General features: G+C 45.2%; 3 protein-coding genes across 6 annotated transcripts; all 3 read right to left on the bottom strand.

Annotated features, from left to right (window-relative positions):
* Nucleotides 1–6,498: 6,498 nt before the first annotated feature.
* On the bottom strand, nucleotides 6,499–8,590 carry LOC123406107. 4 transcript variants are annotated; one of them, XM_045099594.1, is made up of 5 exons: nucleotides 8,050–8,590; nucleotides 7,309–7,357; nucleotides 7,140–7,204; nucleotides 6,906–7,070; nucleotides 6,499–6,778 (listed from the first exon to the last, which is right to left on the bottom strand). In XM_045099594.1, the coding sequence occupies exons 1-5, from the start codon at nucleotides 8,340–8,342 to the stop codon at nucleotides 6,694–6,696; spliced, it is 657 nt and encodes a 218-aa protein (XP_044955529.1). In that variant the 5' UTR covers nucleotides 8,343–8,590; the 3' UTR covers nucleotides 6,499–6,693. The 4 variants fall into 4 exon arrangements, 2 of the variants coding, with proteins under 2 accessions (XP_044955529.1, XP_044955530.1); XR_006612008.1 differs by having other exon boundaries at nucleotides 7,144–7,204; nucleotides 8,054–8,133; XM_045099595.1 differs by lacking the exons at nucleotides 7,140–7,204; nucleotides 7,309–7,357 and having other exon boundaries at nucleotides 8,050–8,588.
* Nucleotides 8,591–46,466: 37,876 nt separating this feature from the next.
* LOC123406401 (non-specific lipid-transfer protein C6-like) lies at nucleotides 46,467–47,364 on the bottom strand. Its single transcript, XM_045099905.1, has 2 exons — nucleotides 46,845–47,364; nucleotides 46,467–46,732 (listed from the first exon to the last, which is right to left on the bottom strand). The coding sequence occupies exon 1, from the start codon at nucleotides 47,317–47,319 to the stop codon at nucleotides 46,867–46,869; it is 453 nt and encodes a 150-aa protein (XP_044955840.1). The 5' UTR covers nucleotides 47,320–47,364; the 3' UTR covers nucleotides 46,467–46,732; nucleotides 46,845–46,866.
* An 8,806-nt stretch (nucleotides 47,365–56,170) lies between these two features.
* Nucleotides 56,171–57,457, bottom strand: LOC123404495. Its single transcript, XM_045098427.1, has 2 exons — nucleotides 57,170–57,457; nucleotides 56,171–57,081 (listed from the first exon to the last, which is right to left on the bottom strand). The coding sequence occupies exons 1-2, from the start codon at nucleotides 57,285–57,287 to the stop codon at nucleotides 56,390–56,392; spliced, it is 810 nt and encodes a 269-aa protein (XP_044954362.1). The 5' UTR covers nucleotides 57,288–57,457; the 3' UTR covers nucleotides 56,171–56,389.
* Nucleotides 57,458–72,089: the final 14,632 nt, after the last annotated feature.

Genomic DNA, 72,089 nt, shown 5'->3' with positions numbered 1-72,089 from the left:
AAAGTTCTCAGAACGTCCTGAAAATTTACGAAGAATATTTCTGAAAAATATAAAAAATACCCGCGCAAAGATCCACCGGAGGGGATGGGCCAGTGGGCCACAAGCCCTGTAGCCGCCACCTCCTGGTGGCGGCTAGCAAGCTTGTGGGGCCCACGTGGCTCTGCCGCCCCCAATCTCAGCTCTATAAATTCACTTTCGTCCCAGAAAAAAATAAAGAGAGAAGATTTCGTCGCGTTTGCGATATGGAGGCGCCGCCACATCCTGTTCTTCATCTGGAGGGCTGATCTGGAGTCCGTTTTGGGCTCCGAAGAGGGGAAATCATCGCCATCGTCATCATCAACCTTCTTCCCTCTCCAATTCCATGAAGCTATTCCTCGTTCGTGAGTAATCTATTCGTAGGCTTGCTGGGCGGTGATGAGTAGGATGAGATCTATCATGTAATTGAGTTAGTTTTGACGGGGATTGATCCCTAGTATCCACTATGTTCTGAGATTGATGTTGCTACTACTTTGCCATGCTTAATGCTTGACACCAGGGCCCGAGTGCCATGATTTCAGATCTGAAATTATTATGTTGTCACCAATATATGTGTGTTTTAGATCCGATCTTGCAAGTTGTAGTTACCTACTATGTGTTATGACCCGGCAACCCCGGAGTGACAATAACCGGAACCACTCCCGGTGATGGCCATAGTTTGAGGAGTTCATGTTTACAACAAGTGCTAATGCGTTGGTCCGGTTCTTTATTAAAAGGAGAACCTTAATATCCAGTAGTTTCCTTTTGGAACCCGCTTCCACGGGAGGGATGGACAATAGATGTCATGCAAGTTCATTTCCCTAAGCACGTATGACGACACACGGAATGCATGCCTACATCACATTGACGAACGGGAGCTAGCCATATCTCTCTCCGTGTTATAGCTGTTGCATGATGAATATCATCCAAACAAATCACCGACCCATTGCCTACGAGTTTGTCCTACTGCTGCTGTTACTTGTTTTGCTCTGCTGCTGTTACTTGCTGCTGTTGCTACTTGTTACTGCTGTTACTTGCTACTGTTGCTACTTGCTACTGATGTCACTACTGCTGTTCCTTGCCACTGCCGCTACTCGTTACACTGCTGCTACCTGCTACAATTTTGGTTTGCTGGTCGCTGACGGGAAAAGACAATTTCTGTCAACGGGCAACTTCTGGCGCCATTGATACAATCGTTAGGAATAGTCTGCCGTCAACAGATTGTTTCTGACACCGTTGTTATCATATCACTTTGCTGCTGACACTTTGCTTGCAGATACTAATCTTTTAGGTGTGGTTGAATCTGACACATTCAGGTGCTAATACTTGAGTGTATCCTCTCACCTCCTACTGTCGTACCAACAATTTTGGGTTGAATACTCTACCCACTAAAACTGCCTTGATCCCACGCGCTGGTGGGTTATTGCAAGACAATTTCTAATTGTTGAGCAATCGAGATAGCATTCGTCTAGCTATTGCCAGAGAGTGCTAGTCACGTGCCGTCGGGATCACCTGTCTCGGGGGTACCTGAACCTGTCGGTGTTTGAAGGAATCTGTGAGCCACGGGGACTCAGCAATCTATGACCTCGGTGCCAGAACTTGTCAAGTTATTAGGTAAGGAAGGTGGAGTGTTTAGGTTGGAACATCCTAAGCATATATGGTGGCTAACTTACTTAGAACATGTATTGAAGGTGGTCTATACTAGCGGTCGAAGAATAGCTGATCACAAAGTGATCCTGAACACCTACTTACATCAATCATAACCCCACCGTGTTCCCGGTCGAAGAGAGATCTTCGAAGGGGACAATCACGGTTTCACACACAGTTGGTAATTTTATTAAAGTTATGTTTAAGTTATCTATAACCGGATGTTAACAATTATTCCAAGTTGCCACATAACCTCGGGCAGGGCTTTCCGAAAGATTAAACCCTGCAGGGGTACTCCAACTAGTCCATCACAAATGGTCACGGGCCGCAAAGTAATCCTCTATCACGAATCTCGTGATCTCGTCGGTTTTCTTAGAGGAAAACCTCAACTCTCGGGAGAACCAAAGCTTCACCGGAATTCCTATACGCAAGATATATCACTAAGGTAAGACAAGACTAGCAGTATCTCCCGACGTGTCGACGACCCTGATAAGAGCCGCGTATCTCAGTCTCAGGACACGCCGGATGAGCGACGCGTATAGTGGCCTGATAGAAATCTCTCAAGTTGCCCTGAGTTGGCCCCGCACAGTGCTCTAGTTTGGACCAACACTCATGAGGAGCACTGGCCCGGGTTGTTGATTAAATTCCTCAGGGAGGCCATTCCCTATGCAGGTTATTATTAAGTGATTAGCAAATTAACACCAATGTTGGGTCCTGCCGGACAAGTCTTAGCACTACGCGATTTATCGAGGGGGTTCCCATAACAACCCCGAACGTCTTAGGAGCGATCATTATGGAATCAAACACCGGTAGCCGGTAACTATGGCGGCAATAACGGAACAAAATACCCGACAAAAGGCTAGGCCTTCCGTTATTTACCAAGTATATAGGTGCATTAATTAATTAACAGATTTAACATAATGATATCAAACTTATGTTATCACATGAGACAATTACACCTGCAACTAGCAACGCTAACAGTAGTAGCTGAGCAAAGCCTACTTAGCCATTCAAGATTTGCTAGGAAGGGATAAGTGTTTGGATTTCTTGGAAATATCAGAAGACAATTATTTCAGTGGTAGGCTAATCTAGCATAACAAGTCTAGAGATGGAATCAAGGTCATATCATCTTGCCTGTGATGTCCTCAGCTTGGAACTGCTCTCGTTCGTCCTGCACGTACTCTCCCGGATCCACATACTCATTCTCCGATCCCGGTGCTACCCAACATAAAAATAGCATCCAATGAACAACAACACCTCAAGATGCAACAAGCACATGATGCATGATATAAATATGAACATGCATCTCTATTCTACTCACTAGCACAAGCATGAGAAGAAAATACAAGTTCCTGGACATAACTGCACTAAAATCTATCTTGACATGCATGAGGATGACATGAACAGATGCGTCACATGAAAACGATACAAACCATATAAAGAACATTACAAACGGAGCTACGGATCAACGGGAAACAACGAAACAAGAAATGACGTCCTACGTAACCAAATCATCACAACACACACCAATGGCATACTTCTGGTATTTCCAGGTAGCCAAGACATAAAACAAACCAACATGGATGGGGTAGTGCAAGGAATATCACCATACCATCAACTATGCACTCACAAGCATCAAAACATCAAAACTATACAATCTGCCATAAACAGCATCATAGCATCTTGAGAACTACATGCAAAGCACCTACAACCACCCAAACATGCCAAATAGGATATGTGGAAGAAGCTATCCAAGAGTACTACAAGCACAAGAAAAAATATAATGCAAAGGAGTTTCACACAGAAAGTTACACATCTGCTAACTTGGCCAAAAATATCAGTTTTCAGCGACTTAGTGAAAATTCCAGATTCTCACTAGCTGTTTATGCTCTGAAGCATTTTGACAGCACCCAAAACAATATCTACAGGACTCCAAATGGAATGAAAATTTTCTGAGAGCTAGACAAGCACAAAAGCTACAACTTTCCATTTGATAGCAAAGGCTGATTCACAACACATGGACCTCTACAAGCTCAACAACAGGAGAAGAAAATATAAACAGATTCTTAGACTTAGTGAAAATCACAGATTTTCACTAAACTGGAATTTCAGCCACATGCCTACTTTGACTAGGCATAACTTGCACATATGAACTACTAAGTATGAAACAAAACCAACATGCCATAGAGGGGGTCACCCTCTAATGCCTCATCAAGGAATCAACCTCTTGGGCTCACCACATCTCATGGAACCAAGCTCCAAACATAGAACAAATCTGAAATATGTCATCTCCAGAAAGTGTCCCAAAGGCAAAACTAACCTCACCAATGGATTCCTGGGATGATTCTACCCCAAAACCATATATAAAACATAAGCACTTGCATGGAATAAATGGGCACAAACTAGAAAAGAAAAGCTACATGGAATCACATGGAGTGAATAATGCCTCATCACAAGTGCTATTCACTAGAACAACACCTACACAAGCTCTTGCACACTTTCACAAGTCCAATGGTGACATGAGGGTTTTTACCTCATGTAGGTGTGCCATAGCACATCACCATTCTCACACACATACAATAAGCACAAGCGTGACAACACCTACATATGCTAATGAGGACACACACATTAGATGGCACCACATCATCTATACCCCTACACATATAAACATGCTCTAGTGCTCATCCAAGGCTCACCAAGCCTAGGGCATGTGTGGGACACACACACACAAGCACACACTCACACACATGAGCCACTAACACACACACATGATATGTGGGGGGGGGGGGGTGGAAACCCACACACACACATACACCACACTCTTACACAATTAGTGCATGAGCTCAACTCCCATCATGCACATAAGTTTCACACACACACATCACATAAGCATCATCACTTGGTGCCATGCACTCACAAGGTGCACACACACCACATAAACTTAAACATACATACACCACATAACCTACACATGCATTCACTACTTGCTAGCAAAAATAACAGCCACAACCTACTGTTAGAGGCAAGCAACAAAACCGATTAATCTAACCTAGCATGCCACATCAAGTATGCAACAAGAAATGCTAAAACAGGAAATAAATGCAACAAAAAAATAAAGGTCAGGGGAGGAGTCGAACCCCAGACCCCCTGTAACACAACACAGCTACACACCACCCTGCTAGATGCCCTTGCTCGACAGAACAGGGGGTGCAACCAAGCTAACCTGTCACTGAACTGCTATGCACTGCCGAAAACAAAATCAAAAAGGGGGGATGCTAACCCTCGGACTCAAACCCACGCCCTCGGGCCAACACACACAACACCATGCATTGCAACCACTTGATACGCTACGGGGACTTGACTGAACACAGGGGGTATACTAGGTATACTACCAGGCTTCCCTGCTCTGCTCTGAGCACAGAGAGAAGCCGGCGGCAGAGAACACCACCGGCGCATCCTGAGCTAGCTACTGCTACTACCTGAGGGGGAGATCTACTACTGCTACCACTGCGCTCCAAGGGAAAGCCTCTGCTCTGCTTTGCATCTACGGAGCACGCCACACACGACACATGCAGCAACACATGCACTGCATCTGTCAAACCCTCTCGGGACAGAGGTATGCCGACGAGCCCTAGGCCTGATCTAATCGAGGGTGAAGGGAGGAGGAGGCTAGCTCACCTCGGGGAAGGAAGAAGAAGGCGATCGATCGGGAAGAAGCCGGAAGAAGATGCGATCTGAAGAAGATGCAGGGCGTAGTGCAGAACCGACACAGGGGAGGAAGAACACCGGGTGCACGCCGTTGACGAGGAGCTGCCCGTCGGTCAGGTCGCTCCCCGGCCTCACCGAGGACGGGAATGGGGAGCGGGCACCTCTCCCGAGGCCTCGGACATGATGGCCGGCGCCGGAGACGCTGAGGACGTCGCGGGGCACTACCTCTCTCTGCAACCTAGCTATAGAGCCCTTACCTGAGGGGGAAGGAGAGATGGAGGGAGATGGAAGGAGGTGGCGACGGCGCAAAGAGGGGATGCGGAACCCTAGGGAAAGGGGGGCATGGACGCCAATGCTTTATGGGGGGGCTTCGACGGGACGACGCCGTCATCTCTCGTGCTCTCTCTCTCGGTAGCCCTGACGGAAAGCAACGCGGGGGAAGGGACGCCGTCTGATGAAGAAGAGGGACGCGCTAGCTGGGCTGCTGCGCCAGAAGAGAGGGAAGGATGGGCCTACTAGTGGGAGGGAGCCCACTAGTAGCGCCAGATAGAGAAATAAAACTCCTGGAGTTTTATCCAATTTCAAATAACCTGAGAAAGCAAATAAAACACATGCTAAACTATAGATGCTAAAAATAAAGCTAGCACACCCATGGTCATAAGAAAATATAACCTATTTGAATAAATTATAAAAGGAATATTTTGAGCAACTTAATATTTACAAAACAGTATTATTGGATCTGTTTTGTAATTATTTGCACCTTTAAAACACCTTTTCAAAACAGCAAAATCCACATCTCAAATCCACCACAAAATATCCTAAACCATGGGCATTTATAAAACAGAGAAGGAGCAAAAGAATATTTGGGCTTGAGGTAAAAGAGAGGGAGATGGTTTTGAAACTCTAGTGCAAAGCAACTTGGATACTCCCTACTACAAGCTACACCCACTTCATACATAGCAACAACACATCACACCACCTATCATCACACCATCACATAAGATCACAAGGCACCAAACACAATACATGGAATGATATGGAATGCATGCATGCAAAGGAAGAATAAACAAGGTGACATCACATGAAATCATATGCATTGAGCTCTCTCATATCAATGACAAGGTGGACCCACATAGAGAAGGTTCCAAAAAGGGAAAGATACACTCTTGGGGCATTACAGAGGAAGCCTTTGAAGAAGCTTTCACTGCCATAAGAATCAATGTGGATACACAGACTTGGTTGGACAGTATCAATAAAGTAAAAGAGAAATGGGCAAGATGTTACATGAGGAATGCTTACACTCTAGGCATGAAAAGCACACAATTAAGTGAGAGCTTGAATAGTGACTTGAAAGACTATTTGAAGTCCAATCTTGACATTCTTCGTTTTTTCAAGCATGTAGAAAGGACTGTGCAAGGAAAGAGAGACAAAGAGGTAAATGAGGAATATGAGTCTAGAAAAAAAATTACCTAGAGTTAGAATAAGAACTCCTACAATAATACAAGCTAGCAAAGTTTACACACCTCAAAAATTACCTAGAGGCCAATATATTTTGAAGCGATGGACTCGAGAAGCACGAAGTGGCACTATTCAAAACAGCCATGGAAACATTGTTTTGGAAGATCCTAGATCGGAAGATAGGCAACAATTGAAGTTTTTCATGCATGACTTCCTTGACATAGCTTCCCAAGCAGTTGCATCTGAAGAGTGCATAAAATTAGTAGACGATACTTTGAAGATTCTTAGGAAGCAAGTTGAAGACAAAGCACCTACTACTGTGTGCAGAACTGAAGCTATATCTCAAGAACCGAACATTTGTTTGCAGACTGCTTGCCTAAAGAAAAAGGAAATTCAGAAGAAGACTTCAAAAAACAAGATATCATGGCTTGAGAAGCAACATCCGAGTAAAAGGAAAAAAAGGGACAGCTAAAGTCATACCCCCAAAACAATCTTCTGCCGTAAATTTCGCATCACATGTCTCAACAGCCTACAGATTTACTAGTAACTCAGCTAATATTTATTATGATTTATTTTTTGCATAGAGAGGAGCAAAGCACATTCCAGTAACACAATGCGAAGCTCCTATACAGAAAATGAGTGAAACAAATGCAGATGGTTTGCAAGAATATGGGTACTATGCTCGTTTATTGACGGTATTCCATTTATCATGTCCAAAACTCCTAGAATACATTGGTAAGCAATATGGTTTTTTGTCTAATCAGTTATATCTCTCTTTAATTTGCAGAGTGAAGCTGATGATATTTGGGACTTAGAAAATAATTCATATTTTCCAAGGATATGACAATACTTTCATAGAGATATGAGAGGACAGTCATGCATTTGTGATATGTTGTCTTGCTAGATCAACCTCAACTACAGCCATGAACTGCAGCTAGTAATTCATTTTATTTGTGATGTGTTTAGCACTTAAGGAAAAGACAGAGACAACATCCTTTGTATCTGTTTAACTGTTTTAAAGTGAGGAAAAATAAAAGCAGAGTAGCACATAGTTTTGTTGATGTGCGAAGCAGCAACGACTTGAGCAATAGATTTAAGATCATCAAAAACTGATTTACATTATTCTGGAAATTTGCTAGTCAGAACCATGCCAAAATCCATATGAAGAATGAGACCACGACTGTACTGCTACACACTACAAGGTAGAAGACAGCCACGTACTTACATGTGCCTCTAGCGAGCTCCAGAAGCGCCCGCAGGGGCGGGCACCCACGCACCAGAGAGAGGGAAGAATAGCTCGCTCCTCTTTGACGGCGGCGGCATGGGTGTCCGTCAGATCCCCGTCGCGGGAGGAAGCGTCCAAATTTTGTCGAGGTGGATGGCGCCGGGCGGCACAGCCTAGGGAGGGTTAACGGCGCCCAAGTAGCTGCCGTCCACGACATTGGCGGGTGAACCCAGGGACGGCGACGGATCCTAGGAAGTTGGGGATAGGCCACGGCGCAGCACGCGGGCATGGAGGTCCAGCCGCCGGACCGTTGCTCGGGGAGGGAGTAGGTTTGGCTGGAGAGCCGAACCTTTGCCGGCGGCGAGGCCGTCTACTCGCCCCTCCATCAATCTACCTGCTCTCTAATCCAGTTAGTGTGTGGTGTGCAATGTCTATGGAAGTACTTATCCGGAAACATAAAGCTTTCTTATTTAAAGAATCAAGGGGGAAAATAAGAGCGGTCAGATTGGAATAAACGGTTGATGTACTGCACCCCTACAGCACCCGTGCTGTAATAGCTCCACTGCACAGGAGCCGAACCCCTTCTTCGCCCCCTCCACCTTATCTTTCCCACGTAGCCCATGCTTCACCCATTTCTTGTTTTTCTTTTCTCCTTTCGATTTCATCACGCAGCAGAGTAGAGGCAAGCCCACAACCTGCAGCAGAGGAGGAGACGATCGCCAGCACAACCTTGATTCATCCCATGTCGTGGGCCGTAATTGAGCGTCGCCGCGGCTGCATTGAAGCACTGTCGGAGTGCACCGCCTCACATCCCACGCTACATCGCAGCTTCAGTCAGTCATGGCCGTCATGTGCTGAGTTGTAGCACTCGCCGTCGCCGCTGCTGCACAAAAACGAGAAAATTGGATATTTACCACTTTAAATATCTGTCAGTTAAAGAATACATAGTCGGTTCTTAAGTCGGTTCCTTAATTAGCACGTGGCATTAACCAGTGCTCTAATTCTATTCCTAATAGAGGCAACCAGCATCAAACCGGCGGCGATTGGCAGCTGCGCGCGGTGTCCTCGGCCGGCTGCAAAACGCTAATCGTACTGCCTAGTGCCTACAGGATGCGATCAAGTACGTGTACACTAATCTATAAAACCAGTACATGTACATAGCCATGGCACTATGGTCCTTTTCATTGCTTGTAAATGGAAAAAGGAAACGGAAATCAGTTGAAAAGGAATAATGGCATGGTAATCAAAGTGTCCACGGTCTGGGTGATAATTTTGTGAACCCCATCTTGATTATGGCATTTTTGCAAAGCCACATATTCAAAGTGGCAAATAGCCAATTTTCTCGCATAAAAACAAGCACGTTTTTAAGATGTATTTTTCTTCATATATATTTACATAAATATATTTTAGTAATATCTGAAAAATTATTTTAGTCCATACATTTCTAATTTTCATTTGCCATAAATCCATTTTTGTTTAATAATAATTGTATATTTTTAAATTTAATAGGATTTTTTCTATAAATATGAGAATAAGGAAAATTATGAATATGATGAAATACATGATTTAAAAAGTTCATGTATTAAAATAAATGCGTATTGTAATTAAAAAGTCACCCTCAGTTACGAAAAGGTTCACTATGTGTATTAAAAAATCATCATGTGTGTGAAGAGATGTTCATCCTATATTATGAGGAAAATTTCATATCATGCAAGAACTGTGTTTTTCGTAATTTCAAAGAAAATAAAAATTCTAGGGCACAAGGAAAAAGAAAAAGAAACTGGGAAGAAGAATTAAAAGGAAGAAAAAACTACCAAAACTCAATAGCAATAGCAAGGAAGAAAACACAAACAAACAGAGCTATGAATGAAACTAGGAAAAACAAAGAAAAGGAATAGAAAACCAAGTTAACGGACTAAACCAGAACTAAATAGAAAGAGAACCCAAAAATATAGGGTCGTGATATTCATCATACCAGTAGCATAATGGATATCCGACCACACACCTTGTATAGCACACCCAAGAAGCAGCCCACACGGTTCTGCGTGGGCGAATGTTAGATCTTCCTACACGTCTGGGCGTAATTACTTCGTGCCACACGTCAAACAATAATTACTCATCCCCATCCCGCACGTGTGGTACGAAGTAATTGCGCCCTGCCACTTTTTGCTGACAACTTTAGTTACCCATTGGTGGCAACTTTAGTTGTAAAACATGGCAACTTCTTTGTTTTTGTTAACTATATTTGCCATGTCTAATTAACGGTAGTTGTCACGTGTGGTCAATCTATAGTAGTCTGTATGGTCAATCATAGTTGCCATATGTGATTAACTAGTTGCCACTGTGGTCTAATTATAGTTGTCATATATGCTCAACCGTAGTTGTAGTGTGTGATTAACTAGTTGCCACATATGCACAACTATAGTTTCCACCTATTAACGTGTGGGCGAAGAGCAGTTAACCCACATGACATGGAATAGATAGTGTCCGTGTGTGCGAGGACATGTTCATCCACATGGCGCAGCTCGCAACTGTGCGATGCGGATCGTGTGGGCGAACACTCTAACCTCCACACAGCACACTACGTCTACGTGACACTCTAATTTTATAAAAAATTGTTAAGATTTATACAAAACAAAACAAATAAAGATTAAGACGTGTGAACCAAATATAAGACGTGTGAACCAAATATAAAGATGCCACATTTGGAAAAATATAGGCTCTAAGGACATGTACAATGGTGTTATCTTAGTAGTGCCATGTAGGATAAATGATGTGATGGAGGAGAGAGAACTCATAAAAAAGGTTTGTCTTTTTTATATTTAAGAGAGAACAAGAGGTGACCTCTTAGTACAATATGTCTCATCATGTTTTCAGAAATAGTTAGTTATTGAAGATAAGGCTAATTAGTGGGGACGGGGCCTTTAGCCCCGGCCCGTAAGGGGCTTTAGTCCCGGTTCATCAACCGGGACTAAAGGGACAAGACTAAAGGCCTAACCTTTAGTCCCCGCTCTGTTACAAGCCGGGACTAAAGGTGCTCCACGTGGGCGCCTCGTAGCGCCCGAGGGGCAGGACCTTTAGTCCTGGTTCGTTACACGGACCGGGACTAAAGAGTTTCAGATTTTGCTTATTTTTGGGTTATTTTTTGAATGAAATTATTTTTGGGTTTTAGGGTTTTAGGGTTTAGGTGTTCGGGAGATTAACGTGATGCCTCGTTTGGTGTTCGGGAATTAGTTTTCATATAATTTAAATAGAAATAATTATGTATATATATATATAAGATTAACTTATCTTACAAGCGAGCATATATATACAATTATATGGAGATCTGAATTATCGGGAATAGAGCCCGTCTATTCGATTACATGGACGAACATCAGTAATGGCCCCTAGCTACACTAAATCGTCCTTTGTCATCTATAGCTTCCGTCCTCAGAAAGGTCGCAAGCTCCTCTGCAACAGCAATCGCGCGTTGCTCTGGTAGGACCTTCGTCCTCATGGCCGTGTACTATATAAGAAGAGGAGATGAATATGAATATCAATCATGATAACAAAGAATGGCGGGTAAAAATAGAGGTGTGAATGTTCATTGCTTACGTCGAATCTGTGATCCTTGTGTTCAAAGGTAAATGTGCGAATGGTCTCGCAAACATAGTATCCGCATAGATGCGTTCCCCGTGGCTGCTGGTCGCACTTTACGAGAATAGAATATATATAATCAAAATAATAATCTAGCATCATAAATGTATTGAAAATAGAAGTATATCATACTACTACTTACGTGAGCCGCTCTAAAGGTCAGCTTATCAGGAAAGTTACCGGGAGTCACGCACTTGAACCGCTTCCAAACCCTGCCCGACAAGGATAATGATTTGCTAAGTTTTTCATTAATTGATATATCATAAAATCATCGAAAGAGACCGATAGAGCGCAAGAATGATTGAAATTACCCTTGGAGCATGTCCTGCAGGCTTTGGAACTGTTCCAAGGGTCTCGATAATGGGTCGAAGGCATCAACTCTTCCCTTATCAATTTGAATGTCCAACAGAATCCAATGAAAGCTGCACATGTATATATATATATATGTGTCAGTAACTTATCAATTACACTTATAAGTGAATGGACACAACAGAGTAAAGACCCTCACCTGAAGTTGTATGGAAACAGTATGTGGTCACAGAAATTTTGATCTGTTAGAAACCTTAGAAGGTTTTCCTCCGTCTCCTTGGGTTTATCAGTTAGCGTCGCTATATGTATTTTATCTGGGTCAATAAACCCAATATTTAGGATGTTCTTACTTTTACAATCCAGAATCTTCATTCTGCATAATAGAGTACAAGTTATATGTAGACAATGAATTGAAATAACTAAACAAGTTATATGTAGACAACAAATTGAAAAACTTACACACAATAGCAACTCATAAGCGATTTATCGAGGGCGTCGCCATTGTACATCTGGAAGAGTTCATCAAAGTTGATATGGATTTCTTTAGGGCGGCCGTAGTACTCCCGTGGGACACTCAACACGATCATCGTTCTCCCATTCTTTGATTCACTTAAGTACCATGTATGCAAGTAACGCATATTTGTTGGGAGATTATCTTTGCTGACCAAAGGCTCTCCCATGACAAACTGTGGCTTAGGGGCACCACAGCCTTGGGTAACCTGTCGTCTTGGGAAGCCAGAACATCTTCAACCGAGACACCCCATTCAGCCGCCCACTTCTTTGCTATTTCAAAAGCTTGCCCCTGCACCGGAGGGGAACATTCTCGGTTAACACCTTGAGGGGTGGGATCGACTGTTTGGCATGTTGTCCAAGCTGAGGAACGTCTGATTTTTTCTTGCTTGTAGTTGAACTTGATTTGCTCCCACTTGCACTTGCACGTGATCTGCTCTTTTTGACTTCCTTCTGCAATGTGCATGTATAGTCATCAGGCTTATGGTTTAGTCATACTGTGATGGAAGGGTCGTGAAGTATTTTGCAAATGCTATTTGCTTCTCGGTGTATTCCGGGCGGGGCTCGGGTTCCTTCTTTTTCATCTGCGCATCATGATGTTCCTTTGCTATCCTGGCGTTTTCCTCGGGGGTACGATCATAAGGTCTGATAGGAAGATTAGCATGAGGTACCTTTGGGAGGGGCGACCGTTTGCGCTTTGGGGGGCTCCGTCGCTTAGAAATCGTCGACGGAGCGTTCTTGGTGGCACGCTCCCGCTTAGTATCCGGAGCGGGCGGCGGCGGAGACAGACGACCCAAGTCCGGCAGTGGTGATCGAGATAGACTCGTGTTGTGCTGGCCGACGTCATGTGGAGGGCTTGGAGGTAATAGAGGTGTAGGTGACCTGCGACGACTCGGAGGCGGTGTTGTCCTTGGGGCCGAGCCTGGAAGCTTGATGTAGTTCTTGTCCCATAGGATGACTCCACCCAGTACTTCTCCGAGTGTCCTCTCATCTTCGGGTCCAGCTATGTCGAGCTCCATATCATGAAACCCCGCCATGATTTCATCCACCCCGACTTTAGCAAAGCCAGCTGGAATCTCACGGCCATGCCAGCGTGCATCAGGGCCAGAAGGTAAAGCTTGTCCGACGGCCACCTTCATGGATATGTTCTTGAATTTCTGATGGAGTTCACATGATGTTGACTCCTTGATTCCATCCACGGGGTAGCCGGGACCACCCTCTATCATTCTTCGTGCATCGCCGGGGGGGGGCCTCAGATTCAGCCAAGCTGCTTTTCCGCGTAGATGGGGCGCCGGTAATATCAAGTGTAGGATCTTCGTGGCGTGCTACTCCTCTAAGCTCATTAGTCTGCTTCTGTTGCTCGTTAATCCTGGCAAGCAACTGGTTGAACTTGTCATTCTCCTCATCCTGCTGCCGCTTCTTTGCTCTCTCTCGGCTTCTGTAAGTGTCTTGGTCTCTGGCAAACCCAAGCCACCACGGGTAAGAAGGACCGAAGCCTCGCGTTCGTCCTCCATGTTCGTCATTGCCGAGGACCAGTGTGAGCAAATCGTTTTCTCTATCTGCAGTGAACTTTCTTTTTCCCTCCTTAATTTCTTTCACTATCCTTTTCCAATTCTCCCTGGGTATCCTAAGACCGTCACTACAGATGAGGTCCCCTGTTTTTTCATCGTACGAACCACCATGCGCAAGGAACCAATTTCTTGCTCTCAATTCCCACTCATCACGGAGTGGTTCAGGTACGATGCCTTTATCTAGCAGATCTTGCTCTTTCTTATCCCACTTTGGGATGGCAGTCTCATAGCCCCCTGGCCCCAGCTTGTGGTGATATTTCTTCTTGTCGGCATTTATCTTATTCTTTTCTGATAATGCCTGGGCATCTTCTGACTCCTTGTACTCTTGAAATGCCTTCCAGTGATTCGCCTGCTTGGCTAGATACCCCTCGAATACTGGCACTTTCTTTGTCTTCAGATAGTTTTTCCATAGCTTCTTCTTCCAGCTACGGAACAGTTCGACCATCTTCTTTAGAGTCCACTGCTTGACTTTAGCCCTCAGTTTGTCTGCGGCGTCTTCATTCTCACATTCTGGCAGGTTGAAATGTGACATGCGATCATTCCAAAGATTATCTTTGTACCTTTCGGCGACATAGTCACTATCGGCTGCCCCTTTGCGCTTGTTCCACTCCCGAACGCTGATCGGTACGTGATCCCTAACGAGAACTCCGCATTGCTTCTTGAATGTGTCAGCAACATTCTTAGGAAGCTTGGGTTCGCCCGTAGGCAATATCACCTCAAAGGTGTAATGCGTCCGTGCATCCAACTTTCTAGTCGGGCCTTGTTTCGTAGCTTTGCTCGATGTGGAGGCCTAAGAGGGAGAAACATTCGTCAAATGAATGTATATGTATACAATATAGAGCTATCTCCAATGTTTTTCACATATTACAAGTGATTGTCGAACTTCATATGTATACCTCGCCGGACTTTATTATTTCTTCACCGGCTTCTCCACCGGCTTCTCCATCAGTGGAGCTATCACCTTCTCCGTCATTGGACCTATCTCCTGCCCCATCAGCTTCATCTTCGTGTCGCTCGACCTCCATTCCATATCCGGAGGGGTTTAGATATGACGAGGAGATTCAGCTGGTTCAACGTCGGGGCCGTCTTTGATTATATCTTCGAGATGTTCTTCCTCTTCGAGATTCCTGATATGTGGATCCATAGTTCTGCAAAAAACGGATTCTCTTAACCTTTGTACCAAAAAAGAATTATTCTATCAGGAACTCCGTTCCAAAACAACTTTAGTCCCGGGTCGTGGCTCCACCCGGGACTCCTAGATTTCTGCATAGTATTCAAAGTAGGAGTACTTTTCCAATTTGAGCATTCAATAAGCAAAACCAAATCGTAATATAAAGTAGTATTCAAATTAGCATGCATTCAATTATAAGCAAATACATCATCTCTTTTGTCCGTACATCGTCGAATATTATCACTAATACTCCTCGAATACTATCATACATATAGCATCACTGATACATCTAGAACCGTAGCGCCCGACGGGTATCGGCGCGGGCGGTGGACACCCAAAGAAAAGGAACCATCACAGGATCATAACTCCAGTGAGATCCCCGAAGAACCTGCCATGTATGCTCGAACCTGCCCTCCAACGCAACCATGTAGCGACGGACGTGCTCATCCTCCTCGCTGACACGGTGACGTACCACCTCCGCGGTGTCCGGAAGCCTCGGCACCCTCACTAGCCCACGCGACCGCCACCAAACAAGGATCGGGTCAACGATGGGCTGGCTCCTCACCAACCTACGCCCCCCGGAAGGTAGCACCTCCCCATAACAGCCGGGCGGAGCCGAGTCCCGGACATGGCCCCTCTGATCAAGCAGGTGTCCTCCGCCGAGTCGACGACGAGGATGCGGGATAGGCATCGTAAAATGAACTAAAAAAATAAACTAGTTCTATTAATTTTCTTGCTAAAAATAAACTATTAACACTTAAGCATATACAATAGCAAAATTAAAATATTAACACTTAAGCATATACAATAGCAAAATTAAGCAATAATCTAAGAAACACTATTAACACTTAAGCATATACAGTATACAATATTTCTTCTTCTTGTAACCCTAAACTAATTTTTCCTCTTCTTCTATTTCTCCTCTTCTTCTACTTCTTCTTCTACTTCTACTTCTCCTCTTCTTCTACTACTTCTCCTCTTCTCTTCTTCTACTTCTCCTCTCCTCCTCTTCTAATTTTTTCTCTTCTTCTACTTCTCCTCTTCTTCTATTTTTCCTCTTCTTCTCCTCTCCTCCTCTTCTTATTCTCCTTTTTCTTCTTTTTTTCTCCTCCTCTTCTTATTTTCCTTTTTCCTAATTCTAAATATTACTAACCCTAATAATCTAGCACAAACCTAATAACAATAGGAATTAAATGACCAAAAAAATCTTTTTCTTCTTTTCTTCCCTTTTTCTTCCTTTCTTCTCCTTTTTATTCCTTTCTTCTCCTTTTCTTCTTTTCTTCTCCTTTTTCTTCTTTTCTTCTCCTTTTTCTTCTTTTCTTCTGCTGGCCGGAGTGTTGGGGAGGAGGGGGCGGGGGGCTTACCGGCCGGAGGTGTCGACGACGCGCGGTGAGGAGGACGGCGGCGCGCTGCAAGGAGGGCGACGCGCGGCGAGGAGGATGGCGACGACGGCGAGGAGAACGGCAGGGGGCGGCGAGCAGGACGGCGGGCAGCCTGACGGCGTCGTCGAGTTCGTCGCTGTGCTACGCCAGGCAGGAGAACGAGGAAGAAGGAGAGAAGGAAATGCGATTTGGGTTGGAAATTTTCTAACTCCCGCTTATATAGGTGGATCTTTAGTCCCGGTTCGGGGCTCGATCTGGGACTAAAGACCCCCTTTAGTCCCGGGTGGAGCCACGACCCGGGACTAAAGGCCCTTTTTCGGCAGACGAGAAGGTGGGAAGCAGGGGCCTTTAGTCCCGGCGCGGCGCTCCAACCGGGACTAAAGGGGGTCTTTAGTCCTAGGGCGTGGCTCCATCCGGGACTAAAGCCCCTCCTCGGCTGCACGATTAGTTTAGTCCCACGTCGTCCAGCGAGGGGGACTAACACTTGTTTATAAGCCCCGTCGGGGCTTCTCCATCGAGCTCCTCTCTAAAGCAGGCTTACGGGCCTAAACTCACTAAAAATTGAAACTATATTCGAAATTATGGAGAAAATTCAACCTGAATTCAAAGTGAGTTCACTTTGAATTTAGATTGAATTTTCTCTATAAATTCTCATATAGTTTCAATTTTTTTTCTATTTTCATAATTAATAATTTTGACTATCCAAACTATTATCTATTTTGTTATTTTCAATTAAAAACTATGTTTATTAAAAATTCTTTTTGCATATTTGAGAATTTGACAAAACTATGATAATGAAAAGTGTTTGAAATTGAATAAATAATGCAAAACTGTTTTCTATTTTCATAATTAATAATTTTGACTATCCAAACTATTATCTATTTTGTTATTTTCAATTAAAAACTATGTTTATTAAAAATTCTTTTTGCATATTTGGGAATTTGACAAAACTATGATAATGAAGAGTGTTTGAAATTGAATAAATAATGTAAAACTATTTTATATTTTCAAAAGTAATTATTTTGACTATCCAAACTATTATCTATTTTGTTATTTTCAATTAAAAACTATGTCTATTAAAAATTCTTTTTGCATATTTGAGAATTTGACAAAACTATGATAATGAAAAGTGTTTGAAATTGAATAAATAATGCAAAACTATTTTCTATTTTCAAAAGTAATTATTTTGACTATCCAAACTATTATCTATTTTGTTATTTTCAATTGAAAACTATGTTTACTAAAATTCTTTTTGCATATTTGAGAATTTGACAAAACTATGATAATGAAAAGTGTTTGAAATTGAATAAATAATGCAAAACTATTTTCTATTTTCAAAAGTAATTATTTTGACTATCCAAACTATTAACTTATTTTTTTTGAGCTATTGACCCTCAAATTGAAAAGTACTACAAATGAACTCTGAAAATATTGAAATTTGGCATGCTATCATCATTTCACCCACATAGCATGTGTTAAAAAGTTGAGAGGGCTACGACAAAAACTGGATGCACTTCGTGTACAAAACGGACAATCTCTCTCGAAGTATCAGCGTTTCGAACGAGAACTCATATCTTACAAAGGGATTTCATTTTTTTGAAGTTATTTGAACTCCATACTTTTTGTGTGTTCAAAATGCACCATTCAAAGGCACATCACAAAATTTCAACAATTTCTGACTTCATTTGGTATTCTTCGTGCATTTACTTATTTTTTTTGAGCTAGTTGACCCTGAAATTGAAAAGCACTACAAATGAACTCTGAAAATGTTGAAATTTGGCATGCTATCATCATTTCACCCGCATAGCATGTGTTAAAAGTTGAAAGGGCTACGACAAAAACTGGATGCACTTCGTGTAGAAAACGGACAATCTCTCTCGAAGTATCAGCGTTTCGAACGAGAACTCATCTCTTACAAAGGGATTTCATTTTTTTGAAGTTATTTGAACTCCATACTTTTTGTGTGTTCAAAATGCATAATTCAAAGGCACATCACAAAATTTCAACAATTTCTGACTTCATTTGGTATTCTTCGTGCATTTACTTATTTTTTTTGAGCTAGTTGACCCTGAAACTGAAAAGCACTACAAATGAACTCTAAAAATGTTGAAAGTTGGCATGCTATCATTATTTCACCCACATAGAATGTGTTAAAAAGTTGAGAGGGCTACGACAAAAACTGGATGCACTTCGTGTACAAAACGGACAATCTCTCTCGAAGTATCAGCGTTTCGAACGAGAACTCATCTCTTACAAAGGGATTTCATTTTTTTGAACTTATTTGAACTCCATACTTTTTGTGTGTTCAAAATGCACCATTCAAAGGCATATCACAAAATTTCAACAATTTCTGACTTCATTTGGTATTCTTCGTGCATTTACTTTTTTTTTGACCTAGTTGACCCTGAAATTGAAAAGCACTACAAATGAACTCTGAAAATGTTGAAAGTTGGCATGCTATCATCATTTCACCCACATAGCATGTGTTAAAAAGTTGAGAGGGCTACGACAAAAACTGGATGCACTTCGTGTACAAAACGGACAATCTCTCTCGAAGTATCAACGTTTCGAACGAGAACTCATCTCTTACAAAGGGATTTCATTTTTTTGAACTTATTTGAACTCCATACTTTTTGTGTGTTTAAAATGCACCATTCAAAGGCACATCACAAAATTTCAACAATTTCTGACTTCATTTGGTATTCTTCATGCATTTACTTATTTTTTTTTGAGCTAGTTGACCCTGAAATTGAAAAGCACTACAAATGAACTCTGAAAATGTTGAAAGTTGGCATGCTATCATCATTTCACCCACATAGCATGTGTTAAAAAGTTGAGAGGGCTACGACAAAAACTGGATGCACTTCGTGTACAAAACGGACAATCTCTCTCGAAGTATCAGCGTTTCGAACGAGAACTCATCTCTTACAAAGGGATTTCATTTTTTTGAACTTATTTGAACTCCATACTTTTTGTGTGTTCAAAATGCACCATTCAAAGGCACATCACAAAATTTCAACAATTTCTGACTTCATTTGGTATTCTTCGTGCATTTACTTTTTTTTGAGCTAGTTGACCCTAAAATTGAAAAGCACTACAAATGAACCGTGAAAATGTTGAAAGTTGGCATGCTATCATCATTTCACCCACATAGCATGTGTTGAAAATTTGAGAGGGCTACGACAAAAACTGGATACACTTCGTGTACAAAACGGACAATCTCTCTCGAAGTATCAACGTTTCGAACAAGAACTCATCTCTTACAAAGGGATTTCATTTTTTTGAACTTATTTGAACTCCATACTTTTTGTGTGTTCAAAATGCACCATTCAAAGGCACATCACAAAATTTCAACAATTTCATATATGGTGGACACTAGCTCACCTATGGTATATGGCGGACATTCTTCTTCTCTCATATATGGTGGACACTAGCTCACCTGATTTTTCAACTGTCGATGATGGTCGCTACTCCTACTTCCCCTAGTGCATAACCAATATCTAGCACAAGGAGAAGAAGGATAAACGACCCCCCACAGCAACAGTCGACATTCTTCTTCTCTCATGTATGGTGGACACTCCCTTACTTGATTTTTCGACCGTAGATGATGGTCGCTACTCCTTCTTCCCCTAGTGCATAACAAATATCTAGCACAAAGAGAAGAAGGAGAAGCAACCCCCACAACAACAGTCGACATTCTTCTTCTCTCATGTATGGTGGACACTCCCTCACCTGATTTTTTGACCGTCGATGATGGTCGCTACTCCTTCCTTCCCTAATGCATAACAAATATCTAGCACAAGGAGAAGAAGGAAAAGCAACCCCACAACAAAAGTGGTTCCGCGGCACGCCACGTGGTTCCGCTGCATGCCACGTGGTTCCGCTCGACGCCACGTGGGACTAATGGTCTTTCATTTTTAAATGACTGTTTTAATCAAAAACAGATTTGTTACAAAAGGGATTTCATTTTTTGAACTTATTTGAACTGAAGACTTGTTGTATATATATATGGTCGAAATGCATGATACCATGAAGTTAGAAAGGGCTAAACCATTCAAAAGTAGCAAATGAAGTTAGAAAGGGCTAAACCATTCAAATTTGGAAACTATAATGGCACAAACAGAAACTAGACATATATAAATTGGTCCAAGCAGTACATGATACTAGTCCAAACAGTACATAATAATAGCTATCATAGATATATATATTCGAGGTAACGCTGGCCATAGTTGATGACTCGAATGAGAATGTCCACCTTATTCGAGGTGACGCTGGCCATAGTTGACGACTCGAATCTTGCGGTACAACTCGTATGAAACGTATGCATCTTTTGCTACATACTCAATGTTGATACGATCAAGTGGGGCCTTCTCCCAAAGTTTGTGCTGAGACTTTGGGAAATTGGTCTTCATATCACCATATTCCTCGTCGATCAAGGCAACTGTCATATGAGCCATGAAGTCCTGACATGTCGAAGCCTGAATACCGTTTGGAGATCAATGAGGCAACCAGTTGGTATCTCAATACCGAAGCTGTACCTCATCTTCAGCTTGTCGTTCGTTATGTCAACGGTAGCAAAAGTGATGCCGCTGCGAAGGAAGTCCATGAGTTCTGGACAATGCTTGTCACTACTGCAACATAAACAAATTAAAATGGAACAAATGTTACATACTGCTGCAATAAGGAAACATGTTTCACTACAACTAAAGAGAAAATTATCTTTAGGATTCAAATAGAACATATGCAATGGAACCTAGAGAGATCACTATAGCTATCCAATGGAACCTAGAGAGATCACTAGCTATATGCAATTTTCATGACTATGACATATCATATTGCTATCCAATGGAACCTAGAGAGATCACTAGCTATATGCAATTTTCATAACCTTGGATCAAAGAACACCGCATAAAATTGTATCACTACAACTATGATTTCAATGGAACATATTGAACCAATCATATTTTTCAGATTGTGGAACACTATTCCAATCAGATTGTGTTCCCTTGAACTAATCAAAATTGTTTCACTACAACTATTTGAAGCGAACCAACTATGATTCCAATGGAACATATTAAACACTAGTTGATTCTAATACAATTTTTCAGATTATGGAACACTATTCCAATCAGATTGTGTTCCCCTTCAACTAATCAAAATTGTTTCACTACAACTATTTGAAGGGAACCAACTATGATTGAAACAAATAAACTTACAATGTCATTACCTTGGATCAAAGAAAGCCTCAAAACTTACCTCGCCCATTGGAAGATCAAGACATGGTGTGTGAAGCATAGTTGGATGACGGCAACACCACGTTGATCGGCCGTGTACTCCAGATCAAGCCCCAAGAACTTCTCATGATCCATTGCGGCGTCAAGCCATCGTTCCTTCAATTGTTCAAGAAAATACGGCATCTCCCTGCTCTCGTTCGTGTACACGACATCGAGCATGGTCTTGTCATGTGCGAGCACCTCTCCAAAGCGAGTTGGCATGGTGGAAGAACAGAAGGGAAGAAGAGAGGAGAAGAAACAGAGAGCGAGAGCGAGAGAGAAGAAGAAACAGAGAAATGGCGACTCTGCTTCGGTTCGTGCTTTTCATCGCCCGAAACGACGTGGGATGCAAACCGTTTGGGCCTTTAGTCTCGGGTTGAGCCACCAACCGGGACTAAAGAGGTATACCAACAGTTGCCACCACTACGGCAGGCCACGTGTTAGGCCTTTAGTCCCGGGTTGAGCCACCAACCGGGACTAAAGGGGGATACGAACGGTTGCCATCACCACTGCCCACCGCGTAGCCCTTTAGTCCTGGTTTGGGACACGAACCGGGACTAAAGGCTCCTTACGGGCCGGGACTAAAGCCTCGAGGGAGGCATTGAGAATTGGGGCGACGTGGCCGGGCCTTTAGTCCCGGCCCAGAGGCAGGCCGGGATTAAAGGGTCCCGGTCAAAGGCCCGTTTTTCACTAGTTAAGAGGTAACTCGATCATTATAAAACATTCTTTTTGTCATCTCTAAATTACATGTAAGACTTAAGATAAAATCATTTTATCAACCATTGTACACGCCCTAAAGAAACACCATATATAAACCGACCTATCGTGCATTGACCGTGGGTCGTCAAACATTTGCTACAGTAAACCTGCTACTAGCACAACATACACGGTTGACTCAAAAAATAAAAAAGTACAGCTTACAGACAACATCTATTATTCCACCAGGCAAGACAGGAAATACACTTTGGTTTCTGATAAAAGTACAGCTTACGGACAACAACTTTTATTCCACAGCTCACATTTAAAGACGTGAGCGATTCTTTTGGGCAGCTCGACGGAAAGTAAGGCTGTCCGTAATGATAGTACCATGCATGTCAACTAGGCATTTTCGATGAGGTGATATAAAATTAAAAATGAAGAAAGAGAGGGTTGAATATCATATCATGATACCGTATCATATTAAATGATGTGCTACTATGTGTTTTGCATGGCAATAAATGAACTATACTATCTCTCCTAATAATAAAGCGCCGATCGTTTCTGTCGTCCGTCGTGGCCATTTTACAAAAAAGTCCCTGTTTTTTGAAGTAATTAACCCGCAATCCTTCTGCAAGTCAGATTGAACCGTTTTTTTTACGTTTTACGCAAAACCCCTTATGTTTAATCCGAATTAACCCGCGATCCCTTCGTCATCTCCAGTGGAGGCAGATCCAGCGATGGCCCATCAAATCCGGCAATGGGAGGAGCCTGCTTGAGGCAGATCGAGGTAGAGGAGCTCCTCTCCCGGCGTGGTTGGAGGAGGCACAGAGGCAGCGGGCGCACGGATGTGATCTTTGACGAGGAAGTTCAGAGGGGCGGGGTGTGGCGGCTATTTGGCCTATGGCGCCTCCATGGCAAGCAGTGGAGGCGAATGGGGGCACACGAAGAGGCACAGGGCGCAGCGGAAAAGAAGGGAGCGGTGGACGACAACGACTTGTGCTCACCGGCAACGGACCCGGCCAGAACCCGCAGGTGCTGGTCGGCTAGAAAAACACAACAGCCGCCTTGCCCCCGGCATGCTCCATCGCCGGAGACCACCACGGCAGGCCGCCGCCCCGCGACACGCGTGCAGATCGGCGTTGGAGGCGAGGCTGCTGGCTGGATCCAGGAGCATGGGGCCCATGACTGGGCGGACGGCCAGATCGGGCAACGCTAGAGGAGAGCTCGAGGACGCCATGGTCCTCTCTGGGGTTCCTCGCTGACAAAGAATGTTGTGCTAGCTGGCTAGCCACGAGGGGCCACATCTTGGGTGGATGGAGAAGAGGATAAGGAATTTGTGGATACAAAGCATGTGGATACAAAGCATGTAGGTGGACGGTGCCCTTTTTTTTAAATAAATTGGTTTAGAAGCTACTAACCGTGGTAGCACCGATTGCAAATATTTTATTTGCAAAAAGTAATTACTTGATGTTGTTTGTTGTTACATTCTCGGCTATAATAATTGTAATACTGGAAATATATTAGGAAGAAAATATTTGGGGGTCATTGGTACACCGATTACAAATATTTTATTTGCAAAAAAGTAATTACTTGATGTTGTTTGTTGTTACATTCTCAGCTATAATAATTCTAATATTGGAAATATTTTAGGAAGAAAATATTTGGGACTCATTGGTACTTATTGACCAATAAAATATTCCTTAACTCTAGATGCCGATGATGTCATTGATGAGATCGAGAGGAGAGAGGAAGGGATGAACAGTAGAGATAGTGTGAGAGGAAGGGATGAACAGTAGAGATAGTGTGAGACGGTGCATCTTGTTCCCGTCACGTTTCCCCCTGCACGACACCTGTGACGGGAGAGCACTACCCTCCATTGTAATTTCTTCACTTCTCGGGCATCGTAATTTTGAAATGGAAAGTATAGATATGAATAAATATTAATAGGGTTGTAGATATATAAATTAATATATGATGTATTTAATGTAGTTAATGTTATGCGTGTGATGCACAATTACTTTCTCATCGAAGGAGTATTTGTTGTTCTATCGGTTCGATAAATTTTGGATTTATGTAATTATATTACATAAGAGTTGTCTAATATCAACAACTTATTACAAATAATTCAATTTCGTTATAGAAACTTTGAGGAAGTTGGTTTTATTAGCAGAGAACCAGATAATAAGGTTTTGGAATACAATGAGATCATCATAAAGTGGATTGTTATGAGTCTTACAATCAATTTAATTGAAAAACTTATTATTCGTCATGACATGTAAACTCTCGAATACCAAATGAAATTTCAGATTTATTACCCGTTGCTCTTTTGCTAGTGATACTAACATATGATACTACCCACTACAACCAGCCTAATATCCTGGAGAGACGACATGCGACTCATTCGTTAGCAACCATTCAGGACGTAATTTTGGGTCGTTAACGACTTAACGTCAGCATTTTCAACTCACCTGCATCATCAGGCCCAAGCAAAGAGCAACACCGACTTACAAAATGCTTCCGCAAAAAAAAAAACCCGCTTATAAAAGGCATGGGATCCTTTCTCCAAAAAACTAGCACGTTAGAAAAGAACATCCCCATTTTTATAAGTCGTATTACGCCTTCTTTCACAATAGATGTGGACTAAATCCAACAAAGTTCAGCAGGCCCGAACTACTTCCTGGAGGATAGACGACAGGTATGAATTGAGAGCACCTGGTTTGGGTGAAGCGAAAATTCATATACATGCATTGATGCATGGGGGTCCGACGAGAGCAGAAACATCTAGAGCATCACTGGCGGTGTGTAGAGATTATAACGGGGATTTTCTGCGTTCGCCCGCAATGGTGTTCAACAATGTGCAAGATCCGGCAACACTTGAAGTTCTTGCTTGCTGAGAAGCATTAGCATTGACCCTTGACCATTCTATACATTGTGTGTGGTTATTGCTTGCGATTGCAAGGCGGTAGTAGGGGAGATAAAGCAAGGAACTGAAGGAAGGTACAATGCAACTATCAAAGAAATGCAAACAAGATCGAGGGAGTTCACTTCGTGCGAGTTCACCTTTGAAGGCCGAGTTTTGCATTTTGAAGCTGTTTAGCAAAGTTTTCTTCTTCCTTAGTTCAGGGTCGCCATGTGTGGTTGGACATACCCCATGACCCGTTAACTATTCCTATAAACCACATTTCTGCTTAATAAAGTGTGGTTTACTGCTAAAAAATGTATAAACCATGAGGAAAAAATTCTACTGATTTTTTTTAGATTGACCTAAATTCAACCGAAAATTAATGAGAAGCATTCAAATTTTTTAAAAATAGACATGAAATCTGTAGAAGTTAATCATGTTGTTTCTTTAGGATTAGGAAAGAAAGCCAAAGCGAGTCCTAGTAGTATTAGGATTCCTAGTCCTAGTCTATTTTCATAGTCCCTTGTGGACGTGTATAAAAGACACCCTAGGGGTGTTGATTGTAACACCAGAAAAACGAAAAGCAATACAAAGCAAAGGCTCGACACGGGCATTTAGCCATCAAATCCATCGATCAGTTTTATTCGTGTCGCTAGTTACGCAAGTTCCGTCATGTAGCCGGCCGAAACAAGAATCGCGTAGGCACGCCCGTTCACCTGTATACGCACGTTCAAAAGCCAACAATTGGTATCAGAGCCTCGACGATCTACGATCTACGATGACGGACAGCGACGCTGAGTCGGTCAAGTTCGGCAGCGGCGGTGCCAAGGCGAACAAGAATGGCGACAAGGTGAAGAAGGGCGTCAAGTCAGCAACCAGTGGTGGAGGAACGAGCGGCGCCAACGTCCAGGCGCATCACAACATCCCCATCCAGTACCCGATGCTCACCGACACCAACTACGGCGTGTGGGCGGTGAAGATGAAGATTATTCTTCGATCCCTTCGAGTGTGGAGGCCATCACGGACGACGACGTCGACGAGGAGCGTGACGAAGGTGCCATGGCCGCGAACGTCCAGGCGCATCACAACATCCCCATCCAGTACTCGATGCTCACCGAGACCAACTACGGCGTGTGGGCGGTGAAGATGAAGATTATTCTTCGATCCCTTCGAGTGTGGGAGGCCATCACGGACGACGACATCGACGAGGAGCGCGACGAAGGTGCCATGGCCGCCATAGCCCAGTCTGTGCCGGATTCCGTGTTGATGACATTGGCGGAGTTCGAGACGGCAAGAGAGGCGTGGAACGCACTCAAGGAGATGAGGATCGGAGAAGATCGTGTCACCAAGGCTCGAGCACAAGTGCTGAAGCGTCAATTTCACAAGTTGCAGATGGAGGAAACTGAATCGATGAATGACTACGCCATGCGTCTTACTACTTTGGTGGGAGAGATCCGCGCGCTTGGTGCAAAGCTCGATGAGACCGAGATCGTGGAGAAGTTTTTCAGTTCAGTCACTGATAAATTCACGTACATCATCGGCACGCTCGAGCAGCTTTACGACATCGACGACATGACCATAACGGAGGCGATCGGACGATTGCAGACATGGGAAGAGAATGCTCGTGGCTGTCGGAAAGGCAAAGGAGGAGGTAGTGACCAACTCATGTACTCGCGCGCAGATTGGGAGGCCCCAAGTAGCAAAGGAAGGCGTGACGGTGGCGAAGGCTCAAGCAACACGAAGGGCGATGGACAAACCGGAAAAGGCAAAGGAAAAGGCAAACCACAAGGTCGTGGTAAGGCGGGCCAATCTAAAGAGCAGAAACCACAGAACTTGGACTTGTCCGAGGTCAAGTGCTATAACTGCAATAAGATGGGTCACTTTGCGAAGGATTGTCCAAAGCCTAACAAGCGGGAGATCAAGGCAAATTTGGCAAAGCAGGAAGACGAAGGTCCAGGTCTTCTGATGGCCGAAGTTTGTGATCTCGCTGAAACGGTGGTTGTGAAACCAAGCCAGAAGGCGCTACTTCATGAGGAAAAAGTGACACTAAAGTTATCCGGTAATCATAACGTGTCGTGGTATCTCGACACGGGTGCCAGTAACCACATGACGGGGTGCAAGAAGAAATTCCTCGAGCTGGAATACGATGTTGAAGGCTCGGTCAAGTTCGGTGATGGTTCAGCTGTGGAGATTTGCAGGCAAGGATCTGTCCTCTTTGAGGGTCTCACAGGCGAACATCGCATACTCACCGGAGTGTCCTACATCCCACGGCTGCGCAACAACATCATCTCTATTGGGAAGCTTGACGAGAATGGATGCAAGGTGAATATAGAGAACATAGTGATGGCGATCTCCGACAACCTCCGAAACGTGCTAGCTCGTGTTAATCGCACACGGAATAGGCTCTATATCCTCAACCTTGATCAATCTCAACCGGAGTGTTGGCTCGCCAAGAGTGATGATGATTCGTGGTTATGGCATGCTAGATTTGGACACGTTAACTTCTACGCCTTGAAGAAGATGTCAAAGATGGAGATGGTATCCGGGATGCCAGTTATCGACCATGTTGATCGAGTATGTGACGGGTGCTTGGTTGGAAAACAGCACCGCAGGCCATTCCCTGCTCAGTCTACCTATCGTGCAAGTGATGCACTCGAGCTGCTCCATGGTGATCTATGTGGCCCTATCACTCCGGCAACTCACGCTGGAAAGAAGTATTTCTTCCTTGTGGTAGACGACTACTCGAGATATATGTCGGTCGTTCTCCTACGGTCTAAAGATGAGGCGTTTGAAGCATTCAAGAAGCTGAAGGCTGCAATCGAGATGGAACACAAGCTGAAGGTTCGCGCTATACAGACAGATCGCGGCGGAGAGTTTACGTCGAATGAGTTCAACGACTACTGCGAGAAGATTGGCATAAAGAGGTTCCTCACGGCACCTTACACGCCGCAGCAGAACGGGGTCGTTGAAAGGCGCAATCGAACCGTCGTTGACATGGCAAGGAGTTTACTCAAGAGCAAGAACCTGCCAGGGACTTTTTGGGGAGAAGCTGTCTCGACGGCGGTCTATCTTCTTAACCGGGCTCCAACGAAGGCGGTGATCGGCAAGACTCCGTATGAAGCAATTTACGGACATAAGCCGAATGTGTCTCATCTACGGACATTCGGGTGCATGGCACATGTGAAGACGGCGGAGCCGCACCTCTCAAAGCTTGCCGATCGTAGCACCAAGATGGTGTTCATCGGATCCGAGAGCAGTTCTGGCATCAAGGCATACCATTTCTACGATCCACAAACCAAGCGTCTATGGATTTCACGCGACGTCGTGTTTGAAGAAAACCAAGTTTGGAATTGGAGCGCCGCAGCCGACGATGCTCCAAACAGTAACATATTTGCAGTTGAATTTCCAACTGACGATGATGCAGGAGAAGATATCCAGGTGGTTGGCAAGGCGCCTGTACAGCTGCATACACACGTTCAAAAGCCAACAATTGGTATTTGTCAAGGAGTTGACTATGATGAGGTGTTTGCACCGGTTGCTCGAATCGAGACGGTGAGAGTGCTCCTAGCTTTGGCAGCACAAGAGGATTGGAAGGTTCATCATATGGATGTTAAATCCGCTTTCCTCAATGGCGATCTCACAGAAGAAGTGTACGTGGAACAACCCCTCGGCTACGAGAAGAAAGGCGAAGAAGGGAAAGTTTACAAGCTCAAGAAGGCACTTTACGGGTTGAAGCAAGCGCCAAGAGCTTGGAACTCAAAGTTAGACCGAAGTCTGTGTCGTGGGTATAAGCCTGACAGTAGATGTATAGGGTACGAATGAGATGGGCGGAGTCCTAGCTACGGCGAGGTTGTATGAGTTCAGGCCCCTCTACGGTGGAGGTAATAGCCCTACGTCTCAGTGCTCTTGGAGCTGGTTACCGAGTGTAATATGGAGTACAATGTTTTTCTAACCCTTTTACCAGTAGGGGAGGGCGGCTTATATAGAGTGCGCTGCCCTCCACAACGGTTCTGATTCAAGGGTGGAGTAGTGGCGATTGAATGCATGCGTTACAGGTAATGTATGCTATAAATGCTAGTTAATGCACCCAGAAACGCACGGCAGTTTCCCTCCAGAGAGGTTACGACGCACCGAGTGTATCCAGTCGGTAGGTCCGGTGTCCTCCGAGTCTTAGTCTCCGACTGGATGATCCTGAGCCCGTTACCGACTGGATGATGGGGGCACCTCAATACAGTCGGGCATACATAAGGTCCTGTCCCTTGCGTGGGGTAGTCCTTGGTAGGACCTGTAGGACAGGCCTATGACCCTACCCTAGGACTATGACCCCATCATTAGTCCCCGAATGGATTGGGGTTGAAACGTCAAAGCAATGCTCGATGCTCAGATCCGACTGGACTAGGTTCGGCTTAGGCGTTGCTTGCCTCTATCCATTCTATCTCTCTTGGCCGATGATCCGAGTGAATGTGTTCTGCAGAACGGACTGTCGGAACCGAGTGCCTTCGCGGCATCTTTTGACACGACCGGTCAACTGACAGTGGCGGATTTTCCGGGATCTCAAATTTCGGGTTCCGCGCGCTTAGCGGGGGCGACGTCATCGCGCTCGAGTAGCGCCTGACTCCTCGATCCTCGCGCCTTCAACTCTTCCGCCGATATCGCTGTGGCTGGTTGGGCGGATAAGATTTCGGGCCCGCTCGCCAGCGACCCAGTCGGTGCTTTATTTAACTCCGGCCGACGAGACCCTTCGGTTACGCTCGCCGAATCCTCTGCTCTCGCTTGCTCCGTCTTCCTCGCCACCTCTTGTGCTCATACACCTTTCCCTTCCCATCTTTCTCGAAAGCTCGCCATCGCCGCCATGACCAAGGGCCAGACCAGCAAGATGGAGGCCAGGAAGAAGAAGGGCAAGGCGGCGGCTGCCCAGCGGCGGCAGCGGCCATTGCCAGCGGGATGGATCCAGGGAGACTTTCTCCCCTCCACCGTGACGGAGGGGGACCTGCTGGAGCTGGTAGAACACGACCAGCTCGTGTATAAATCTTGGAGGTTGCCGGCGGACGACGAGGTTGAGCCGGCGCCACGGGAGGGAGAGCGTGTCTTGCTCCTCAGCCACGTTCACCGAGGTTTCTCTCTGCCCCCAACCCTTTCTTCAAGGGTATCATGAATCATTTTGGTGCACAACTCCATCACTTCCCTCCGAATGCCATTGCCCATCTTTCTGCCTTCATTGTTCTGTGAGAATGCTTTATCGGTTGCCCCCCTCATTGGGGTTTATTCAAACACATCTTTTTCGTCCGCTCCCAAACCATAAAACGTCTTAGTCAATCGGATGACAAGACGCATCTCCTCCTACTCTGTGGGGGTTTAGGGTTTCAGAAGAAGAATCGGAGTATTTACCCCGCTCTGCAGTTGAGTGAGTCGGTTAGGAACTGGCAGTCGACGTGGTTCTACTGTCAGGACATAGCCTGCCCAAACGCGTCGACTGGGTTGCCTTCATTCAGTCTAGACCACCCCGCTCCACCCAAGCAACTCGGTCTCTCGAAAGCGGAGAAGAAAGACATCCAGCCTTTGGTTGAGGCACTCGCGGATGTTGTCAGGAGGGGGGTCACTGGGATGGACTTGCTGGAAGTCTTCATCGGTCGGCGAATCCAACCCCTGCAAGCTCGCCACCATGCTATGTGGCACTACGCAGGACCTGAAGACTCCACTCGGACCAATGTGGAGGGCATTCTCGAGGAGAAGGTGACCTCAAAGGTGCTCCAAATCATGGGTCCCTGTGAGAATCCAAAGGGGGCCCGCCGAGTGGCGCCTTATGGTGCGGACAACCCTCCACCGAATCAGGTGAGTAGCATTAGCCGAGCGCGTTGAACTACCTTGATTTCAGCAACTCGTTTATATCTCCGCGTGATGCTTAACGTTTCCGACTGCAAGCATGGACCAACTGGTTCTCCCCCGTCTCGAGCGGGAAACTGGAGGAGGAAGATGAAGAAGGCAGCCGGGAGGGAAGCGTGGAGAGCGACGAGTACATCTTCGACAGTGGAGAGTCGGAGGAGGGAAACAGCGAGGAAGAGGAAAAAGAGGAAGAGCCAAACTCGCCGCCTCCGCGGCCAGAGCATCGGAATAGGCGTCGGCAAGAGTCTGCTGTCCCTTCAGTTCCCCCTGTGTCACCGAGTGTCCCGCGTGCTTCCCCGGCTGCACCGAGTGTTCGAGGTACCAAAAGAGCCAGGGACGCAACCGCTGAACCTGCGGGCCAGTCCTCCAAGGCGCCCAAATCGAGCGGGTCCAAACCTCGGAGGGCTCTGCCGCGGATGAGGGTGACCATCCCCGTCACCTCTACGTAAGCGAATCTAGTTTTCGGTCCTTTCTGTTGACCGAGTGAACTCTTGTTTTACAAGTGAAATGGTCTTCATTCGACAGGGTTGCCACTTCAGCGACCTCACCGGCTTGCCAAGGGGATGACCCCATGGACGCGGACAATGTCGTTTCATCACAGCCAGGTATGTTGTGGGAGAGTCGGGAATTTTATTCCTGCAGACTGCGCCATCTCTTTCTTCTTCTGAAGCACTGTGTTATTTGGCTTGTCAGGGGGGAGAGTTGACCCGACTGCAGAACCCGTCGAAGAGCCTATCCCTGAGGCTGCTTCTCCTGCCGCCGCCCCCGCCACCGACACTCTACCAAACGAAGCGCCTACGCCGACTGAACTGACACTGACGGGTGAGGAACCTACGGGGGCGAACCTTGGGATGAACCCGGATCTCCCCCCGATTCCCGGTTCGTCGCACGCCGAATTCAACATTCGGTGTGTCCCGGAGGAGCAGGTGGGGGCGGTCAAGGGGACCATGGTTCGGGCGGAGCTGATGGCCGGAGAGGCCAAGAGGGTTTATGACTCCGCTGCTGCTTTATATCAGCGGAGCTTGGAGCTGCGCGATGACATCCGAGTAAGTACCCTAGTAAGTACTTACTTTTCTTCTGTAACCCAGTGGGTGTTGTCGTAGTCTGTTGTTTGCAATGGGTTCACTCCGAGTGAACCCAGTGGGTGTAGTCCCCGAGACTTCTGTCGAGTGCTTGCACCGACAGTTGTCTTTATACATTTGGTCTTTATTTTTGTCGTGTCCGTAGACAAGATTTTTGAATGCAAGTACTTACTGCAGTCGGAGCACTCTTCCGGAAGAGTTCCCTAGAGTAAACTGCACACAGGTGGAGTAGCTTTAGCCTCGGAGGCGTAGGTGAAAACGTGCACCTCAATAGGGCAGACCTGCTTGAGGTGCATGCTAGTGGGGTCACTCTTAGTGAACCCACTGGGTGTAGTCCCCGAGACCGCTGTCGACTGCTTGCGTCGGCAGGGGTCTGAAGAACGTAGTGTGTATTGAGAAAGTTGCTGATGACCCTTTGTTTTGTTTTGTAGAAAACTTGTGAAATGGGAACTTCTTATGAAGCCCTCAGAGCGGAGAGGAATCAATATGCTGGTGAACTGGAAGCTGCAATGCTTGCCATGGCTGGTATGAAGGACACTCTGGAGGCGCGAGAAAAGTCCTTGGAAGAAGCTCGGGAGGCAAACAGGGTATTGACGGCGGAGACGTAGATGATGAGGAAACATAGGACCGATCTGCATAATCAGATGGGCGCCCTGAACAGAAGGTGCATAGCTCAAGAGAAGTATGTCACCGACTGGGCTGAGAAAACGATGACTTGTCTGGCTGGTAAGTCTTATGCTTTGTTGAGTGGCTTTATTGTGTGTCCGATATTCGGTTTTCATTGTCTGCTTGATTGTTGGTGGCAGACTTTTGCGGAGACCCTGAAGCGGAAACGGCGGCTGCGGAACAGTCTGTTAAGGACAAAGTTCCACTCGGTGAGGACGCCAATCGGGATCTGCTTCGAGCCCAAATCCGCGCTAGCAAAGTAGGTCCTTTCATCGATCGACTGAGAGAAGTCGTCGGCCGAATTAACAAGGAACTTTGGCCGGAAGACGAGTCGCGGGAGGAGATGGAGACCCTAATGAGCCGACTGGAGGAGGTGCCGAACCAAGTGCAATCTTGGAAGAAATCGGCAGCGCGGTGCGGTGCTGATGTTGCGCTGTCGTTGGTCCGAGTCCATTGCAAGGAGGTGCGGGAAGATAAGCTGAAAGCGTTGAAAGTCGCCAACATGAAGAAACTTCAATTCGAAGACTTCATGGAGACGTTCCTCGAGACTGCCACCCGCATTGCTGATGGAATTGACTTGGACACTTTTGTGGAGTCCTCTAGTCCTGACGCTGGCCCAGCTGACGCATGATCGAACTTTATCCTCGGTATGCCGAGTGTTTGCTTATAAGATATTCTGGCCACTTCCATTGGCCGTCATACTTTTAAATCGGTGCGGGTAAGCTTGATCCGCACCGAGTCTGTTATCGTTTGTAGACTGCTGGAGTCACAACGAAAACACTTATTCTTTTGGTTGAATGCTGTTTGGAGTTGAACACTTAACGTGTACTCGTAGAATATTAGGACTTGATCAGAACGCAGACTCCGAGTGGAACATATAGGGTACACTCGAAGAAGTTAATACTTAGGCGATGCATGATCGCAGCTAAGTCCCCGAGTGTGACGCAAAGTGCACACTCGGAGGAAGTTAATACTTAGGCGATGCGGGATCGCAGCTAAGTCCCCGAGTGTGACGCAAAGTGCACACTCGGAGGAAGTTAATACTTAGGCGATGCGGGATCGCAGCTAAGTCCCCGAGTGTGACGCAAAGTGCACACTCGGAGGAATTAATACTTAGGCGATGCGGGATCGCAGCTAAGTCCCCGAGTGTGACGCAAAGTGCACACTCGGAGGAAGTTAATACTTAGGCGATGTGGGATCACAGCTAAGTCCTCGAGTGTGACGCAAAGTGCACACTCGGAGGAAGGTAATACTTAGGCGATGCGGGATCACAGCTAAGTCCCCGAGTGTGATGCAAAGTGCACACTCGGAGGAAGTTAGTACTTAGGCGATGCGGGATCGCAGCTAAGTCCCCGAGTGTGACGCAGAGTGCACACTCGGAGGAAGTTAATACTTAGGCGATGCGGGATCGCAGCTAAGTCCCCGAGTGTGACACAAAGTGCACACTCGGAGGAAGTTAATACTTAGGCGATGCGGGATCGCAGCTAAGTCCCCGAGTGTGACGCAAAGTGCACACTCGGAGGAAGTTAATACTTAGCCGATGCAGGATCGCAGCTAAGTCCCCGAGTGTGATGCAAAGTGCACACTCGGAGGAAGTTAATACTTAGGCGATGCGGGATCGCAGCTAAGTCCCCGAGTGTGACGCAAAGTGCACACTCGGAGGAAGTTAATACTTAGGCGATGCGGGATCGCAGCTAAGTCCCCGAGTGTGACGCAAAGTGCACACTCGGAGGAAGTTAATACTTAGGCGATGCGGGATCGCAGCTAAGTCCCCGAGTGTGACGCAAAGTGCACACTCGGAGGAAGCTAGTACTTAGGCGATGCGGGATCGCAGCTAAGTCCCCGAGTGTGACGCAAAGTGCACACTCCGAGGAAGTTAATACTTAGGCGATGCGGGATCGCAGCTAAGTCCCCGAGTGTGACGCAAAGTGCACACTCGGAGGAAGTTAATACTTAGGTGATGCGGGATCGCAGCTAAGTCCTCGAGTGTGACGCAAAGTGCACACTCGGAGGAAGTTAATACTTAGGCAATGCGGGATCGCAGCTAAGTCCCCGAGTGTGACACAAAGTGCACACTCGGAGGATGTTAATACTTAGGCGATGCGGGATCGCAGCTAAGTTTTTTTTTGTGACCATAGTCTGCAACCACGGAAGAACTCTGAATCTGCAAAAGAAACTGAATCTGCTGTATATTATTTCTCCAAAACTTGTTCGTTACACTGCTTCAGTCGGCGATCATGTATAAAAACGCTCGAGGAGGTCTCCGTTCCATGCGCAGGGTTCGTCGGTCTCCTTCTGAATGTTGTAGAGTCTGTATGCTCCGTTGTTCAGCACCTTTGAAATGATGAAAGGACCTTCCCAGGCCGGAGCCAACTTGTGTGGTCTCTGCTGATCCACTCGGAGCACCAAATGGCCAGCTTGGAACGTGCGGCTTCTGACATGTCGTGCATGAAAAAGTCGCAGATCTTGCTGATAAATTGTTGAGCGAGTAAGTGCCATTTCGTGCTCCTCCTCTAGAAGATCGACTCCATCTTGCCTTGCTTGTTCTGCTTCTGCTTCGGAGAAGAGTTCGACTCGCGGGGCATTGTGAAGCAGGTCACTCGGAAGGACCGCTTCTGCTCCATAGACGAGGAAGAACGGTGATCGCCCCGTTGATCTGTTCGGAGTGGTGCGGAGACCCCAAAGTACTGAAGGTAACTCGGTTACCCACGCACCAGCAGCATGTCCTATCTCTCGCAAGAGTCGAGGCTTCAAACCTTGAAGGATAAGTCCATTTGCACGCTCAGCTTGTCCGTTGGATTGCGGATGTGCTACGGAAGCAAAATCCACTCGGATACCTTGACTCGCGCAGAAAACTTTGAATCTGTCTGAGTCGAAGTTTGTCCCATTGTCCGTGATTATGCTGTGAGGCACTCCGAATCTGGAGATGATGTCTCTGACAAACTTCACGGCTGTGGAGGCGTCGAGTTTCTTGATGGGCTTGGCTTCTATCCACTTTGTAAACTTGTCGACTGCCACCAACAAGTGTGTGTAGTCTCCTTGTCCTGTCTTGAATGGTCCGACTGTGTCTAATCCCCAAACTGCAAACGGCCACACAAGCGGGATTGTCTTAAGTGCAGATGTTGGCTTGTGGGACTTGTTGGAGTAGAACTGACAGCCTTCGCATCGATCGACCATAGCTTTGGCCATTTCGTTAGCCTGCAACCAGAAGAATCCAGCCCTGAATGCCTTGGCGACGATTTCTCTTGAAGAAGCATGATGGCCGCAGGTTCCCGAGTGGATATCCTCTAGGATCAACTGCCCTTCCTCTGGGGAAATGCAACGTTGGAGAACGCCTCAAACACTCTCCTTATACAATTGACCGTCAATGACGGTAAACGCCTTCGACCTGCGGACTATTTGTCGGGCTTGGACTTCGTCTTCTGGAAGCTCTTGCCTTAGGATATATGCCATAATCGGCGCAGTCCACTCGGGGATAATTACCAGAATCTCTGTGACCAGATCAACCATACCAGGCACATAGACTTCAGTCGGGTCTGTTGCGCTCTTGGGTTGCACTGGCTCTTCCGTGAAGGGATCTTCTTTGACTGAAGGAAGATGGAGGTGCTCGAGGCAGACATCACTCGGGACGGGTCTCCGAGTGGATCCGAGCTTAGCCAATTCGTCCGCCGCTTGGTTCTTCAGCCTTGGAACATGATGAAGTTCTAGACCTTCAAACTTCTTCTCCAGCTTCCTGACTGCATTGCAGTAGGTTGTCATAGTGGGGTTCCTTACGTCCCAGTCTTTCATAACTTGGTTGACCACCAAGTCTGAATCGCCGTAGACCATCAGGCGACGGACGCCGAGTGAGATGGCCATGCGCAATCCGTAGAGAAGAGCTTCATACTCTGCCTCATTATTAGAGGAATCAAAGTGTATCTGAAGCACATACTTGAGCTTGTCACCCTTTGGTGAAACGATCACAACACCAGCGCCGGATCCATTCAACATCTTAGACCCATCGAAGAACATTGTCCAATGAGCCGAGTAGATGTGGGTCGGTTGCTGTTGTTCTACCCATTCTGCTATAAAGTCAGCCAGGGCTTGAGACTTAATAGCTTTCTTGGCCTCGAACTTGATGTCACAGTACAACATCTCCATCGCCCACTTCGCCACTCGGCCTGACGCGTCTCGATTGTGGAGAATTTCCGACAAAGGAGAATCATAAACGACAGATACCGAGTGGTCTTGGAAATAATGGGCAACCTTCTTCGCAGTCAATTAGATCCCATAGATAAGCTTTTGATAATGGGGATACCTCTTCTTGGAAGGGGTCAGGACCTCGGAGACATAGTACACTGGCCGCTGAACTTTGTATGATTTGCCTTCTTCTTCTCGCTCGACTGTAAGAACAGTACTGACGACTTGATTTGTAGCCGCGATATACAGAAGAAGGGGCTCTTTACTGAGCGGAGCAGTAAGAACCGGCTGGGTGGAAAGTAGGACTTTGAGGTCCTCGAACGCGACTTGGGCTTCGTCTGTCCACTCGAAGGTATCTGATTTCTTCATGAGTCGGTACAGAGGAAGTGCTTTTTCGCCGAGTCGACTGATGAACCTGCTCAAAGCTGCTAAGCAACCTGTGAGTCGTTGAACATCGTGTATTATGACCGGCCTCTCCATTCGGACGATGGTCCCGATCTTTTCGGGGTTAACATCGATCCCTCGTTCGGAAACGAAGAAACCGAGTAACTTTCCGCTGGGAACACCGAATGAACACTTGGCAGGATTTAGCTTGATATCGTACCTACGAAGGTTGGCGAATGTTTCTGCCAAGTCAGTCAGCAGGTCGGAACCTTTGCGGGACTTGACTACGATATCATCCATGTATGCCTCCACATTGCGACCGATCTGGTCGAGGAGGCATTTTTGGATCATGCGCATAAAGGTAGCTCCTGCATTCTTCAAACCGAAAGGCATGGTGATGTAGCAGAAGCACCCAAACGGGGTGATGAAAGCTGTTTTCAACTCATCGGGACCATACAGACGGATCTGATGATAACCCGAGTAGGCATCAAGAAATGATAAACGCTCGCACCCCGCAGTCGAATCGACAATTTGATCTATGCGGGGGAGCGGAAAATGGTCTTTCGGGCAGACCTTATTGAGGTGCTTGAAGTCAATGCACATTCGGAGTGACTTGTCCTTCTTGGGCACCATGACTACATTGGCGAGCCACTCGGAGTGGTGAACCTCGCGAATGAATCTGGCAGCTAGCAGCTTAGCCACCTCTTCTCCGATTGCCTTCCTTTTGTGCGCGGCGGACCGGCGCAGGCGCTCTCGAACGGGCCGAGCAGCGGGATCCACATGCAGTCGGTGCTCAGCCAACTCCCTAGGTACACCCGGCATGTCAGATGGCTTCCATGCGAAGATGTCCCAGTTCTCACGGAGGAATTGGGTGAGCTCGGCTTCCTATTTGGGATCCAGGGTGGTGGAGATGTTCGTCGGGGCGGCAGACTCGTTCGTCGGGTGGATGCTAACCTTCTTAGTCTCCCCTGCCGACTGGAATGCGGACTCAGAAGCTGGCTTCTTCGAGCGCATTAAGTCAGCGGGGTCGACTGTCTTCTTGTACTCTTCGAGCTCGAGTACAACCATCTGATGGTCGGCGATCCTCGACCCCTCTTGCAGACACTCCTCGGCTCGCTGGCGGTTGCCGGTGATGGTGATAACGCCTTTTGGACCGGGCATTTTCAACTTCAAGTACACATAGCACGGTCGTGCCATGAAACTCACATATGTCGGGCGGCCCAGAATTGCATGGTAAGCGCTCTGGAAGTCCACCACCTCGAATATGAGCTTCTCCTTGCGAAAGTTCTTGTTGGAGCCGAAGATGACCTCCAATGCGATCTGACCGAGTGATTTGGCCTTCCGCCCTGGGACGACTCCGTGGAACTGCATATTGCTCTCGCTGAGTCTGGACATCGGAATGCCCATCCCCTTGAGAGTGTCAGCGTACATAATATTCAACCCGCTGCCGCCGTCCATTAGGACTTTGCGCAGTCGGACCCCTTCCACCACCGGGTCGACGACCAGAGCCTGCCTTCCTGGGGTGGGGACATGTGTTGGATGATCTGACTGATCGAAGGTAATCGCAGTCTGAGACCATTTGAGAAACTTAGGGGCAGTCGGAACGGCCATGTTGACTTCTCTGTTTACTAGCTTCAATCGACTCTTGTTTTCGACGTCAGCGAAGATCATGAGGGTTGCATGGACTTGGGGGAACGGATCCTCCTTTTCCTCCTCATCCTGTTCAGGATTCTGCTCGCTCGGCTGCCCTTCGCTGAAACCCTGGATCAGGAGGCGGCACTGCCGAGTGGTGTGCTTTGCGTATATGGGGTTACCTTCCTCATCCATCTTCGTATGGATTGGACAAGGCTGGTCCAGTATGGGATTGTTGAAAGGCTTTTTCTTGGGGGTGAACTGCGCTTTCCCTTTGCCCTTGAATTTGGCGCTGGTTACAGCTGCAGCTTCCGCTTGCGGTGTGGGCGGAACCTTCGGTTTCTGCTTCCGAGTGTTACCCCCATCGGCGTCGCCGACTGTCTTGTGTTTACCGCTCTGGATGCGGTCCTCTTCTTCGCCATTTGCATAGCGAGTTGCTATCTCCATCATCTTTCTCATGGAGATGTCGCCGGTTCGACCAAACTTCAAGTACAGCTCCCTGTACCGCACGCCTGGCTTGAAAGCGCAGACTGCTTGATGCTCGGTGACGTTCTCCACCGTGTGGTAAAGAGTCGTCCATCGCTGGATGAAGTCGCGCAAGGGTTCATTCGGCTTCTGGACACAGTGCTGAAGCTCCACAAGACCTGCAGGGCGCTTGCACGTTCCTTCGAAGGTTCTGATGAACACTCGGGCTAGATCTGCCCAACTGTAAATGCTTGAGGGGGCCAACTGGTTCAGCCAAGCTCGGGCCGAGCCGTCCAGCATCAGAGGGAGGTGCTTCATAGCAACATGGTCGTCTCCTCCTCCGATCTGGACCGCCACTCGATAGTCGTCTAGCCATGTTTCGGGCTTGGACTCTCCTGAGAATTTACCGATTCCCGCAGCCAATCGGAAGTTGGGCGGGATATCAGCCGAGCGGATGGCTCGACTAAAACACTCAGGGCCAGATACGATGGCCCTGCTTCCACTCGGACGGTCCATATCGCGACCATCGCGGTGGGCTCGACCTCTGTCAACTCTTCGCTGGGCGATTCGGCCCCTTGCGTCGGGTCTTGGGTCGTAGGTGTCGCCGACTGAACGCCGATCATCATGATGCCGGGACCCGTAGGGCCCACCCCACGGAGGGGTGCGTGAGCGACGGCGATACTGATGAGATCCAGGGCTGTGAACCGATCTATGCGTGTTTGCATGGACGGAACTATTGTGGATCCGATTGTGTGACTGGGAGATCGCAGAATTCTGCTGCTGCGCCGTGCGCAACAGGGCTCGGATTTGTTCGATTCCCCTTCCTGCCTCTGAATCAGTCGGCTGGAGGGAATCGGCAATCTGGGCAGCCGCGGCCAGGTTGAGGAGAGGTGTGCGGAACACCTCCACGTTGCTCCGCCGAGTGTGTCGGCTGGCAGAATGATGAGGCGGACGACGCGCACCGGATGCTTTGCCAACTTCACCTCGGTCGGCTTGACGAGGATCTTCATGAGAGTTGGCCATATGTACTTCTCCTGCAGGCCCACGACCCACGTACTCGGTAGGAAGCTCAGTCGGAACCGAGTCCGAGCACTGGGAGCGTGGGGCGACAACAACAGACTCCAGGACTGCCACCTGAGAGGAGGCGAACTGGCGCGCTCGGGCATGCTGCACCCAACGTTGTAGACGTGGACTGCGAGATCGCCTGCTGCGGCGCGTGACGTAGGTGCAAGCCGGCAACGGAGCCGATTGTTGGAGAAGAAGAACGCCGCGAGTGCCGGCACGAAAGTGCGTGGCCCCGTGACGGGGAAGCGCCTTGACGTCAAGGGGTGCCTCCCGAAGCCATGCCGAATCGTCGACGACGAAGGAGAGAGCACCGAAGAGGATCTGGTGACCCATGCTCGAAACTCCACCGGACGACATGACGAAAGGAAGTAGTCGCAAACTCGCCGGAAGTCGCTTAGACGCCTGCCCCACGGTGGGCGCCAACTGTCGTGGGTATAAGCCTGACAGTAGATGTATAGGGTACGAATGAGATGGGCAGAGTCCTAGCTACGGAGAGGTTGTATGAGTTCAGGCCCCTCTACGGTGAAGGTAATAGCCCTACGTCTCAGTGCTCTTGGAGCTGGTTACCGAGTGTAATATGGAGTACAATGTTTTTCTAACCCTTTTACCAGTGGGGGAGGGCGGCTTATATAGAGTGCGCTGCCCTCCACAACGGTTCTGATTCAAGGGTGGAGTAGTGGCGATTGAATGCATGCGTTACAGGTAACGTATGCTATAAATGCTAGTTAATGCACCCGGAAACGCACGGCAGTTTCCCTCCAGAGAGGTTACGACGCACCGAGTGTATCCAGTCGGTAGGTCCGGTGTCCTCCGAGTCTTAGTCTCTGACTGGATGATCCTGAGCCCGTTACCGACTGGATGATGGGGGCACCTCAATACAGTCGGGTATACATAAGGTCCTGTCCCTTGCGTGGGGTAGTCCTTGGGTAGGACCTGTAGGACAGGCCTATGACCCTACCCTAGGACTATGACCCCATCAGTCTGGTCTCGCTCGGGTTCAAGAGATGTCCCCTCGAGCACACAGTCTATACAAAGAACTCCAAAGGCTCAAACCTGCTAGTTGGAGTTTATGTCGACGATGTGATTATCACCGGAGATAACGTACAAGAAATTGAACGTTTCAAGGCGCAAATGAAGAACAAGTTTAGCATGAGTGATCTGGGATTACTCAGCTATTACTTGGGCATCGAAGTGAAGCAAAGCTCCGGAGAGATTTCCCTATGTCAATCGGCTTATGCGGTCAAGTTATTGGAAAAGTGTGGCATGTCCGATTGCTACGAGACACAAGTTCCAATGGACCAACGTCACAAGTTGAGCAAGCGTAGCTCAAATCCGCCGGTGGACACCACAATGTATCGAAGCGTTGTGGGCAGCCTAAGATATTTGGTGCATACCCGACCTGACTTGGCTTATTCAGTCGGGATCGTGAGTCGTTTCATGGAGAATCCGACAACCGAGCACATGAGCGCGGTCAATCAAATCTTGCGCTATGTGAAAGGCACCATTAATATTGGTTGCACGTACAGAAAGGGAAAGGAAGGATTGATCCTTCGTGGATATTCAGATAGTGACATGGCAGGTGATGTTGATGACCGAAAGAGCACAACGGGCATGGTTTTCTACCTTGGCCCGAATCCGATTAGCTGGAATTCTCAGAAGCAAAAGGTGGTGGCACTGTCTTCATGCGAGGCGGAATACATAGCGGCAAGCACGGCGGCTTGTCAAGCAGTGTGGCTGAGAAGACTCCTAGCTATTCTTGCAAAGCGGGAGGTGTAGAAGGTGTCACTGAAGATCGATAACCAAGCTGCAATCTCGTTGTGCAAAAATCCGGTTCATCACGAAAGGAGCAAGCACATAGATACCCGGTTCCACCATATCCGGGAGTGCATTGAAGAAGGGTTTATCGAGGTTCAACATGTGAACAAGAAAGACCAACTTGCCGATATTTTCACCAAGTCTCTCGGTCGACAGAAGTTCATCGAGATGAGGAGGAAAGTCGGAGTGCAAGAAGTGAAGTCAAGCAACAAGATTAAGGAGGTGAATGTAGAAGTTAATCATGTTGTTTCTTTAGGATTAGGAAAGAAAGCCAAACCGAGTCCTAGTAGTATTAGGATTCCTAGTCCTAGTCTATTTTCATAGTCCCTTGTGGACGTGTATAAAAGACACCCTAGGGGTGTTGATTGTAACACCAGAAAAACGAAAAGCAATACAAAGCAAAGGCTCGACACGGGCCTTTAGCCATCAAATCCATCGATCAGCAAGTTCTGTCAAGTAGCCGGCCGAAGCAAGAATCGCGTAGGCACGCCCGTACAGCTGCATACGCACGTTCAAAAGCCAACAAATCTTATAAAAACTTCTAAATTTTAAAAAGATCATTTTTTAAAATATTCATGAATATTTACTAATATTAATTAATACTACTATTCTAAATTTTACCAAAACATTACCTAAATTTAAATAAAACTTCACACATTTTCTAAAAATATATTTTCAAAACATTACATATTAATAAATCATGATTTTCTAAACTTTTCATATATTTTTTATTAAGGTGATGTGGTATAAAACATGGATATTCCTTTTAAATTAAAAAGGAATCCTGTAGCGTAAATAACTAGGGATAAAATGGAGTGGAATTTTTTTGTTTCTCCGGAGAAAAATGCAAACGGAGAGGAAATATGAAAACGAAAACGATAATTTACTATACGTAAGTGTAAATGGAATGTTTTATGCGGAAACAAAAACAAAATGAGCCAATGTTTTCGGGTGGAACAAACACGAAAATGGAGTGAAATGCACCGCTAGTTTACAAACTCAAATTGATTGCACACTTTAGGCCATCAACTCATAAGGTGATCAAATTTAGTCCACAAACTCGTTTATTTGATCAAATAAGGCCAAAATCAATTAGAGATGCGAAAAACCGGCCACATGGCTGCCACATCAGCGGCTCTTAGACCGTTCGATTAACTATGTTTTGCAGGGACCTATTTGAAAACTTGTCGGGTTTTCTAAGTTATCTTGGCTAAATGGCGTGTAGAGTAAAAAATAAATTAAAACCTACATTGCAAGCGACTCGAAGTTTACAGCCTCTCAAAGTTAGTAAGCAGTTGCAAACCATTTGGACACAATCAGACTTGTTTAATTAGTGCTAGCCGGCTGTATATATAATTATATATTCATGTAGAACCAGGAGATTTTATGCAATCACCTTTTTGTTTCTCTTTTCGTGGGTGGATCCCATGCAATCACCTGATTGATTTCCTTCTAGTGTTGGCCGATAGATTTCCTTATATCTACAATCCTAACAAAAGTACTCCTTTACTGCCTTTGACATTAATTGTTTGGAAAGAACAATTTTGTTGAAAAAATATGACACTATTGTGCATGGAAAGGTTACTGTCAACATAATTATAGTAACATATATAGTCGGACCCAACTTTTGACACAAGTCAGGTTGTGTTCCAATGGTCAACAGCTAGTTGCCAACTCCTAGAGGTTGTAGGTCCAAATCACCTGGAAGGTGTTTTTCTTTTATTTTCTTTATACGCCATTAGTTAAGATATGTTGCTAGAAAAACCGGCTAGTTTGCAAATATGACCATGCAAAAAAGAGTTAGTTACAGAACGGTCTAAGAAACGATAATGTGGCAACCATGTGGCCAATTTTTCTCTTCTCTACTCGGTTTTAGCCTTATTTGACAAAATAAATGAGTTTATGGACTAAATCTGATCACTTTCTGAGTTAATGGTCTAAAGTGTGTAACGAGTTTGAGTTCATGGACAAGTGGCGCATTTCACTCCGGAAATGGAACTTTCCTTTTTTATGGATACGGAATTTCCGTTTCTAGTATTAACCCTATGGATGCTTTGTAGCCCAACCGTCAAACAACACACAATGACATAATAAGAATAATTGTTACGATAGATCATTTGAGACCCAACTTCTTCTACAACACATGTAGTGAACTTGACCCAGCTCTAAAAAAAGAACTCATGACCCTATACGGAATTTTTTAGAACTATTACAATACTATGCGCTAAGTTGCTAACATAGTCATATGTAGCAACATTAACAAATAACAATTCATTTTTTTTGTTTTTGTGTGCATTTCTCCATGATTAAAGGGGGTTTTAAGTTTCGGCCAACATCCACTTTTGTTTATAGGTCTGCTCTGTATTCGTTTGCGATAGTATTTGTTTCCGTATCTATTAACAATTCATTAAATTTGTTTGTTTTTATGTGCATTTATCCATGATTAAAGCGGTTTTTAAGTTCCGGTCAACGTCCACTTATGTTTACATGTCCAAACACATCGTTTGTGATAATATTTGTTTCGGTAGTCATTTTTGGGGTTTCTATATTCATTTCTACTTCTGCAAAAAGTATGAAAACAAATATGGTAACTCTCAGTTCCTTTGTTTTCTCTCCGTTTTCATCCCTATAAATAACCAATCGACATAGTAGAAAAAACAACAGAAATCCACGCCTGTGTCTAGACTCTAGAGCATGAAATTGCCGGCCCATGATTGCTAAGTTCGGGCCATTTTGCTACATCCCATTGAGCATATGACGCGTGAAATACTCGAGGTGATACATGGAAACTATTGTGGAAAAGTCCAGTCCCAGGTAAAATAAGAATGTTCTTATGGCGATTGGCGAAACAATCTCTCCCCACGGAAGATGTTAGAGCTCACAGGAATATGTCAACTACGAGCACATGTGGTTTGTGTGGTATGGAGGATTCTTGGCGACACTCCTTGCTCGGGTGTTCGATGGCTAGGTATGTATGGGCTTTGGTTGACGGAGAGCTAGCTGAACATCTATGCGAGACAACTGAACCAAGTGCTAGACAGTGGATTTTCTCGATGATAGACACATTATCGCATGCTTCTTTTGTGAGATTGGCTGTTACACTATGGGCCATCTGATGGGCATGGAAAAAGGCAATTCATGATGAGGTTTTCGAGAGCCCATCAGCGACATATGTGTTCATATGTAGGTTCTTTGATGAACCGAATATGGACCAGGCGAGGAGCTCTATAACCACTGTAACCCCGGGCAGAGCAGTGGCGAAGGCACCTCCAACAGGCTTTATGAAAATACATGTGGACGCGATCATGGCAAGAAATTAGGTGAGGGGCCCAACGGTGGTTGTATGCCGAGATGGGCGAACAAACTACATGGGCAGCTCCTCACTGGTAGTTCATGACATAGAGGACGTAGAAACTTTGGAAGCACCATGGCCTGTCGAGAGGCATTATCTCTAGCAGAGGATCTTATGATGCAAAATTTTGTTGTAGCCTGAGACTCTAAACAGACCGTCAAGGATATAGCGAAAGCGAGTCATGGAGCATATGGAAACATTATTATAGAAAGATTAATAGGAAGTCTCAAATGTTTAATTGTATTTTTTCCTTTGAAGACCGAGCTGCTAATAGCGACGTCGATAGGTTAGCCAAGTTTTCGCATTCAGTCGATTAGGGACGACACATTTGATTGGTCCAACCCCATGACCCCTCTTTTATTTCACATCATGTGAATTTTGAGCAATAAAACTTGGTTATACCCCTAAAAAAATGAGCATACGAGGCGCGAAATACTCGAGGTGATACATTTTCTTATTTATTTATTTATCATTATGCGTGGAGACAGTACATACATCTGTAGCCAAAGTGTGGCATGTTGGTGGCTAGTGCTATTTATATCCGTTCCATGTGTTGTTAATCCGAAACTCCAACTAGTAACATGGAGTATCTATAATTAAGTTGCATTCGTATATGCATATCCTTCTTCAACTTCCAAGAGGGGCGGTAGCTGATCCGTGAGTCTCGACGGTTATTTCACTCACGTATCTCCTCCTGCACCTGCACGATATTATGAAGAATTAGAAAAACAGTGAATTAACTAGAACCCTAGGAATACGTAAGAGTTGCACGTAATCGAAGCTCAAACTGATCATAGGGCCAGTTTGGTCACCTGGATAGATCATAGATGGTTATCAGGCCGAGGGCGCTGGGCACAAGTACATCGGAGGCACGGCGCCGGCGTTGCCACAGCTGGTCATGAGGCCCTCCGGCGGGGTGAGGCCGCAGACGCTGCCGAGGAGGCCGAGCGCGCGGTCGACGGGGATGTCGACCCCGATGGCCCGCTCCAGGGTGTGGTTGAAGATGTGGCACAGGCACGCCGGCTGGTCGTTGACGATGCTGCCCAGGCCCTCGCAGCACCCCGCCGGCGCCTCCGACGTGCCCGCGTCCCTGAAGAAGGCCAGGCACGGGCTCAGAGCCAGCAGCGACCCCATGCACGTCGCCGACACGTCCACCTCCGCCGACCGCGGGATGACAGTGGGCTCCGACGCGATGATGTCCTTCGCCGCGACGGCCGCCGTGGCGACGGCGAGGAGGGCCAGGAGGAGGAGGAGGGCGGCGGCGCAGGCCTTGTTGGACGACGCCATTGTAGCTTGGCTTGGACCGGCAGGAGGGATTAAGCACGCAGTTTGTAGGATTAGTGAGTCTTGGGTGGGGCTTAGAGATGCTCGCTGATCCATCTATTTATGGTCGAGGCAGGTCCCTGTGCAACCATCTGTGAGTTGCTGTTGTTCCATGGTTAGTTCGATGCACGGGTCTTGCGCGCAACGCAAAGATGGTGTGAATTGACTGAGACTAAAGCATTCTTAACTCTAGCCATCTTACCTACAACGAACATACTCAAAGCTAGAACGGCTAATAATAGTGGATGTAAATGGACAGGAACATGTTTGTAAGCAGATGAATGTAATTTTTATCTGTGGATCGGATGGTATTTCGACTTAAAAAAAACCCGGAGGCAAAAGCCTTGCCTCATCTCATTAATTAAGAAGAGAATTGCACGGTTGATTAACGAAAAACCGGGCGAAAACCGTTACAACACGTTCACACAGGACATGCAGGGCGATCTAGCAACCCATATAAGAACGCACACATGTCGTTGAGGAGAGAACACCGTCGAGGATGCAACCCGGTGTCACCGCCATCACACCTACACAACGGCGACTCTGACTCCACCATCGATGACCATCAATATAGCCTTCACCGCAAGCAAATGCCGAGGCCCACACCGGCCACTGCCAAACAGTCAACTGCACACGCTAACTATTAGACAGTTCCGACTCTGTCGACGAGCATTGTAGGAGAAAAGCACTGAGCCTGAGCCGAGCCAGCGCCACAACCGACCATCCGTCTCGCGTCATCGTCGCTGCAAGGCCCTGCCTCAGCAGCTCCAACTCCAGGAAGTTAAAGTGAGGCGCGGCAACCCCTCGAACATGCCGGATGAGACAGACTACCAAAGCTCAACAACAGACCAACTTCGTCTGAAGCCGTCATCGTAGGCACACAAGAGTCGCGCCAACCACATCGCCAGTCGGGCACCTACCGACCCCGATGTCGTGTGGGACCAGCTCCGGGAACGTACAGAAGAGGCCAGTGACCCTCAAGGCAACACCCACAAGGGGGTAGAGCGAAATGTGGAAGAACGATGCCGTCAGCCGACTCACTTCAGAGTCTTAGGCTTTTGCCCGATGTCCATGGTCCGAAGGTGCTCGGCGAGGAAGGGCCCCACAATGACCCCCCCAAGGAGGAAAAACGACGTCCGCGGACGCCGTGCCATCTAGGCTTTCGCCCGGAGCCACCTCGCCGAGCACCCCCACGCAACCGGCGACGCAACACCACCGGTTTGCAAGCCCGCTGTCCCACACACCTCCTACGCTACGACGACGCCACCCTCACACATGAGCCACCAACATCACCGTCTGCAAACACCGGCGAGCCGGAGCCAGCCAAACCGGCCGTATCTGACGCCCACCACTGCACTGCCACGGAGACCACACGTCACTACCACGATCCCGGGGCGTGGCCAGGACCAGCACTACATCGCCGGTGGCCCCATCACCAACCACACCCGCCACCTTTGTGCCCACCGCGTGCCGCAGCCCGCGTCGTCCGGCGGCCGGATCTGGTTGTCGCAGCCCCGACGCGCCCCACCGTCGTTGATGCCCGCCACGCCGCTCACATTAGTACGCCGCCACTACTAGGAAAAACCTTATAGGCAGGACCTCAGTAGTAGTGCTGGAAAAAAGGAAGCGCTGCTGCTAATTAGTAGTAGCGCTGATCCGGCGAAGCGCTACTCCTAACACCTTAGAAGTAGCGTTGGATATATAACCAGCGCTACTGCTAAAGGAGGCCCAACGAGGGAAACCGATGGTAGCGTTAGTAGCAGCACGCGCTTGTGTAAAGCACTACTGATAAGCTGAATAGCAGTAGCGCTTGCCTTAAATGAGCGGTACTGCTAAGTATATCTACTCCATCTTATCCAACCGGCCGCCCCTCCTACTCCCCTCTCCACTCCAATTCACTCTCCCCCCGCACCCCCCGTCGTCCTCCGCCCCGCCGTTCCCGTCGCCCGTCGTCTACCGCCGCCGGTGTTCCCGTCGCCCGTCGTCCGCCGCCGCCGTCCCGCTCCGGTAAGCCCCCTCCCCATCCTGCTCCGGTAAGCCCCCACCCCCCTCCAGGCGCCATCGCCCTCCCCTCCCGCTCTAAGCACCCCAAGGCTGCTGCCATTTTGATTTTAGGGCCATCGGTTTGGTGAGATGGACAATTTTAATTCCATGGTTGGAGCTAATGAATTTTCTATGTTACACTAATGTTCAAATGGTGTTTACGATTCAAGTGGTGTTTTTGGTTACACTAATGATTTTTTGATGTTTAGGACAGTGGTGTTTAGGGCAGTTTTGATGGTTACACTAATGGATTTTTTATGTTACACTAGTAAAATAAAATGAGCACGAACCACGTGAACCTGGACTGGAATGATGGGCTAATGACAAGAGCTATAGTTCCAGCGGTGTTTATGGTTCAAGTTGTCATCTTGAGATACATGTTAATAAAAAAAATCAAGATATGTTTGTTGAAGATCTTTTGATGGGCTAACTTTGGAGAAGAAAAATGGCACATACATATTTCACCAACCTACAACACTTGCATGACATGTTGGACACTGTTCATCCAAGGGATAGAAAGAGTCACACATAGATGATGAATGAGCTAACTAACCAACTAATTAACTAATTAGTTAATTAATCAATTAATGAAGACTACAAATATCATCCTTTTGTTGGTGTTAATGCATAAAACAGTAGTGAGTTTCTCACTTTTGCTTGCTAAGTTGTGCTAAGTTTTGCCGGAATGTCCGAGTGGCCTATGTTTTGCCGGAATGTTGATTCATTTCCGTTCCGGCAAATTTCAGGCGCTCCATATGTCCAGTTTTTAGCAAAGGTCATGCCGAAAATTTCCGTGAATTTTGACATGACTAGTGCTAGAAACTAGAACATATGGATTGCTTGGGAATTGCCAGAAAGGGTAATGAATCAACACTCTGACCAAATATAGGTCCCTTTTTTATTATTCATGCTTATGTTTATATATAGATGTTCAATTCTTTCGATATAGTGTCACAGTTGTTGTTTACACATTTACAAACATGTTCCATGGATTATAAGTTAAATTACCACATTAAAACAGGAAATGTCTGATGATGAATATTGGGAGTGCGAATATTGCAACGACTGTCGGGGTATGTGCGACACGCCTCACCTGCGAGACGATAGGTTCTTCAGCATGAAGCTTGATGAGAATGGAGATATGTTCCTCCCTTGCCATGGAAGAAGATATGTGTTGGAGAGGCTCGGTTTCGAAGACCACGAGAGAATGGAGACGAGGAGCGCTAACCTGAGAACTATACATGGTCACACATTTGTTATCAAAGTATTTAATTCAGTTTTCACACAGAAATAGGGTGCCCAAATTGGGAAGATCTTTGCAAGGCATATGGATTTCAGGAGGGTACGGAAATAACCTTCGATCTTCGTCATGAAGATAATATGCCAGGCAACATCGACATTTGGGTGGTTGCCGATATGCTTCCTGTTTTCCTTCCATGTGAGTTCCTCAACCATATTTGTCAAGTAATTTGCATTCTATATTTAAAAATAGTTGGTGTTCATCCATATACTAAATTTGTTAAATTATAATTTACAGCTTATTTCGTTTCTTCGAGTGAATTACGGAAATTAATTCACACGACACACTACACGTATGAATCACATCTAACTTGGAAGGAGAAGGATGTTCTTCTCTACTTTCTTGTTGGTGTCCTGGTTTCTAGGGATAACTTCTCGTATAATTTGGGAATTTGTCAAAATTATACATTTTACATGCCACTAGTGCATAGGTTGAGGCCGGATGACATTCGCCGAAATATCTTGGTAAGGTTTCCTAATTAAGTACGCTCTACTATTGCATAAATGGCGTTGATTACATTGCTAATTAGGTTATTATTATGTTCTTCAACAACAACTGCCAAATGATGTAGTGCCTCTGTTGATATACCCAGAAGGTCATATGAAAATTAAAAGCCCGCTGAGGGCTGAGTTCGATGCTTCATACTCGAGTAACCGCAAATCAAAATAAAAAGGCTCCAAACTGAAGCATGAAGAGAAATAAAAAAAGAATCGCAAGCAACAAGTTGGAGACTGTTGGATCTCTGTGCTTCATCATGGAGACATAGGTGTTATTCTGTTTTATGACATTATACCTAGGAGTGAGAACTAGGTCTTATGAGAGACAAGTTATTCTGGTTTATATTAACTTGACATGATCGATTAGGATGCGAGCATATGATGACTATTATGATGTTTTTCTGTTTTTAGAGATTTTAACTTGATATATGATTAAGATGATGATGAGTTGTTAGATGAGTACGTAAGATGATGATGAGTTATATGATATGATACTTTATGTGTATGATGTGATGCAAATTATGCATGTTTATTATGATATGATGAAACCACTGTATAGAGCATGCACAAATACGTAGGGGGACATAAATACAATGCGAATTAAATATTAAAAGCTGGAATATTAGCAGTAGCGCTGGAATGTTAACAGTAGCGCTGGCTTAGCAGTAGCGGTTTATTTATTCTAGCGCTACTGCTAACATAGATACCAATAGCGCTTTCAATCGGGCGCTACTGCTAATAGGTTAGCTGTAGCGCGTTAGCAGTAGCGCTGGCCCAACGCTGCTAGTAAGGGTAAAACCAGCGCTACTGGTAACCTTTCTCCTACTAGTGCGCCCCCACTACCGCATGCAGTAGCCAGGCCTGCATGGCGCCACACCGTCGCGCCCACCGCCGCGCGACGTTCCGACACAGTGGAGCATGCCCACGTAGCCCCTCCCCCTCGAGCAGAAAGACGCTAGGGCACCGCCGCCGCTGGCACCGGTCGGGCTTTGCCCGGCCGCGCCCTCTGGCGGGGGCGAAGCAGTGGGAGGAGGGGATGGGAGGGGTGCTGATACGTCTCCAACGTATCTATAATTTTTGATGATTTCATGCTATTATCTTGTCAAACTTTGGATGTTTTGTATGCCTTTTATATATCTTTTGGGACTAACTTATTAACTCAGTGCCAAGTGCCAGTTCCTGTTTTTTCCATGTTTTTGACCCCTTTCAGAGGAGGATTTTGAACGGAGTCGAAACGGAATGAAACTGCCAAAAAGATTTTTTTCCGGAACAGAAAAAGATCGGGAAGCCGGAGAATCAGGGCACGGGGCCACCAGGGACCCCACAAGCCCTCATGGCGCAGCCAGGGGGAGCGCAGCCCCCTGGCTTGTGGGCTCCCTGAGGCTCCTTTGCCCTAGGTTTTGCGCCTATATATTCCCTAAAATTCCATAAAAAAGCAGAAGATCATCGAAAGTACTTTTCCGCCGCCGCAAGCTTCTGTCTCCGCAAGATCCCATATGGGGCACGTTCTGGTGCCCTGCCGGATGGGGGATTCGGATACGGAGGGCTTCTTCATCAACACCATGACCTCTTCTATGATGCGTGAGTAGTTCACCATAGACCTACGGGTCCATAGCTAGTAACTAGATGGCTTCTTCTCTCTCTTGGATCTTCAATACAAAGTTCTCGATGATCTTCATGGAGATCTATCTGATGTAATCTTCTTTTGCATTGTGTTTGTCGAGATCCGATGAATTGTGGATTTATGATCAGACTATCTCTGAATATTATTTGAGTTTCTTCTGATCTCTCTTATGCATGAGTTCATATCGTTGTAATTCTCTTCGAGTTGTGGGTTTTGTCTAGCCAACTAGATATATGATTCTTGCAATGGGAGAAGTGCTTGGTTTTGGGTTCATACCGTGCGGTGACCTCACCCAGTGATAGAAGGGGTAGCGAGGCACGCATCGTGTTGTTGCCATCAAGGGTAAAAAGATGGGGTTTTCATCATTGGTTTGAGATTATCCCTCTACATCATGTCATCTTTCTTAAGGTGTTACTCTGTTCGTCATGAACTCAATACACTAGATGCATGCTGGATAGCGGTCGATGTGTGGAGTAATAGTAGTAGATGGAGAAAGTATCGGTCTACTTGTCTCGGACGTGATGCCTATATGTATGATCATTGCCTTAGATATTGTCATGACTTTGCGCGGTTCTATCAATTGCTCGACAGTAATTTGTTGACCCACCGTGATATTTGCTATTTTGGGAGAAGCCTCTAGTGAACACTATGGCCCCCGGGTCTACTCCACACCATATTTTCAGCCTTACACTTTTTACTTTGTTGCACTTTCCGCCTTCAGATCTCACTTTGCAAACAATCTTGAAGGGATTGACGAACCCTTTGAAGCGTTGGGTGCAAGCTCGTTTGTGTTTGTGCAGGTACTCTGGACTTGCCGAGACCCTCCTACTGGATCGATACCTTGGTTCTCAAACTGAGGGAAATACTTACTGCTCCTTTGCTGCATCACCCTTTCCTTTTCAAGGGAAAAACCAACGCAAGCAAGTCTCCGTCAACGTGTCAATTTCTTGTGCTGTTGTTTGAGAAGTAGCAAGAAGAATTTCTGGCATCACCGGGGAGGATCAAGTCAAGAACTCATCCAAGTAAGTGTTGCATACTTATCTCTTGCAGTTACTTTGTTTGCCAGTTGCCTCTCGTTTGCCTCTCCCCCACTTCACCATATTAGCCTTTTTTTCGTTTCCCTTTTTCGTTCGCCCTTTTCTCTCGCTTGCTTTGTGTTCGCTTGTGTGCCATGTGCCTTCAATATGCATGCATCTTCGCTTGCTGAAAATCTAGTGATATGGATCCTCACCCACTTGCTAATCTCTTTAAGAGATCCACTTATGTGGAACCAATTGCTAGTGAGTTGAGTGCACTTGACTTTCTCTATGGAGTTTTGCTTGAGATGCGTGAATCTAAAAATTGCGAGGAAGAAATTTACGAAGTGATTCACGAGGGCTCCTTGGATGAAATGCATGATTGCAATGGTTTTACTATAAATTATATTAGTGACAATCATGCTAAAAATATGCAAAACCCTAAGCTTGGGGATGCTAGTTTTGCTATGTCCACTACTTGTTGCAATAATCATGAGTGGGGCGATGATTTTTCTTATGATCTTGAAAATTTGTTTAAGCCTCATGATGAATATGATATTTGCAATATTATTGAAAGTGGGTTTGGAGAAGTCATGACTTTAGGCCCTGTTCGGGACGTGGGTTCACAAAACAGAGGAAAAGAAACATGCATAGGTATGGGATGGAGTGTAAACTGAAACCTACAGGCTTACAAAAAGAGGAATGGAAATTTGATGGGTGTTCTGAACAAAGGATTTTTTTTTGGAATCTGCACACTTCTCTAGGAAACAGAACTAGCCGTTATGTGCCTGGGCATTGTATTCTTGCCGTTGATTTGTCTAGCCGTTGCTTCTTCTTTGTCTTGCTATATAAACACACACAATGCATTACCAACCACTTGCTTGTCATTTCTTCTCCTCTCCTGTAAGAACTTCTCTAGGAACCCATAGTCCACTCTTGTAGCGGCAATCCATTCATTCCTCTAACCCCAAAATTCATTCATTCCTGAAGCTCAATGGATCAAAACTACAGCCGAAGGTCAAGAAACGAAGATGATTTTGTACATTTCATACTCCCTACATTACGAGGTATCTCATCCCAATCATCTGAGAGGAGAGCGATACATACATCCATCCTGAATGGAGCTACTTACGTGTATGAAGCTCTTACCGGCCACGAGGTTCTATGTGAATGGCGGTTTCACATGGAGAGATCAATCTTTCAAGTTTTAGTGCAAAAACTGTATGAAAAACACCTTCTCCAGGATGCAAGGTATATCTCTGTGCAAGAGCAAGTAGCCATATTTTTATATGCAATATCAAAGAATGCAACCAACAGAACATTGCAAGACAGATTCCAGCACGGTGCGGATTCAGTTAGTACTTATTTCCATGCCGTGCTCAACGCGATTACTCGACTCACATGCAACTACATACAACCTTCTATATACTAGCATCCCATATTAAGGCAACAAAAGTTTTCATATTTTCAGGTATTGTTTTCAAGTCCTATCATGCTGAATTGGTACTGTGTAAATCTAGCTTACATTTATATATCTAACTGTAGAATTAAATCAACAAAACTGTATTGGAGCTATTGATGGTACTCACTTTCCCATGACTATTCCTCCTGGGCAACAAGATCCATACAGAAATAGAAAACAAGGTCTTTCACAAAATGTAATGGTTGCATGTGACTTTGACATGAAGTTTGTGCATGTACATGCTGGATGGGAAGGATCTGCATCAGATGCAAGGGTTTTGCAAGATGCACTAGACCATGGATTCAATGTATCACCTGGAAAATTTTATCTTGTAGATGCGGGTTATGCAAATACACCCCAATTCATTGCTCCATACCGAGGAACTAGATATCATTTACAAGAGCAAGGAAGAGTTCAGCAAAGGCCACAGTGCTACAAGGAGTTATTTAACCTTCGACATGCTCAACTACGAAATCATGTCGAAGGAATTATTGGCATACTGAAAGCAAGGTATCCCATACTAAAGGCAGCTACAATGTTTGATATTGACACACAAGTTGATACTGTAGTAGCTTGTTGTGTATTGCACAATTTCATAATGCTACATAATGGAGATATGACACTGCCTGACAGAGCTACAATGGATATTAATGAAAGCAATATGAAGGATGTACCAGATGGTGATGCCAAATACAAAAAAGATGTGATTTTATTTAACAACTTGAGACAAGCTGGAAATGAGATGCGAGATGCCATGGCAATGCAAATGTGGGCAGATTACATTGCTAGAAGATAAGCATATGTATTGTGTAATTTTCTCTTAAGTTATGTAATTATTTGGTTGTACTGTACTCCACTCACTTAATATGATTATTTTATCCAAACACATCAAACAAGCATTGATTTAAGATCCATTTAATATTACATAAAAAGTTGAATGAGTTTGCCACTTCCATAAACATGTGCCCAGTAATGCACATACACAACCTACTATAAATTAACTATGACAAAAGGATCATAACCATGTGTCCAGAGATGCACATGTACAAAATATATCTCAATTTTAAGCTAGACCTTCCCTAGTACGAAATATTAGGTATTCTGAACTTTTCCAATCAACCAACCTAACCTTAATGCGTTACTTGAAAATGATAGAAATACTTCTCTGTTCTCCTTGTTGGCAGCGAAGATGTCTGCTGCTTTTAGCATATCTGCCATCGATAGACCCTCCAACCTTTCAAGTGCTTTGATGCATTTCTTGATGCTGAAAGGGTCCTTTAATTTCCTCTCCTCAATGGCTGCATACCTATCTATTTCTTCCCTTCTGAGTTTCAGGTATCTCTCATGGAAATCATCAATACTGGTCGTCTTTTGCTTTTTCGCCCTCCTCGTGCTATTAGCCTCAGGACCTGAGCTAGATGGTCGAGGATTGCGATGTGCAACTTGTGGATTTTCATGCAAGGTTTGTCCAACGTGTTGTGAAGAAATTGGTATTGCTTCAACTTGTGGAGTATGTAATGTCAAGTCATTTCCTTGGGTCGAGTTTACCTCCACTTGACTGAATGTATTATTGCTAGAAAGCCATTTTGTGTTTTCACTATCCTCTTCAATGTGAAATTGCATGGATGAATCACCAGGAGCATGTATCGTTGGTGTAGGTGTGTGCAAATGCGCCTCTAGCCCTTGCAATTGTGGTGAATGTGATGCTGGAAACTGTGAGGGTTGTGTTGCTTTGTTCGCATAATAATCCATGCCATGACAACTCCTTCCCTGAGCATAGCGTCCTATATGAATTATGTAAAAGAAAAAGAACAGTTATAAGAATCAGCCAAAAATAATCTGGGCCAATTAAGTCAATGATTTAATGCTCACCATCATATAGAGCGAAAAGATCTTCATAGTATGGAAATGACCTTCCTCGCCACGTGAGGGCGTCCTTGTTTTTGCGTGCCTCTAGTGCAGCCCAAACATTATCTGGAGCCACCACCATCTTTCTATCATGATCCCAGCCAAAACCACTTTCAGATATTAAGTCTTTTATAGCTTTGAAATCTCTCTTTAGATCCTGCTCCTTTTGCTTCACTTGAATTACCGTGAAGGATAAATCAAATCTTTGATTGAATTTACCAACAATACTTGTCCAAGCCTCTTTACTCCATGCATTTTGTGTCCGGTATTTGGGAACATCGTGGGCTCTTAGGAGTTCAATGAGATATGCCTTCATTTGATGATTCCACTTGGCTCTACCAGAATTCTTAGAGGTACCTAGCAATATGAAAAGTGCAGCTTTATAGGTCAGCGCTTTTTTAATATTGTGCATATTAGGTCTATTCCCTAATCCTAAAAATACCTCGATTCAGTTTTATTTCTTTACTACAAGCACACAGCCAAGCCTTTCTTATTCTGTAGCATATGTTACCAGGAAGTTCAGTCCACACAAGTACTAAACTTTCTGATTTATTGAGAGCAACACCACGGAAGTACTATACAGGAACTCACCTAGCAGGCTAGCAACACTTCCTGCTAGCATATATCGTACATGAACAAGTAGAAATAGATCTTTCTCTCTGTAACAACTTAAACACACAAGAAATAATCTCTATTCGTTTATATGCATCTAATAGACATTCTGAATCTGTGTGACCTATTCTCATTTTTTACAAGCCTATAAAATCTGAAGTAGAAATATTTTTTAGGAGAAGAAATCAACAAGTACTAGTAAAGTTTTAGGAGAATAAATCAAAAAGATTTGGATGCTTACCTTCTAGGGAGATTTCCTGACTTCCCCCAAATTTTTGGTCGTCATGGCCTTGTGTGGATGGAGGGAGGAGATGAGGAGGTGGAGGAGGGTGGATTCGCCAGCCGAAAGTGCTCCGCTGATTCTCCATGTAGATTTCGCGCCAAAGTAGACTAGGGTTCCTTCTTCTCCATGGGGGATTTGGGGGGAGTGGCGGGAGTGCTGAGAGAGAGGAGGCGGGAGTGCTGAGAGAGAGAGGAGCGGCTGAGACTCTGTTTCCTTTGCCTTTCCATTAGGTCTGGGTAGATTTTTTGTTTCCCGTGAAAATCGCTGGAAAGTTGCCTTTCCTAAGGGAAGTGTAGCGCTCTTTCCTTTGTCCCGAACGCCTCGAAAGGAAAATATCCACAGGTAAGGAAAGTTCTACGATTCCTCCAAAAAATCCTTCATCCCGAACAGGGCCTTAGTTGATGATAATCCCACTATATTTGAAGAGTGTCAACTTTGCATTCATGTGGATCATGAAAAGAATATCCTATGTGATAGTTACATTGTTGAATTCGAATATGATCCCACATGTAATTATTATGAGAGAGGAAAATATGGTGGTAGATACTTTCATATCACTAAATGACCTCTCGTTATGTTGAGATTGCTATTGTCTCTTTCTTCTTCCTTGCATATGGTAACTATTGGTTGTCTTGACAATCTGTTTTCCTATAAAATGCCTATGCATAGGAAGTATGTTAGACTTAGATGTGATTTTCACATGCTTTATGATGCTCTCATTGTGCTTCAATTCTTGTCTTTTGTGTGAGCATCATTGAATTATCAATGCCTAGCTAAGGGCGTTAAACAATAGGGCTTGTTGGGAGGCAACCCAATGAATTTATGTTTTTCTTTCTGTTTTGTTGCGTCCACACCATCATAATTCTGTTGTGATTGTTTTTGTGTGTGTTTCTTTTTGTGTTTGAGCCAAGCAAAACCTTTATGATTAGTCTTGGTAATGGTTGTTTGATCCTGCTGGAAAAAGACAGAAACTTTTCGCTCGTGAGATGATTTTTCATTTTTCTTCAGAAAGAGGTTTTGAGTTGATTCTTTTTGCTGCTGGTTGATATGCCTTTTGCCCAGGCAGTCGTAAGTTTTCTGAATTTTTGAGGTACCAGAAGTATACGAAGTATACAGATTGCTACAGACTGGTTTGTTTTTGACAGATTCTGTTTTTGTTGAGTTGGTTGCTTGTTTTGATGAAACTATGGTTAGTATCGGGGGTAATAGCCATGGAAAAGTGAGAATACAGTAGCCCAACACCAATATAGATAGAATTCAAGTTTGCTACAGTACCAAAAGAGGTGGTAGTTTGTTTTCTTGTGCTAATGTTATCACGAGTTTTTGTTTAAGTTTTGTGTTGTGAAGTTTTCAAGTTTTGGGTGATGTTCTCATGGACAAAGAGATAAGGAGTGGAAAGAGCTCAAGCTTGGGGATGCCCAAGGAATCCCAAGCCAAATTCAAGGACACCAAAAAGCCTAAGCTTGGGGATGCCCCGGGAAGACATCCCCTCTTTCGTCTTCAATCCATCGGTAACATTACTTGGAGCTATATTTTTATTCACCACATGATATGTGTTTTGCTTGGAGCGTCTTCTATCGTAGGAGTCTTTTATTTTTGTTGTGTCACAATCATCCTTGCTGCACACCTTTAGAGAGAGACATGCACTCATCGTGATTTTGATAGAATGCTCATTGTGCTTCACTTATATCTTTTGAGCTAGATAATTTTGCTCTTTTTGCTTCACTTTTATCTTTTAGAGCACGACGGTGTGTGACTTGGTAGTTTGCTTATGCTATGAAAGTAGTACCAAAGGTGATAGGTACCCAAAGAGGATGGAAAAACCTCCATCTTCATGTGCATTGAGTAGAAAGAGAAGTCTTGATTCCTCTGAATTAGTTTTGAGATGTGGATTTGGTAATATTAACAGCTATGTTAGTGGGTGTTGTGAATCTAGAAATACTTGTGTTGAAGTTAGTGATTCCCGTAGTATGCACATATGGTGAACCGCTATGTTAGGAAGTCGGAGCATAATTTATCTATTGATTGTCATCCTTTGTGTTGAGGTCGGGAGCGCGCGATGGTTAACACCTACCAACCCTTCCCCTAGGAGTATGCGTTTAGCACTTTGTTTCGATTACTAATAAAAACTTTTGCAACAAGTATGTGAGTTCTTAATGACTAATGTGAGTCCATGGTATAGATGCACTTTTACCTTCCACCATTGCTAGCCTCTCTAGTGCTGCGCAATTCTCGCCGATGCACAAACCCACCATATGCCTTCCTCAAAACAGCCACCATACCTACCCACTATGGCATTTTCATAGCCATTCCGAGAAATATTGCCATACAACTCCCACCGTTCCGTCTCATGACTTGTGCCGTCACTCTCATATTGCCATTGCATGATCGTAAGATAGCTAGCGAGATGTTTCAATGTCATACGCCATGCTAGATTGTTGCACATCCCGGTACGTTGCTGGAGGCATTTCCTATAGAGTCATTTCTAAGCTTTGAGCTGTGAGTAAATAAAAGTGTGATGATCATCATTATTAGAGCATTGTCCCATGAGAGGAAATAAAAAAAGAGGCCAAAGAGCCCAAAAATAAAAAAATAAAAAGAGAGAAAATAAAAAAGAGAGGCCTAAGAGCCCAAATAAAAAAAAGAGAGAAAAAGAGGGAAGGGACAATGCTACTATCTTTTTCCACACTTGTGCTTCATAATAGCACCATGTTCTTCATGATTGAGAGCTTCTTGCTTTGTCACTACTATATGCTAGTGGGAATCTTCATTATATAACTTGGCTTGTATATTCCAATGATGGGCTTCCTCAAAATTGCCCTAGGTCTTCGTGAGCAAGCAAGTTGGATGCACACCCACTAGTTCTCCTTTTGAGCTTTCACATACTTATAGCTCTAGTGCATCCATTGTATGGTAATCCCTACTCATTCACATTGATATCTATGGGAATCTCCATAGCACTTTGATATGCCGAGTCAATGTGACCATCTCCTCCTTTTTGTCTCACAACCACCAGTGCACTCTATTCCACCTATAGTGCTATATCTATGGCTCGCGCTCATGTATTGCGTGATAGTTATAAAAAGTTTGAGAAAGTAAGAGTGCGAAAATAATTACTTGGCCAATACCGGGGTTGTGCATGATTTACATTAGTTGTGTGAGGATTATGGAGCATAGACAGACTATATGATTTTGTAGGGATAACTTTCCTTGGCCTTGTTATTTTGAAAGTTCAGACAAGTATTATTGTTTTCATGTCAATAGGAAACTATTGTTTTGAATCTTACGGATCTGAACATTCATGCCACGTGAAAGAAGTTGCAAAGGACAACTATGCTAGGTAGCATTCCACATCAAAAATTCATTCTTTATCACTTCCCTACTCGAGGACGAGCACGAGTTAAGCTTGGGGATGCTTGATACGTCTCCAACGTATTTATAATTTTTGATGGCTTCATGCTATTATCTTGTCAAACTTTGGATGTTTTGTATGCCTTTTATATATTTTTAGGACTAACTTATTAACTCAGTGCCAAGTGCCAGTTCCTGTTTTTCCATGTTTTTGACCCCTTTCAGAGGAGGATTTTGAAAGGAGTCCAAACGGAATGAAACTGCCAAAAAGATTTTTTCCGGAACAGAAAAAGAACGGGAAGCCGGAGAATCAGGGCAGGGGGCCACAGGGACCCCACAAGCCCTCATGGCGTGGTCAGGGGGGCCCGCGGCCCCCTGGCTTGTGGCTCCCTGAGGCTCCTTTGCCCTAGGTTTTGCACCTATATATTCCCTAAAATTCCATAAAAAATCAGGAGATCACCGAAAGTACTTTTCCGCCGCCGCAAGCTTCTGTTTCCGCAAGATCCCATCTGGGGCACGTTCTGGTGCCCTGTCGGAGGGGGGATTCGGATACGGAGGGCTTCTTCATCAACACCATGACCTCTTCGATGATGCGTGAGTAGTTCACCATAGACCTATGGGTCCATAGCTAGTAACTAGATGGCTTCTTCTCTCTCTTGGATCTTCAATACAAAGTTCTCCATGATATTCATGGAGATCTATCCGATGTAATCTTCTTTTGCGGTGTCTTTGTCGAGATCCGATGAATTGTGGATTTATGATCAGATTATCTATGAATCTTATTTGAGTTTCTTCTGATCTCTCTTATGCATGATTTCATATCCTTGTAATTCTCTTCGAGTTGTGGGTTTTGTCTAGCCAACTAGATCTATGATTCTTGCAATGGGAGAAGTGCTTGGTCTTGGGTTCATACCGTGCGGTGACCTCACCCAGTGATAGAAGAGGTAGCGAGGCATGCATCGTGTTCTTGCCATCAAGGGTAAAAAGATGGGGTTTTCATCATTGGTTTGAGATTATCCCTCTACATCATGTCATCTTTCTTAAGGCATTACTCTGTTCGTCATGAACTCAATACACTAGATGCATGCTGGATAGTGGTCGATGTGTGGAGTAATAGTAGTAGATGGAGAAAGTATCGGTCTACTTGTCTCGCACGTGATGCCTATATGTATGATCATTGCCATAGATATCGTCATGACTTTACGCGGTTCTATCAATTGCTCGACAGTAATTTGTTCATCCACCGTGATATTTGCTATTTTGAGAGAAGTCTCTAGTGAACACTATGGCCCCCGGGTCTACTCCACACCATATTTTCAGCCTTACACTTTTTACTTCGTTGCACTTTCCGCCTTCAGATCTCACTTTGCAAACAATCTTGAAGGGATTGACGACCCCTTTGAAGCGTTGGGTGCAAGCTCGTTTGTGTTTGCGCAGGTACTCTGTACTTGACGAGATACTTCTACTGGATTGATACCTTGGTTCTGAAACTAAGGGAAATACTTACTGCTCCTTTGCTGCATCACCATTTCCTCTTTAAGGGAAAAACCAACGCAAGCAAGTCTCCGTCAACGTGTCAATTTCTGGCGCTGTTGTTTGAGAAGTAGTAGGTGCTCGGTGCGATCTAGGTCGCCCTCCTGGTCGCTGCACGGGGGCGACTACAGGAGGGGAGGGGAGGGGAGAGTAGACACATACACGCGAGTCATAATGTTGTTTAATTTTGTGCGGACACGTAGTTGTAAACCGAGCTTAACCATATCTTAGTTTGTTTTTTAGATAGCGCACCATTCATGTCAAATGATGGAATTATATTAGTTTGTTGCTCCTTGTTAAAGGTTAATTTTGGTCTAATGTTTCACTTACACATTCACACATAGCCAAACGGTCTAATGTTCGTGCGAAGATGAACAAATGTGTACGGGTAACATATAGGCTTCTAGAGAGAAAATGCACGCGGTATGCACACATGCTTTTTCAAGGGATTGTTTTAATGGGACATGCGACAAGTGATGATCGATGGTGTGGTGTTGTTGCACAGAAGCCAGTTCACCTGGTTGGGCTGCTTTGGTTTTAGCTCAAGATTGCCCTATCAAAGTGAGGGTTTTGAAGGGTTCTATTAAATCCCTTGGAAAAACTTAATATATATATATTTTGCGACCCGAATCATGTCAGGGAATGAACAAAGATGTTTCTTTTGGGCCGATCGATAGATGGATCCATGGTGCGTCTATTGAAGACCTTGCGCTGATGTTTTCAGCTGCATTCCCGCGGTCGTTAGGGCAAGAAGAACAGTGGATAACAATACTGCTATACTTCGTGCAGAAGCAAGTGTCATTCGTGTAAGAGCAACTTCAACAGACACGCTATGGGGCGTCACGTTAATTTCTTTTTTAGTGTTGAAATGTCCTTTTTAGCGTGCGGTAGCACACCCGCTACAGCAGATGTCGTAAAATGGGATACGGTGCTGCCGTTCCAGCAGGCGCTGCAAAATGCACACGCGTTATATTTACAGCGGCGCGTCTAGTCCAAATAACATTTCTCACCATAATAAAATAAATTAATAATAAATAATTTAACTATTATTACAATTAAAACAAATAGTTTATTTTTCAATACAACACATAGTTCAACAATACAACATGAAACATACAACATCAAACTAATTTTGGCAGCCATGCCATGCCCACAACTCCTCGATTAGATCCTTCTGAAGATCGTGTGTTTCGACACGTCGAATGGCATTATAGGAGGCAATAAATTGGGCTACCCTCGCAGCCCTCCTCCGGGCTCGCATGGGATGTCACAACAACTCATACTGAGAATAGTCTAAATCTTGGCCACGCTCATTCTCAATGATCATGTTATGCCTGATCACGCAAGAGTTCATGATGTACCAAACGATCTTTTGATTCCAAAATCAAGCCGGTCCTCTCACAATAGCAAATTAGGCTTGCAAAATCCCAAAAGCTCTCTCCACATCTTTCCTAGCCGCCGACTGAGCATTGTGGAAATCAAGATTTTCTTACCTTGCGGTGCCATCAACGGCTTCACAAATGTTTGCCACCTGGGGTAGATGCCATCCGCAAGATAGTAGTCATAGTTGTATGTATGTCCATTTGCTACAAACTTCATCGGTGTAGTTTCACCATTTGCAATATTATTCATGGTTGGTCATCTATTAAGAACGTTGATGTCATTCAAAGATCCAGGCGTTCCAAAAAAGCATGCCAAATCCAAGTCTCTTAATCGGCCAGTGCTTCAAGGATTATAGTTGAAACTTTTTTTTGCCATGGAATTGACCATGCCATGCCTTAGAGCAATCATTCCAACTCCAGTGCATGCAATCTATCGAGCCAAGTATACCTGGGAACACGTGAGATATCTTCATCTCTAAAATCCTTGCGGTGTTTTCAACATTAGAAACTCTCAAATATTCTGGACAAATAACACTTGCACAATTCCAACTGCGAAGCGCTTGACACACATGATGGCTTGACTCTCACCCATGGCCAAGTGGTCATCAACGAGATCCGCCAGAACACCTTAGGCTAACATACGCAAAGAGGCAGTAAACTTTTGAAATGTGCTATGCCCGAGTTCTTCAGCGGCATTCCTCCTTTGCTATAAACCCGATCATTACTCGTCACTCTCTCTGCAATGCGTTTGAACAACTCAATGCTCATGAAACAACATCGAAAGTAGGACTCGGGTATGTGGCATCCTCCGCAAACTAGTTCCTTGTCAATCTGTTGTGGGCATCGGTCTTATCCCTACACAATTTCTGACGACCCATAACCAAACCATCGTGCCTCAGTTTTTTGTTGACGTGCATAAATACGATTATTGCGAGGTCCTTGTCCTCTTGCACATCAAATTCTTTGTCGGAAGAATCATAGGACGGACTCATCTACAATATTAAAACTAGTTTGAAACTACGAACAAAATGCATCAAATTCATCTACAAAATATAAAGTTGAAATATACATACCTTCCAAGCATATCGTCGAACACATTGTGAGTGCCAAGCTCCAAACGGCCGCCGTGCGTTGTTCTTCAGAAGAATGGTGCGCTTGAGCGGTGGCGGCTAGCGGGCGAGGTGGAGAAAGCAACACGCATGGGGAAGAGTGGGGAAAGTGGCGGTGATGGGTTGCCTACTAAGGGTAGGGACACGGACCTACTATCTAGGGCCCACCTAGGGCCCCACAAAGTCACTGAAGTCTCAGGGCTACCAATGCAATCGGAGTCTCACTGGGACATATAGAGTCATTCGGATCAGCTCCGGCCAGTCGGTGTTCCCAAACACTCGGACTAAGAGATGGTGCGGACAACGAAAGGGCTGCAACAACCAGGGACTTAATCTCTCACATAAAGTGCTATGAAGTCATGCGTTACCAGTAACGCTGTATATGAGCTACAATTTTAGGTAACTTCTGTAGTTATTATCATTAAATGCCCTTGAAGTGGAGGTTGCGGGTCCATGCGCACTCTTTATAAGCCTGCCTTGAGCTCCCAGACAGGGGTTAAGCATTCCATGTATTCAGACCCCCCATAAGCAACACTAAGCCTCGAGACATAGGGTCTTTACCACTCTCGGGTGGGGCCTGGACTCATACATCCGAGTGTTACAACTACGCCATAGCTAGGCTCCGCCCTTCATTCATATCCCTGGTACTATTGTGAGGTTCATCCCCTCGACAGTTGGCGCCCACCATGGGGCTGCACGTCTAGCGAATTCCTGCGCAGTTGGAGTTTTGATTCATGATGATGCTTGACGGCGAGATCCTTTTCTGTTCCCTCAGCTTCACCACCGTCAATTCGACATGGCTGCAGGATGCACCGCTTGATATTGATGCGTTTCCTACCTATAGTGCATCACACTTCAACGTGGTGGCGCATGGAATCCTTATTGGGTAGCCATCCGTGCCGTACCTCTCGGCACACCCTCGTCTTGTTGCATTTCTTCGCAAGCGCTTTGGGCGCTCGCGGTTGTAGCGCTGAATCAAGCATACGGTGGCTCTTCAAGCTACTTCAGCATAAGTGGCCATGCTCGACTCAGATGTGCCCACTCTTAGTTTGTTCCCTTCCTCGGGCGATGACTCATTTGGCGAGTCCGTTTGCGAGAGCAGCAGAGACGCTGTGAAGATCCCGATGGTCGACATGACCATGGGAGGAGCTCCTGCTTTTTCCATGGGTAACTCCTGCGCACGCGATGGAGGCGATCGACACAATGTCAACTCTGACTTCTATGTCCCGAACCGCTCAATGAGTAGCAGCGGGATGAACTGAACCAGAGAAATAAGCACATCCTTCTCACCCCCATCACCAGGAACAACCCGAAGGATATGTCCCTGGAGAACGCACATCAAGCCACCCTGGCCGAGTGCAAGCGACTCGAGCGGCTCCAACAATCACTCGATGGCCGTGTGGAAGGGACCAACCCAGTTCCAGTCGCAATCGCAAGCAATTGTTCCCGAACGACCACCAACGCAACAATCAGGTGATGCGTACTCCTCTGCAGAACTTAGCGCGGCTACTCCAATCGCTAAATCCATTCAGTTGAGTGATTCCATGGGTGAGGAGGGTATTCAACAGGTCCAGGCTCTGCTATAGACTGCCCTACAACGGAATTTTGTGGTATCCCAATCGCAATACCGTATTCACAACAAGTCCGTCTGAGCGGACACGATGCAGCCGGCTGATACGTCTCAAACGTATCTATATTTTTTGATGGTTTCACGTTGTTATCTTGTCTTCTTTGGTTGTTTTCTGTACCTTTTATATCTTTTCTAGGACTAACTTATTAATTCAGTGCCAAGTGCCAGTTCCTGTTTTTTCCGTGTTTTTGACTCTTTTCAGATTTGATTTTGGAACGGAGTCCAAATAGAAGAAAAACCCCGAAATGATTTTTCCCGAACGGAAGAAGATCAGGGGGCCTCTGGGCCAAGCCAGGTGGGCTCTAGGGAGCCCACAAGCCCCCACTCCGCCACTAGGGGGGAGGCAGCGGTGGGCAGGCTTGTGGCCTCCCTAGCCGCCCCTGACCTAGATCTTTGGCCTATAAATTCCCAAATATTCCACAAAAAATCAGGGGAGCCTCGAAAATACTTTTCCGCCGCCGCAAGCTTCCGTTTCCGCGAGATCTCATCTGGAGACCCTTCCCGGCACCCTGCCGGAGGGGACTTTGGAGTTGGAGGGCTTCTTCATCATCATCATCGCCCCTCCAATGACTCGTGAGTAGTTCACTTCAGACCTACGGGTCCGTAGTTAGTAGCTAGATGGATTCTTCTCTCTCTTGGATCTTCAATACAAAGTTCTCCATGGTCTTCATTGAGATCTATCCGATGTAATCTTCTTTGGCGGTGTGTTTGTCGAGATCCGATGAATTGTGGATTTGTGATCATATTATCTATGATATATATTTGAGTCTTTGCTGATTTCTTATATGCATGATTTGATATCCTTGTAAGTCTCTCCAAGTCTTGGGTTTTTTTTGGCCAACTAGATCTATGATTCTTGCAATGGGAGAAGTGCTTGGTTTTCGGTTCTGCCATGTGGTGACCTTTCCCAGTGACAGTAGGGGCAGCAAGGCACACATCAAGTAGTTGCCATCAAGGGTAAAAAGATGGGGTTTTTATCATTGGTTTGAGATTATCCCTCTACATCATGTCATCTTGCTTAAGGCATTACTCTGTTCTTATGGACTTAATACACTAGATGCATGCTGGATAGCGGTCGACGTGTGGAGTAATAGTAGTAGATGCAGACAGTATCGGTCTACTTGTTTTGGACGTGATGCCTATAGAAATAATCATTGCATAGATATCGTCATGACTTTGAGCGGTTCTATCAATTGCTCGATAGTAATTTGTTCACCCACCGTCTACTTGCTTTCATGAGAGAAGCCACTAGTAAAAACTACGGCCCCGGGTCTAATCACATCCATCGTTTACATCTCCGCTTTTACTTTGCTTTGTTACTTTGTTGCTTTTAGTTCTCACTTGGCAAACAATCTATAAGGGATTGACAACCCCTTCATAGCGTTGGGAGCAAGCTTTTGTGTTTGTACAGGATCTTGAGATACTCCTCCACTGGATTGATACCTTGGTTCTCAAACTGAGGGAAATACTTACCACCGCTGTGCTACATCACCCTTTCCGCTTCGAGGGAACACCAACGCAAGGCTCCAAGGCCATGGGGGAAATCCTTTGCATACTTGCCTAGGAAGTCCCTTAAGGCGTAGCCGCAGCTGAAGGATTCCTGGTGCCGTCGGCACGACAATTTCTGGCGCCGTTGCCGGGGAAGAGCATGTCAAGATAATTTCCCGACAACGTGACTATTTCTGGCGCCGTTGCAAGGGAAGCACAACTGACATCAAAAGTTTTTCTGGCGCCGTTGCCGGGGAGGAGAAATCAAGATGTATCCAGGTAGGTCTCACAAACTCTTCTCTTGCATTTACTTTTGTTGCCAGTTGCCTCTCGTTTTCCTCTCCCCCACTTCACATTTGCCGTTTTCATTTTCCTTTCTCCTTCGCCATTTTCTTTTGCCTTTGCCGGTTTTCTTGCTTGCTTGTGTGCTTGTTTGTTTGTTGAAGTCATCATGGCTGAAAACACCAAACTTTGCGACTTCTCGAGCACTAATAATAATGATTTTATTAGTACTCCGATTGCTCCCGCCACTAGTGCGGAATCGTATGAAATCAACGCAGCTTTGCTGAATCTTGTTATGAAAGAGCAATTCTGTGGCCTTCCTAGTGAAGATGCCGCATCCCATCTCAATACCTTCATTGAGATTTGCGATATGCAAAAGAAAAGAGATGTGGATAATTACGTGATTAAGTTGAAACTTTTTCCTTTCTCGTTGCGAGATCGCGCAAAAAACTTGGTTTTCTTCTTTGCCTAAAAATAGCATCGGTTCTTGGGATAAGTGCAAAGATGCTTACATATCCAAGTATTTTCCGCCGGCTAAGATCATATCCTTAAGTAACTTGATCATGAACACGATGCACAATCTTGGGAGAGGATGAAGCTTATGATTAGAAATTGTCCCGCTCATGGCTTGAGTTTGTGGATGATTATACAAATCTTTGACGCTGGCTTGAATTTCGCTTCTCGCAATATCTTGGACTCTGCCTCAGGTGGAACGTTCATGGAAATCATGTTAGGAGACACTACAAAACTCCTAGACAATATCATGACCAACTACTCTCAGTGGCACACTGAAAGGTCGCCTGCTAGCAAAAAGGTGCACGCTATAGAAGAGATTAACTCGCTTAGTGCTAAGATGGACGAGTTGATGAATTTAGTTGCTAGTAGAAACGCTACCATAGATCCTAATGACATGCCACTATCTTCTTTGATTGAGAGTAGCAATGCTAGTTTGGACGTCAATTTTGTTGGTAGGAACAATTTTGGCAACAATAGTGCTTTTAGAGGAAACTATGTTCCTAGGCCTTTTCCTAGTAACTCCTCTAACAATTATGGCAATTCCTACAACAACACTTATGGAAATCACAACAAATTACCCTCTGATTTAGAGAGTAATATCAAAGAGTTCATCAACTCTCAAAAGATTTTCAATGCGTCCATAGAGGAAAAACTACTCAAAATAGACGATTTGGCTAAGAGCGTTGATAGGATGTCTTGTGATATTGATGCTTTGAAAGTTAGATGCGCTCCTCCCAAGGTCAACTTGGATGAAACTTTGAAAGCTATGCGTATCTCCATGAATGAGGGCAAAGAAAGAACCGCCCAAATTCGCGCTAGACATGAATGGTTCAAAAGGGTGCGTTCTAGTGATGCAAATCAGGAAGATCTTAAAGTGCTCGGTGTGTATCCTCTTGAATCTTTGTTTTCGCGTGTCAAACCTACTTATGAAGGGGCTGGATATGAATCCACTTTGGTTGAAAAATGCCCCAATGATTCGGAGTCCACCTATATTGATGATAAAGGTGTGGAGAGTGGAGTAGAAGAAGTCAAAATTTTGGGTAGTAATGAAACTCCCACTTTGGATTTCAAGGAATTCAATTATGATAATTGCTCCTTGTTTGAATGCAATCCATTGCAAACTCTCCACATGCTTATAGCCAAAGCAAAGCCTTTACCGCGCATATCGTAGATGCTATGATGAAATCTCTTGAAGAGAAGCTCGAACTAGAAGTCTCTATACCTAGAAAACTTCATGATGAGTGGGAACCTACTATCAAAATCAAGATAAAAAACTATGAGTGCAATGCTTTGTGTGATTTGGGTTCTAGTGTTTCCGCGATTCCAAAGTCTTTATGCGATATTCTTGGTTTTCATGAGATTGAAGAGTGTTCTCTTAATTTGCATCGTGCGGATTCTACCATCAAGAAGCCCATGGGGAGGATCGATGATGTTCTTATTGTTGCAAATAAGAACTATGTACCCGTGGATTTCATTTTACTTGACATAGATTGCAATCCTTCATGTCCCATTATTCATGGTAGACCTTTCCTAAGGACTATTGGTGCTATCATCAATATGAAGGAAGGGAATATTAGATTTCAATTTACTTTAAAGAAGGGCATGGAGCACTTTCCTAGAAAGAAAATAAGATTGCCTTATGAATCTATGATGAGGCTACCTATGGTTTGAGCACCAAAGATGACTATACGTGATTCCATCACTTTCGCCTAGCTAAGGGCGTTAAACAAAAGCGCTTGTTGGGAGGCAACCCAACGAATTTATCCTTTTTCTTTCTGTTTTGTATTTTCGACACTTCCATAATTCTTTTATGATTGTGTTTTTTGTATTTCTTTTTTGCGTTTGTGCCAAGTAAAACCGTTATGATTAGTCTTGGGGATGATCGTTTGGTCATGCTGGAAAAGACAGAAACTTTCTGCTCACGAAAAGAATTTTAATTTTTTACTATAAGAGCTTTTGAGTTTATACTTTTTGCTGCTGATTGCTACGCAAATTCTTCAGACTGTCGTAATTTTTCAGAAGTTTTGAAGTACGAGAGGTATACGAAATATACAGATTTCTACAGACTGGTCTGCTGTTAACAGATTCTGTTTTTGTTGTGTTGGTTGCTTAATTTGATGAAACTATGGATAGTATCGGGGGTTATTAGCCATGGAAGATTGAAAGTACAGTAACCCAACATCAGCACAAGTAGAATTTAAGTTTGCTACAGTACCTAAGGAAGTGGTGGTTTGCTTTCTTGTACTAATGTTATCACGAGTTTCTGTTTAAGTTTCGTGTTGTGAAGTTTTCAAGTTTTGGGTGAAGTTCTTATGGACAAAGAGATAAAGAGTGGCAAGAGCTCAAGCTTGGGGATGACCAAGGCACCCCAAGAGATTCAAGGATTCCGTAAAAGCCTATGCTTGGGGATGCCCCGGGAAGGCATCCCCTCTCTCGTCTTCAATCCATCGGTAACATTACTTGGGGCCATATTTTTATTCACCACATGTTATGTGTTTTTGCTTGGAGCGTATTGTATCGTAGGAGTCTTTTATTTTTTTGTTGTGTCACAACCATCCTTGCTGCACACCTAGAGAGAGAGACATACACTCGTCGTGATTTTATCGAGCTTCACTTATATCTTTCGGTAGACAATTCAGCTCACATGTGCTTCACTTATATCTTTTGAGCTAGATACTTTTGCTCTGTGTGCTTCACT

Source organism: Hordeum vulgare, chromosome 6H, assembly GCF_904849725.1.
Source record: "Hordeum vulgare subsp. vulgare chromosome 6H, MorexV3_pseudomolecules_assembly, whole genome shotgun sequence".
Classification (NCBI taxonomy): Eukaryota; Viridiplantae; Streptophyta; class Magnoliopsida; order Poales; family Poaceae; genus Hordeum; species Hordeum vulgare.
This window is presented reverse-complemented; position numbering and strand designations above follow the sequence as displayed.

Coding starts and splice junctions, on each gene's coding strand:
- LOC123404495 (XM_045098427.1), bottom strand. CDS start 57,287: ATGGTGGTGGCTCCAGATAATGTTTGGGCTGCACTAGAGGCACGCAAA. Junction 57,082..57,169: donor TCTTTTCGCTCTATATGATG/GTGAGCATTAAA, acceptor TAATTCATATAG/GACGCTATGCTCAGGGAAGG.
- LOC123406107 (XM_045099594.1), bottom strand. CDS start 8,342: ATGCCCGCGTGCTGCGCCGTGGCCTATCCCCAACTTCCTAGGATCCGT. Junction 7,205..7,308: donor GGCAGAAGATTGTTTTGGGG/GTATGACTTTAG, acceptor CTTTTTCTTTAG/GCAAGCAGTCTGCAAACAAA. Junction 7,071..7,139: donor AGTTCTGCACACAGTAGTAG/GTGCTTTGTCTT, acceptor TGCACTCTTCAG/ATGCAACTGCTTGGGAAGCT.
- LOC123406401 (XM_045099905.1), bottom strand. CDS start 47,319: ATGGCGTCGTCCAACAAGGCCTGCGCCGCCGCCCTCCTCCTCCTCCTG.